Source organism: Apus apus, chromosome 1 (genome assembly GCF_020740795.1).
Source record: "Apus apus isolate bApuApu2 chromosome 1, bApuApu2.pri.cur, whole genome shotgun sequence".
Lineage (NCBI taxonomy): Eukaryota > Metazoa > Chordata > Aves > Apodiformes > Apodidae > Apus > Apus apus.
This window is the reverse complement of record NC_067282.1, coordinates 202,662,907-202,732,551: the sequence shown is the minus strand read 5'-3', so window position 1 is coordinate 202,732,551 and position 69,645 is coordinate 202,662,907. Positions and strand designations below refer to the sequence as shown.

At 46.9% G+C, this 69,645-nt stretch overlaps 3 protein-coding genes and 3 long non-coding RNA genes across 11 annotated transcripts; 4 read left to right on the top strand and 2 right to left on the bottom strand.

Annotated features, from left to right (window-relative positions):
* Positions 1 to 28,637: 28,637 nt before the first annotated feature.
* On the top strand, positions 28,638 to 36,724 carry LOC127386897 (endonuclease domain-containing 1 protein-like). Its single transcript, XM_051624621.1, has 3 exons — positions 28,638 to 28,769; positions 35,008 to 35,322; positions 36,131 to 36,724. The coding sequence occupies exons 1-3, from the start codon at positions 28,638 to 28,640 to the stop codon at positions 36,722 to 36,724; spliced, it is 1,041 nt and encodes a 346-aa protein (XP_051480581.1).
* An 898-nt stretch (positions 36,725 to 37,622) lies between these two features.
* On the top strand, positions 37,623 to 52,661 carry LOC127383236 (uncharacterized). The gene is made up of 2 exons (XR_007889140.1): positions 37,623 to 37,919; positions 51,839 to 52,661. It is a non-coding gene; the product is annotated as an uncharacterized LOC127383236 (long non-coding RNA).
* Positions 45,565 to 51,739, top strand: LOC127383213 (endonuclease domain-containing 1 protein-like). Its single transcript, XM_051615778.1, has 3 exons — positions 45,565 to 45,671; positions 47,469 to 47,792; positions 50,024 to 51,739. The coding sequence occupies exons 2-3, from the start codon at positions 47,508 to 47,510 to the stop codon at positions 50,567 to 50,569; spliced, it is 831 nt and encodes a 276-aa protein (XP_051471738.1). The 5' UTR covers positions 45,565 to 45,671; positions 47,469 to 47,507; the 3' UTR covers positions 50,570 to 51,739.
* A 4,264-nt stretch (positions 52,662 to 56,925) lies between the features above and the next one.
* LOC127383217 (endonuclease domain-containing 1 protein-like) lies at positions 56,926 to 60,979 on the bottom strand. 2 transcript variants are annotated; one of them, XM_051615790.1, is made up of 3 exons: positions 60,822 to 60,979; positions 58,765 to 59,081; positions 56,926 to 58,376 (listed from the first exon to the last, which is right to left on the bottom strand). In XM_051615790.1, the coding sequence occupies exons 2-3, from the start codon at positions 59,044 to 59,046 to the stop codon at positions 57,831 to 57,833; spliced, it is 828 nt and encodes a 275-aa protein (XP_051471750.1). In that variant the 5' UTR covers positions 59,047 to 59,081; positions 60,822 to 60,979; the 3' UTR covers positions 56,926 to 57,830. The 2 variants fall into 2 exon arrangements, with proteins under 2 accessions (XP_051471750.1, XP_051471756.1); XM_051615796.1 differs by lacking the exon at positions 60,822 to 60,979 and adding an exon at positions 60,440 to 60,798.
* LOC127383241 (uncharacterized) lies at positions 59,003 to 69,040 on the top strand. Of its 5 annotated transcripts, none has more exons than XR_007889146.1 (3): positions 59,003 to 59,381; positions 63,646 to 64,870; positions 65,048 to 69,040. It is a non-coding gene; the product is annotated as an uncharacterized LOC127383241 (long non-coding RNA). The 5 variants fall into 5 exon arrangements; XR_007889142.1 differs by having other exon boundaries at positions 63,646 to 65,146; positions 66,850 to 69,040; XR_007889144.1 differs by having other exon boundaries at positions 59,003 to 59,248; positions 63,646 to 69,040.
* On the bottom strand, positions 62,513 to 63,824 carry LOC127383262 (uncharacterized). Its single transcript, XR_007889148.1, has 2 exons — positions 63,721 to 63,824; positions 62,513 to 63,347 (listed from the first exon to the last, which is right to left on the bottom strand). It is a non-coding gene; the product is annotated as an uncharacterized LOC127383262 (long non-coding RNA).
* Positions 69,041 to 69,645: the final 605 nt, after the last annotated feature.

The window sequence follows — 69,645 nt, the reverse complement described above, 5'->3', positions numbered from 1 at the left end:
ATTTGCTTAAGCAGCATGGAAAAGTAGGACTTTGATACATGACCCATTTGATGTAAATCTATTAATGTGTATTTGAAAGGAGAAGTGATTGCTCCCAGAGAAGCAGCTGCTTTCCCGCTCTAACCAAGCTTGGACCAAGGCAGATGTGTTCCTGGAGCAATGCGTGAGAGAGAAAAGATCTCTGGAGCTGGCCTGTTTAAAAGAGTCTTGTTAAGGGCTGCTGGCAAAGAGGTTGCATTGCAAATTTTCTTACCCAAGAAGTGGGTCACCAGCTGGGTGGACATACTGTGTGCACCAAAGGAGTAGTGGTCCTTACTGTACAAACCAACAAAGAATAACTCCACTGTCGCTTCTTGTTGCACTCTGCAGAGATTGAACATCACCCAGCGTGAACTCTTAGGACTTTTTTTTCCTGCTATGACCTTATTTATGGTAAAATATGCCACTCGAGAGTGTCTGTTTAGTCCCAGTGAGAAGACCTCCATCATTAACATTCTCCACCTGGATTTGTTTCCAAGCGTGCTCACTGCAGTTCATTCCACATCATTTCTGGAGAGCTGGGGCAGGCAGCCAGCTGAAGGAGTGGGTGTGATCCCTGGAGTGCATCAGCATCAGGTTTTATCCAGTGCACCCACTGAAAACAGCCTGAATCTTCTGGTGGGCATTGTTAGATCCTTTTTGCTCTTGGAAGTACAGTTAGGGACATCACCATCACGGTTTGGTTTTGAGGAACGGGCTTCCTGGTGCTCCTCTGTCTGCTCCAGCAAGCAAAAAAAATGTGCAAAACTTCTTTCTCTCTGTCAACTCCAGTGAGTGCAAAGTTGTAACCATTTGAGAAGGGATGCAGCCAAAAAATAATTAAAATAAATAAATAAATTTCTCTAGCTCATTTTCTTTTCCCAGAAAACCAGATGGATGAATCATTATAACAGCAGCTATGACAAGGGAGCAGACAACAGACTGAGCCCAAAGCCCAGCCCAGTCAAGGCAAGATGAAAAACTGTCCAAGGATTTACCAGTCCTCCCTCCCACATGTGTTTAAAGGAGCAAGGCTCTACAAATAGGGCACGCTGCTCTTGTGTGGATTTTAACCTTCCTTAGCTATCCCAGGAAAGCAGCAAGGCCAGCTCCTGCAGGAACCACCATATAATAAATCCAATAGCACACCAGCAGTGAGGTCCACGTGATGATGTGGATGGTGATGATCACCAAAATTTGAAGCTCTTTACACCAGAGCTTGACAGCCTCACTGCTTGGTTTGTGAACACATGCCAGGCTTTTCTCTGTTAGGAGAGGGAGTTATTTGCAAGATGTGTAGACAGGCTTTTAATACAGTAGAGCAGTGCTACGCATAAATCACTCCAAAAGTTACAAGGTTGAAAAAGTATTTAAAAATTAGGAGACACCTATTTTCAGGCTGACCACAGAACCTCTGTGGGTGCATGTGCTATGGTATGATGCTTAATTACATGATGGGAAGTTATTTTGTTCCACAGGACACTGCCCTTCTCCACTCACTTGAGGGTGGTACTCTCCTGATGAACAGCCGTACAACAGGGTTGGTTTTTTTCCTCCTTCATGCTTGTCTCTGCAGCATCCAAGTGCTTTGACCAAAGCATTTGCTATGGTGACATCTTTTTTTTTAGGTGAGGCTCTGTTGTCATTTCTGCTTTACAAACAAGGAACTGGAGCACAGAGAGGTGAAGGTCAAAAAATCTTTAAATTTTGTGTGACCAATTTGAAGGCGGCAGTGCAAGATATCCAGGACTCTGAAGTGCAGATTCCTCTCATGCCTGCCAGTGGCTCTCATGCCTGCCTTTGTTTTCTCCCAATCTCTTGCTTCTTTTATTGCCTTCTTCCAACTTCTGCCCGTTGGGCACTCTATAATTATGATTTTTAAATTCACATGCTGTTCTTAGGTTTCAAGTGTTTTGATTACTGACTGAAACGCTGTAGCTGAACTCCACTCTGCACAATAAGCATTCTGTTGCTGTGCAAGGTAAACAAAGAGTCAGGAAAGGTCACTGCAGGTAAAAAGCCACGGGTCTGGGAGGACATAATAGGACATGATTAAAGCCAAAGTATGCGTCAGCAATGTGGAGATCTACTCAACTCTCTTGCCTCTCATTGATTTCCACGGACCCCATCACACAGCAAGGACAGCAAAAAGAAGCTGTGTCTCTAATAGAAAAACCTGCTTTTTACCTCCCTAGTGAACTTGGTGCTCAGGGCTTGGGTCCATCATTGGTTTAGCAGAGATGGCTGTGAAAGAATTGTGTGTAGAGAAAGAGATCCATGGGAGGGATGGGAAGGCAGAAGGTGAGCAGTGCTGCCAGCCGTGCTGAGCACAGATTTATTGTGTTGGGAATAGCTTGCACCTGTGGAACGTGGTTAAATGCCAGGAATACCCTGAGGGTGAAGCTACCTTGCTCTTTATGAGATGTAACAAGCCCCTGGAGTTTTGGTGGACCAGCAGTGCTGAGCACTGTTCCCAACTGCCCCAAGCATGGCTGTATCCATCCACAGTAGGACACATGTTCTGGGCTCCCTCCAAGTAGGACCTCCCAGCACATTTCCCTTTTATTCTGTCTGCAGAGTTCTCTTTCCAGGCAAGCTGTGGGTGACCGTGTACTGTGTCCCACATCTGGAAAACCCTTGGGACCCTGTCTTTGGCTTTGGCAGAAGAAAACAATGAGATGGTGATGTCCAAGGGTGGCACCAGGGAGGGTTTGGCTGCTTTAGCCAGTGGCTTGTGAACATGCAAAGGATGTATCCCAAGTGTAGGACAGGAGCAGAGGAGACAAGCACCATGTCAGTCAGCTGCAACATTAAAGAAAGCCCTTGGGGTGTGAGTTGGAATAGAAGGGAGCTGAGAAGGACCTGGGGGCAGGAGGAATAATGAGTTGCCACAGAACAATGCCTGGGTGGTCCAAAGAGGATGTTGCATGCATCTGTACTGACTTTTCCTGCTGCCACAGGGGATTCCTCCCCTCCTCCTTGCTGCTTCTTTCACCTCTGGGGCTCTGTGTTGCTGTTGGAAACACCATCATTTCATAAGCAGAAGCACAGGAGAGCTCAGGTCTGCAGAGAGCATGAAAGCAGCTCAAGGACACTTGGCAGCAGGAAAAGAAGTCACTTTTCATCAAACTCACGTAGAACTCTTGGGTCAAAGCGACATCTTAAATCCAGCCTCCCTCTCAGAGCAGGACTGTAGCCAGGCTGTCAGCTGGGATGTTCTAAAACCCTCAAGGGTAGAGAGTGCACCAGCTCCTGGGGTGTCTGTCCCAAGGCAGCACAACCTTGCAGAGAGCCTTTCTTACATCCAGCCTGAGCCTCCTAAGCCCCAGTTTGCAGCTGATGCCTCTTGTTACAGTCTGGCATGACAAAAAGGTGTGTGGTCGTGTCTCTGCTATCACCTTTCACATATTTGTAGCCATCTCTTTACACACCTGACAGCCTGCTTGGGACTGCTCCGTTTGTACCGCTTGGTTGTAGCAAAAGCACAGAAACCCACCACAGCAGCTCTCTCCTTTCAAACCCTGCTCTGCTCTCTGCAAACCAGGGCAGCACCCAGAGCATCTGTGGACACACCTGTGGGGGATGAGTCGCCCCACCGTGAGAATCTCTTGTGGGACTCAGCCCTGGTGACTTACTGCACATGCAGGGGAGCCCAGACAGCAGCTTCCATTGCTCTCCAAACCAGGCACCTCCAGACTGCTGAACTGGGGTGTGATGAAGCTGGTAGAGCTAGCCCCATACAGGAGAGGGCATCCAGAGCACCATGAAAAGGAAGTTCAGGAGGGACCTTGTCACTCTCTACAACTACTTTAAAGCAGGTTGGAGTGATAAGGGAGATGGTCCCTTCTCCCAGGTAGCACATGATAGAACAAGAAGAAATGGCCCTAAGTTGTGTTAATGGAGGTTTAGATTAGGTATTAGGAACAATTTCTTCAGTGAAAGGGTTGTCCAGGGAAGTGGTGGAGTCATTTTGCCTGGAGGGATTTAAAAGATACGATTTAGTGGACTTCACAGTGCTGGGTTAATAGTTAAGACTCGATCGTCTTAAAGGACTTTTCCAACCAAAGCAATTCAATTATTCCCTGTCCTGCCCTCACAACTGGGCTTGGAGCAGGGGGGAAGTGACACCAGGTCTGGGCCAGGGAAAGGAGTTGGAAACACCACTCATTGTTCCTCTTCCTAGAAACCATCCTACACCCCAGTTAGTTCACACAAAGTTTAGCAGGGTTAGATCTGATCAGGGCAGTTTCAAGCCCTAGTTCAACCCACTGGCGCATTTGTGGCCAGGCAGTGACAAACCACAAGTAATGTCCCACTAAGGTCCCAGTGGTGACACGGAACACCATGTAAAATCCCCAGTATCGCCGTGACATTTTTTTACCAAGTTCGGTGCGACTTTTAATAAGATCTGTGGAGCATCAGAATGAAAAACGAGGATGAGGCTGTAAATCAGCAGCAACAACTTCACAGCCGTCACCGTTGACACCAGGGGAAGAGAGCTGTCTGGGAGAAGAGGTGACAGGGAGTTCATTGGTTGTCCTTCGTTTGGCTTCTTCCTTCATGCTTCGTGCTAGCCGTGTCGTTATTGCTTCTTACTTTTTTCACTTCTAATTTCACAATGAATGTGAACCGGGAGAGCCCAGATGCAAAGAGGAACTGAGGTGCTTCTGCAGGGACCCCAGGGGAGTGTTTCCGACCCCCTCACCGCCAGCACTGAGTCACCACCGCCACCGAGAGCCCCTGGCAGGGGCCAGGAAGGCGCGGAGGGTTGTCAAGGCAGAGCTGCCTGTTCAAAAACGGCCCCGGTTTCTTGGGTTTGGCAGCGACAGGAAAATGAAAGTTAATGCTACAACCTAGTGGAGAAAAACCCGCTGTGCAGGTTTACAGCAGAGCTAGTTCAGGCCTGGGGAAAGCAGAAGGTGATGCAGATTGTGCCTTACAGCACAGGCTGCTGGAGACGCGAGGTGGTGAAGCTTATCGTGATGGGATCCCAAATTTGAGAGCGTGTTCTGGAGCATGTTCAGGTTTCTAGAAGGTGCTTGGCTTAGCTCTAAGTGATATTCTCATGAAAAGGCTGTAAGCATGCCTATGGCCCACATGCGACCTAGCACAGAACGAATGTGACTGCAAACACGGTGCAAAAAGGTCTTGCTGGGAGCAGTGTCCCCTTGGGGTCACGTATGTGCTCCCAGCTATTTCATCAAGCCCCAGAAGGAACTGGAATCACAGCAGAGCCTGTTTGTTGGGTGAAATGGAAGGAGGGGAAAGTAATGGGCTTGGGTGAGATGAATTACCTGGTGCCTGCAGCTGTGTAAACCTGAGCTTTGCAGGGCTGCAAAATTGATGTGGCATTGTCTGGGACTAGCTGTGAGGTTGGAGCACCCGGGTGTGGGAAATGGAAAATCCCCAAAACATGGGAGTTTGGGTCAGTAATCATCCAAATGGGAGGGCCAAGAACCACACAGGATAAGGGCTTGGGTAAGTGAGTACTAATTAGAGTGGGGAGAGGCTACTGGGAGAGGCACAGTAATGCTGTGCCCAGTTTTAGGGTCCACATTGCAAAAAGAAGGTTGGAAAGTGGGAAGGATTTCAGAGGAGCACCTTGAGAGTGAAGATGGAAAAACATCCTTCAGGGAAGTAAACTTGATCTTACTATGATACCCAAGCAAGGAGGGTCGATCTCTGCCCATCACTGTTGAGTCCCATATCCAAGTCTCTCCAGGGATGCCAGTCCTGGGCTTGGTCCTGTCAGTGGGTGGCCCCAAGAGTACCCAGTGACTAAACCCTTCTGCTGAATCTCTGTGAGTTTGCACATCAACAAAGGTTTGACACACAGAGCATTGAGCTTTTAGAGCTCCCCAGCACTGGCTGGGGCATGGCTTTCTTTCTGGTCAGCATCACCCTTGTGCTGAGGGCATCTGCAGAACTGAGATGCCCCTGGGATTAAATAACTGAACCAGGGATTTACAGACTCCCATTTTGGCTTTAGGCACTACACTGTATCTCCCCCAAGATCTCCTCAGCTGCACTAGTTTCCCCAACTCTTAGAAGTTTCTTTGGATCTAGTAGGGACATGAGCCTGATGGTGAAAGCCACCCTGGCACCCAGAGGAACTTGTACATGCAGTGATGGGTCTGTTAAGTCATGGCTACTGACTGTTATCCATTCTGAACCCAGAGGAGACAAGGGAGAGAATAAAATTGGAAAGGGAGGATAGTGAGTTCTAACCCCTGGGTAAATACTTGCAGATGGACTTGAAACCTCTGGTCTATGTGCTCAGCCTGGATCAGGGAGCTGGTGGCAGCCCTCAAATGTGGTACCCAGAGGCCAGTGGCACCTGGCCCCAAAGCCCTACTCACCCAGCTTGTCCCTCCTCCAGATTTTGGCTGTGCAAAACCTCCCCGACACTCTTGTCTTCTAGTTCGTGTTTAGCCTCAGTGGGTCACACTCACACCATAAAAAAATAGCAGTGCTGCCTGGAGAAAGCAGAGAAGAAGGAGTACAAGCAGGAGTAGAAGCAGGAGAAAATTGAGGGGGAGAGCTGAGGTGCTGGGGGAGCAGAGGGGAACATGCCAATTCAAGGCAGCTGTGAGGAGCCTGACAGCTGGAAGCTGAAAATAAACCTCAATGGTGAATCAATTTGTTCTGAGGATTGGGTAGAGCGGGGGAAGCAGCAACAAAGGGGAGAGGACAGAGCAGCTGAGGAACTGAATATGCAGGAAAATCCACAGAGCAATGAATCACCTCCCTGAAAAGCCCCTTTTCCCAAAACAAGGTGGTGATGAAGCAGAAAATTAAGCAGAGACAGAAAGAATCAATTATGTGACAAAAGGAAGTCGTCTCCTGCTGAATAAATCTTCAGGAGTGGCCAACCAAAAGGTAGGGAGTCAATCTGAGCAAGCAGATAAATCAGCAGTGAGCAACCCAGGGTGGTGGGGTCTGGCTATGAGAAGCACCAGGAGAAGTGATTCATGAATGTGTCCACCAAGCAGAGGTGTTGCAGGGCTGCCATGGGGACATGGAGTATCTGGAGGTGCTCCCTCCAGATCTAGGTGCTTGTCCCTGAGTGAGGGGAGAACAAGGAATTTCAGGCAAGGAAGAGTGGGCTGCAAATGTTGAGCTGCCCTGGGCAGGAGGTGATGTTGGACACTGCCATGTGCTGGGTGGTGGGTCGCAGGGATGAGGATGTAAAGCCCCCTAATCTAAAATAAAAAATCAGGAGGATGGGATGAGGTGTGCTTGGAGCATCACAGAGCCAATAGGCATTGGGATCATGGTTTGGAACAGGGAAAAACTTTGGAGGATGGCTAAAACTTAGTAGAAAGTACATTCAGAGCTCCTTGAGGAGCAGTCTAGATGTTACAGCTGTGAATGCATAATGTAAAGTGACGGGGAGAGCTTAGGATAAGTGTGGAGGTAAACAGGTTTCTTGAGGAAAATGCTTCATTCACAGAAGCTTTGGGTTAAAAAAATCTAAAGAGAGACACTGCACAGATTGAGTTGTGCAGCAAGCATGGCAGGAGCTGTTTGTTATTTGGACATGGCTGCTTTTGGCCACCTTAGAGAGGTGCTACCTAGAGAAGCCAAAAGAGTAATGACACCTGATTTGGAAATTAGTTTTGAGTGTTTTACCAAAAATGAAAGAACTGGGAAAAGCTTCATCACAGATGAGTGCTCCAGCAACTAGACTGGAGTCTAGCTCTGTCCCTGTTTCATCTTAACCCATCTCACAGCAGCTCCATGGTGCCATGTTAGGTACAAATGGTTGAAGGACTTTGTATGGGAGGTGGGTGTTTGTGAGGGGGTCACATCTTCTACCAGCTGTCTCCCGTGCAGTTCCTCTCAAAATAAGCATTCCCAGCTCATCCTCCCCAGGACACAAGCATCCCATCACCATGCTGGGGGAAAGCCCGCCCATGAACAGGCATGGGCAGAGGGCATGAACAGAGAAATGAAGTTTATTCATGTGGACACAGAATCCTTCGCGTCTAGCTCTACATGTTGGGGATGGAGGTGCTCCCACATCCTCGGGGCATGCAGTGAGGGCTCCAAGCCCAAAGGCCACATCTCCACAGACCAAAGGGAAGGGCAGTTGTCTGCAGCTGGAGGAGTGGTGCTGCAGCCTTCACTTCTGCTTGATGTGAGGCCACCTTGTCACTAGAGGGAAGCAGAACCATGTGCATGGAGCTGGTCTGGCACTGCTGGCATCACCAGAGCTGCTCTGGACGGACAGGGTAGGGGCAGTGTGGAGAGACACTCACCCAGAGCATCTTTGCTGGACAAAGGCGACACTTTCATCACCTTGGGCTGGGCAAAGCTCCAGGGAAGGGTGGTAGATTAAAGCCACAGGGAAAGGGAGCAGCTGAAGTGGTACTGGGACATATCAGCCAGTTACTAGTTTTTAGGAGCATGTCTGTGTCCCGTGTCCTCTCTCTGCAGTGCCTCTTGCTGGTGATGAGCTGTCCTCGGCACTGGGGGCTGAAGGGGAGTTCAAGGGCACTAGATGGTGCATGTTCATGGCCAGCAGGGTTAGCTGGGGGGCCTGAGCACCACTGGCACTGCAGAGGAGATGCACAATGCTCCTTGGGACAGTGTGCTCATCGGAGCATCACTCTGCCTCCACCCTGCCTGGAGCAGGAGGTGGCAGGAAACGGACAAGGTCCCAAATTGCCCTTATAGGGATGACTTGTGTCTGTACTCAGCGTTGGTGGTGCTGCCCATCGAGGCACCATGGGGAATGTGCAGAACACACCGACAGAAACCACCCCACCCACAGAACAGGCTGGTGTCCAAACCAGCTGCTCTGCGACCTGGAAATTTTTTTCTCTGTAAAGATGAGCAACTGAAAAAGTAATTTTCCCTTTCGACCCAGGAATTGTGAAGAACTCCCCTTCTCTCCCTGAGCACTGAGCTTGTCTCCACTGACACTCTGAGCTGTCCCTTGGGGCTGACTTGGCCACAGCCCACCTTTAAACCCACCCACATCTCTGGAGAAGGCTGCCCCCCAGTGTTCGTCAGCTGCAGATGAGGATATTTTCCCAACATGTTTAGCAATAAGCGCATCCTGCAAATTTCTCCCGTTGTCTACTGCTTCTGAGAGGTTTTTGATAAAAAGTCATCCTATTCAGCAGCGGCTGCTTGGAGTTTAGTTCAAAAACAATCCCTGCTGCTGGAGCTCTGCCTATGCCAGTACAAGCCCTAGTTGTGACAGTTCTTAGAATCATAGAATCATAAAACTATTCAGGGACCTTGGATCACCCAGTCCAACCATCATCCTTACTCTGCAAAGTTCTCCCCTAAACCACATCCACCAACACCACATCCAAACAACCCTTCAACACATCCAGGGATGGTGACTCCACCACCTCCCTGGGCAGCCTATTCCAGTGTCTGACCACTCTTGTTGTGAAGAAATTTTTCCTAATGTCCAGTCTAAACCTGCCCTGGTGCAGCTTGAAGCCCTTCCCTCTTGTGCTGTCACTAATGACCTGTGAGAAGAGACCAGCACCAACCTCTCTACAATGACCTTTCAGGTAGTTGAATATACTGATGAGGTCTCCCCTCAGCCTCCTCTTTCTCAGACTAAACATTCCCAGCTCCTTCAAGCCTTCTTCATCAGATTGATTCTCTTCCCCTTCACCAGCTTTGTTTCCCTTCTCTGTCCTCACTCCAGCACCTCGAGATCTCTCTTGAGTTGAGGTGCCCAGAACTGGACACAATACTCCAGGTGTGGCCTCAATTCTCCCATAGCAGGTCAGGCAGCTGGGAAATGCCAGGGCTTGCTGCTTTGAACAGCATGAAACTGTACCTCTCTGCCAACTTGACAGAGATTAATTTGCTGTTTTTCTCAATCCCGATTCCTGCAGAGAAGTTTCAGGGCTTTTTGTTACCAGAGGAGCTCAGTCAAAGGAAATTGCAACAATTCTTTTGCAGGAGAGGGCAGAAGGATGCACGTGGTGCCCCTGGGTTTCTGGGGGAAGGTGGGATGACAGCAGAAGACACATGATGGCAGTCAGTATCAGCTGGGATGATCAGAAATTGTGTTTCTGAGATGATGGAGCACATTGCCTCTTGTCCCAGCACATCACACAGCAGCCATTGCCCAGGGCTCCCTCAGCCATGGGACAGGTGCAACCATGCATGTATCTTGAGGACATCTCTGTGGGGACCCACCAGCCGGGTTATTCCTATGCACCATTCCCAACCTGTCAGGTTCAATTCTTGATGGAAAACTTGCAATGACAGAAACCTTAATTCTGGCGTGCTGTGAAATAAAGAATTGTGTTCTGGGGTTTTATATCTCCAGAGCTTTCTCTTGCTGATTAGCATCAGAGAGAGCCATACTGCTTGTGTTTGCTCAGCTTATTATTAGGTACAAAGAATGAAGCAGAGCCATTCAGCACTGGGGATGAGGGCTTGGTGGTTTTTTGTTGGGCTGAACATAGTGGTGCCATGGGTGGGTTGAACTGGGAGACAGACCATGGACTTTTAGCCCAAACTGGTCCTTTCTGATAGCACTTTCAAATATGTGGCTGAAGTAGAGATAGTTGGGAGAGCAGCTAAGCTACAAGCATGGAAGGGAAGGAGCATCACCAACAAAGGGGGTGTGATAGCAGGTTTATGGTATGTGAAACATCATTACAGTGAGGTTTGTTGTTTGCTTTTTTACAAGGGCATGTAGTGATAAGATGAGGAGTAACATTTTCAAGCTGAAAGAGGGTAGATTTGGATTAGACATTAGGAAGAAGTTCTTTACTATGAAGGTGGTGAGACCCTGGCCCAGGTTGCCCAGAGAAGCTGTGGCTGTCCCATCCCTGGCAGTGTTGAAGGGCAGGTTGGATGGGGCTTGGAGCAACCTGGGTTGGTGGGAGGTGTCCCTGCCCATGACAGGGGGGTTGGAAGTAAATGATCTTCAAGGTCCTTTCCAACTTGAACTGTTCTATGATTCTATTCAAAGCTATTTTGGAATCAGGAGGCAAAATATTAGCTGTTGCTAGATCTTTAGCTCAACAGCTAAAAATTATTGCCAGCAGTAGTCAATTGGGTAAGGAAGGAGGGGACATCCAGGCAAAATTACTCACCCAAGAGGACAGAGAAAAGACAAAACCATGACTGCAAGAAAAAAAATAGTGTTGTATTTTGTTTCTGAGGAGAGGAGGTCCCTGTAACTCTGGGGGGTATTATTGTCCTCTGAAGCAGCAGCAGGCCAGGTTGCAGGCACAAAAAAGGAAGCAATATCGTGATGGCTCCAACGATGACTGGGAAGCAAAGAAGTGCTAATTAATGTCTTGTTTTTAAAAGGAACTTTCCTTTCTCCCCATTAGTGAGAACTTCCTGCAGCTTCTATATTTTTTAGAAAGAGGCATCTGAGCCCTCTTGCTCGTTGAGAACAAGCATGTCAAGACCTGGTTCTGTGGTACTATACTGTGCTGGCAAAACTCATCTACAGAGGGGTACATCTCAAGGGCTGCTTCATCCTGGCTAACAGACCCAAGTCACCAGGCAAACCAAACCCTTGAAATGTCTTGGTTTCTATATTGAGTAACCCATGGAACCTGGGCCAGCTGGCAGGACTGCTGTTGGAAAGACTTGTGCTCTTCTGGTTGCTACCAGAAAAAATGTAAGAACGCAGATATCAGTCAGAGAACACCCTTGTTTTCTACTCCAGTGTAAGAGCTCTCTTGGTCCACTCTGGTATGGCTAGAGGTAATGGCATGGACAAAGACCTGCTAAACAGGTAGCTCCATGCTTCACTGAGTTCAGGAAAGGCCACATGGGTGTGATTTGCCTGCATGCAGGTGTCTCATGCCACTTTAGATGCCCTTGACCTCCGTCTTCCAGTAGAGAAGGACATGAGCTTCCATGAAACTTGTGTTATATCTGCTGGGCTTGTGTGAACTTCTCAGATGCCTGAAGACCACTCAGGTTATACAAACACCTGCACGTGGTCAACTGTGCTCCTGTGTTTTGCCATCAGAATCACACCCAATGACCAGGTGGTTCTCTGACCATGGTGGGAACTCAGGCACTTGGCTTACATGGATGCAGCTACATATGGACACACAGGGGGTTTTAATCCCCAGCTGAGTGTGACCCTTAATACCTTTACTGATGAGAAAAGGCTATTTCTTTCAGACATCCAACCTTCTTATTGCTCCATCTCCATCTCCTTTGCTCCAGTACAGATGTTCTCCTTTCCCATTCTCTGTCCTATTCTCCTTGAAGTCCATATACCATACAGATGATGGTGATGTTTGTAGAAGCCAAATCACAGAATAAAACCATCCTTCTGATTCCAACAGTAGCTCAGTAGCTGTGGGCTTTCCTCTGGCAGCACTCACAAAGGGGAGTCCTCTCAGGTGGATACGTGGGGCCCTATGAAGTTCCCCTTGGGGCAGTTAGAAGGAACCAGAGAAGCACTGATCTCTGGTGTTAGTGCTATGACTTGACACTCAGGCGTCACATATGATGTCCATGGATTTTGAGCAGACAGAGGAAAGTTGTTTTTGAGACTCATCTTTGTGCACCAATAAAAAAAAACAATCCCAAAAGCCAATCAGACCCCAGCAAAGAAGATGTTTGTGTTGCCTGTGACACTGTAAATGGTCAGGTGCAACATGTCTGAGGCATGTTCTCCTTATCTCAAAAGCAAGGAACAATTTCAGCCCCCAAACTGATATGAGACCTGGCCCTCACCTTATTTAAGAGAAAAAAACTGCAAAACAGGCAGTTTTACCTGTAGAATTACCTGCAAATCTGGTTATCCAACACTAACTCTCCCAGTCCTTCTTACGTTCAGCTCATGGGCAGGGTTTGATCCTATCAAAAACAACCCTGCAGCTTTTGGTGATCCTTCAACATTTATAATCTAGAACCAGAAGAATCATGAACCTCATCTTCACCTGCTTTACTCTCACCCATGCTCACTCCATGCAACTTCCTACAGCCTCTACGGAGCAGACGTTTCAAGAGCTGCATGGGAAGAGATCAGAACCAGGAGAGTGTGACCAGATTTTTTTTCCTAGTCCCTGGAAAACTTCACTGTAAGAAGAACAGAGGCTGCAGGCAGGAGAGGAAGGTGGGGAAGATGAGCTGAAGAAGAAACAAAAAGCTTTAAATTGAGGCCTAGAAAGAGCAAAATGGTGCTTATGGTTCCTACCAAATCTCAAAGTGCCACGTAGTGTAGCTCTGCTGGTGCTCCCAGTAAAGTTCGAAACAATTTGCAATTGGTCTGAATCACTAGGCAGATCAGCTCCATCACTGCAAGCTGTCTGTGTCACTGGCCACTTAGTCCTGCCAGAGTTAGGGTCCCTGGCTTGGGCCAGCAGAGTTGATAAAGACAGCTCTTCAGTTGGCTTTCAGTGATAGGGCAGAGCGTGTGGATGTTAACATGTCCTCTACACCTGCAAGCCCAGGGACTTACCTATTTTTGTGTTGCCTCTGGAGCTGGTCTCTTATGGTGTCACCCCAGGAATGATGGACCACCTGAACATGGTTCATCAAGGGGTTGGACCAGATGACCTCCAGAGGTCCCTTCCAACATCACCATTCTGTGAGTCTAAGAGATACAGGTTCTCCAGCTGTCCCCTTTAGTTCCTGCATTGACTCATTTGGGTTTGCCATTTATCTGCTCCTCTTGGCTAGTTGACTTTTTTCTTTCTTTTCTTTTTTTAACAAGTTTTTTTGTTTGTTTGTTTGTTTGAACAAGTCCAAAGTGCAAACATGCTTTAATCCAGGCAACAAAATGTAAATGAGGTCTGTTTTACAGATAGCTGTAAGAGCTGTCTTCAGAAACGCAGGGTTTTTTTTTATCCTCTGGTCTTTGTCAGAATGTCTGGTTCTTGTTCCTACTCTTGACTCCTGTTATCCAGAAGGATCTTGCAAGAGTGAGAAGATTTGAAAATTCAGGACTGTGCTGACTGACCTTGTGCTAGATAGCTCCACTTGGACACCAAGTTTGCTCAGACATCTTTTTCACATGGGGGAAGGAGCAAGGAAAATTAATCCAACAGGACATTTATGGTTGGCCTTGATAATCTTAAAGGTCTCTTCCAACCTAAGTGATTCCATGATTTTTCAGGTGAAGAGCTGCAGCTGAAGCTGTCCCATGCCCAGTGCTCATTTGTGCTGGTAGCTGCAGTTGAGGTTCTTTGGATTTAACCACATAATGTGTAGCTTGGCAGAAACGTACAGGCACCCATTCCCATGCATAATCGTGGACAACCAGACCCAGTCCCTTCCCTTGCCCCAGCATCCCTTGGTAACTCCAGAGATTGCCATGGGGACCTGAGGGATGCAGTCATGAGAAAGCAACAGCCTGCAAGGGAGAAACTTAAGAGCAGGCGTCCAACCAGCCCTTCTTCTCTACCAGGTCCTAGTTAAAATCACGGAATCACAGAATTGTCAGAGTTGGAAGGGACCTCTAGAGATCATCTAGTCCAAATCCCCTGCTAAAGCAGGATCACCTGGAGCACATCACCCAGGACTGCATCCAGGCAGGTTTTCAATATTTCCAGAGAAGGGAGCTCCACAACCTCCCTGGGCAGCCTGTTCCAGGGCTCTGTCGCCCTCACAGTAAAGGTTTTTCTCATATTTAAATGGAACTTCCCATGTTCCAGCTTGTGCCTGTTGGCCCTCATCCTGTCAGTAGGAACTACTGAAGAGTCTGGCTCCACCCTACTTGCAACCACCCTTTAGATACTTATAGATATAAATAAGGTCTCCCCTCAGCCTTCTCTTCTCCAAACTAAAGAGTCCCAGCTCTCTCAGCCTTTCCTCATAAGAGAGATGCTCCAATCCCCCAGTCATCTTTGTTGCCCTCTCCTGGAATCTCTCTAGTATTTCTCTGTCTCTCTTGAACTGAGGAGTCCAGAACTGGTCCCAGTTCTCCAGATGTGACCTCACCAGGGTAGAGTAGAAGGGAAGAATGACCTCTCTCGACCTACAGGCCACACTCTTCCTTGTGCAGCCCAGGATTCCATTGGCCTTCTTGGTGCCAAGGGCACATTGCTGGCAAATAAGCAAATAAGGTTGGAAGGGACCTTAAAGATCATCTAGTTCCAACCCCCCTGCATGGGCAGGGACACCTCCCACTAGACCAGGTTGCTCTGAGCCCCATCCAACCTGCCGTTGAACGCTTCCAGGGAGGGATCTTCACAGCTGCTCTGGGCAACCTGGGCCAGTGTCTCACCACCCTCACAGGAAGGAATATCTTCTTCATATCCAATCCAAATCTCCCATTTCAGCTTAAAGCTGTTCCCCCTTGTCCCATTACTCCCTACCCTTGTAAAAAGTCCCTCCCCAGCTTTTCTGTAGCCCCTTCAGATACTGGAAGGCTGCTATAAGGTCTCCCTGGAGCCTTCTCTTCTCCAGGCTGTACAACTCCACCACTCTCTGCCTGTCCTCATAGCAGAGGTGCTCCAGACCTCTGATCATCATTGTGGCTTCCTCTGGACTCGCTCCAAAAGTGACCTTTGTCACAACCTTAAGCAAGCCACTGCATGCACGTAGGACGTTGGTCATGTCTTTTGTGTTCTGCATGGAAAGATACTTCACTGTGCAAAAAGTCTCTGGAAACTCCCCTGGGTGCTGTGTTGCAGCGTGGTGTCCTGTCAGTTGGTCAGTGACCCCCGTCTCCATTATGGTGCTCTAGTAACTGGAGCTGGTTGGCTCTGAAGACTACTTTTGGAATTACTGGGATGTGAAATATTTAGGAGACTGAATTATAAACCACTTCTCCTCCTCTGTGGACAGGCCCTTTTGCTGTGGACTCCCAATGTGAAATGGCACTTGAGGCTGCTGGTGGTGCTTTGAGGACAATTTCTAGGCACATCTGCAGAAAATCATAGGATCGTAGAATTGCTTTGGTTGGAAAAGACCTTTAAGATCAACTGTTAACCCAGAATTACCAACTCCACCCCTAGAACTTGTCCCTGAGCACCATATCTACACGTCTTCTAAATGACACCCAAGGATGGTGACTCCGCAGATTCTCTGAGCAGCCTGTTCCAGTGCCTGACAACCCTTTCAGTGAATGAAGTATATCCTAATATTCAACCTGCACCTCCCCTGGCACAACTTGAAACTGTTTCCTCTCATCCCATCGCTTGTTACTTGGGAGAAGAAGCCCACCCCCACCTCACTCCAACCTCCTTTCAGGTAGTTCTAGAGAGCAAGAAGGTCTCCCCTCAGCTGCATTTTCTCCAGGATGAACGTGAATGGTCCTGAGGCTGTACCCCATTGTCCTCCTCCCTGGGCAAGATGTGGGCTGTGTATAGAGGAGCTTCCTTTCCTCAGTAAAGCATGGATAGGTGGTGTCACTTGCCTGGAAGAAGAAACAGTAAACCCCTCCTTCCCGTTTGTGTTTCTCAGAAATCAGAAAATAAACTAGTCCCTTTCTTCCACCCACAGCCCAGAAGTGGAGGATCAGCAGTCTGAATCCCCATGCCTGGGGCAACTGGGAAAATCCTCCCAGAAGCAGCAGATCAGCCCCAGTCACTGAAGTAATTCTTTGCAATCTCCTGTGCAGATGTCTTACACCCTCTGCCCAGCAAGTGATTTACAATCATATTTTCCCCCCACCCTTGAGTTAGAAGCCACCAAACACAGATTCATCAGTTTCCCTTTCACATTCTCCAGCCCCTGCAGAGCTTTGTGGGTTCCCTCCCTTCTGCTCCTCTGTGAGGCATTGGTCTTCAAATCTCAGCATCTTCTGAATCTCACCTCCATCAGACATGTCCTAATCCCTGCCCCATGGATTCTTTATCACCATGGGGAAAGGACATTTAGGACTGGAGGTGTCCAACAAGCAGTGATGTCGTGGAACTACCACTTCTTACAACATACTGGATTTGAAGGCAAAATATCAGCAGGAATGAACAAGTCTGGTTACACCCAAGTGATGCAGTGTGTCCTTGTCGTGGTTTGGGCCCAACATGACAACAGAGGAACATCCCCATGGCTGCTCAATCAACTGCCCCCAACACACACACTCTGGGATCAGGAGGACAAAGCTCATGGGTCAAGACAAAGGACTAGGAGGGTTCTTCACCAGTTAAGGTCCCGGGCAAAACAGACTCAACTTGGGGAAAAAATAATAATAATTTAATTTCACACTAATCACACACACAGAGGACACAGACAACACACAGAGCAGGGCTTGCATATGTTACCCCACCCCTCCCTTATTCCTGGGCCCAAATCCCTTTGTTCCTGGTTTGTCTCCCTCCTTCCCCCCAGCAGCACAGGGGGATGGGGATGAGGTTTAGAGTCAGTTCACAGGCTGGTGGTTCCTGCTGCTCCTCCCTCCTCAGGAAGAAGGACTCCTTACAGTCCTTCCCTGCTTCCCCACAGGTTCCCTCCCATGGGAGAGAGTCCCCCATGAACCTCTCCTTCATGAGTCCTTCCCACGAGGTCTGGAGCTGCTCCAGCCTGGGCTTCCCACAGAGTCACAGGCTGCTTCAGGAAGAAACTCCCCTGGCCTGGGGTCTTCCAAAGCTGTGCAATCAGAGTCCACTGGCAGCAAATCCTCTGGATACAAAATCCAAGCCCAGTGGCCAAGTTCACCCCTCCTGGCACCTTCAGGGAATGTTCCACCACGTTCCTCCATGAGTGCAGGGGCACAGCTGCCATCTCGCCATGGGTTGCAGGGAAACTTCTGCTTGGGCACCTTCTTCCCCTTCTTCCTCACCAACCACCAGCACCCCTCTCCTCCAGCTCAGCTCTTCTCCCTTAAGTACTTCTGTGCTCAAGTGTTACGTTGATTCATATGAGGCACATCTATTGTGCCTCTAATGGCTTCTTGGCTGGTTTTGGAGCAGGGGGAGCTTCTCAGCTTCTTACCCGAGCTACTGTGGCCCTGCCCCCGCTGCCAAAGAACCCACCAAACCAGAACAGTCCTGCAACGTTATGTTACCCAAGTGGGATCATGGACAATAGAGGGAATAGAGGGATTGCCTGTCATCTAGCCTGGACACTGATGGTGCAAGTGCCTTGATTTTAATCCATCCTTTCACCACTGCCACTGGTCAATACTTTCAATTCTAGGGGGTGGAAATAAGTGTTGGCTCACACATACCTCCTGAGCTGTTCCATTCTGTACTGCAGAGGAAGGCTTTCTCTCCCAATGACTGGGTCTCTGGGACTCTGCTTTCATTCATGGCTTCCACCCTTATCTCTTCCTCTGAAATCTCCTTCCTGAAGGTCTTCCCTGTGGTCTTTGCTACTTGGTTTCCTAAAAATGTTGACGAAGTGCAACCACTTTCTGACCTCCTTACTCAATACTTGTCCCAAAAACACAGCTGTCCTTCTTCCCCATTTGTGGTCTCCCTGAACTTTTGCTCTTTCGTTTCTCATTGGTTTCTTTTAAATTAATTTAAATTGAAGTGAGCAGCCAGCAAAGGGTTAGAAAAAACATGCTGCGTAGTTGAAAGTCTCTTAATTTTTTGAAAATGGTCTCATTCCAGGAAAGCTGGTGTCCAAACATGCTTACACTGGCCCACCACAAAGAGGGGCAGCCATGGTCTGTCAGTCACATAGACGTTGGCCTCTGAAAAGGTTACTGCTGAAACTCAGAGCAGAACAGTATGAATAAATTCTGCAGGCCTACCAAGGTTTCAGATTCACAATCTACTAAGAAATTGAATGTTACATAAAGTGCTGCTTTGCTTCCACTGGTCTGTGTTGAAGGGAGTCACTTCTGGTAGGCCAGAAAGCTGTATGGGAAAGGAATAACACCTGGGGTGTTGACATGGGGACAAACCCCTAAACACAGCCCTGAAAGACAGTTGGAAGATAGGTAGTGAATGACCAAGACTGGAGCCCAAGGATGACCCACAGCACTCAAGACCTGGTCTCTGCTCAGGGAGAAATGGGGCTCAGAGGAATGGCCCATGTTGGATGTCCTGTTTCAGCCAAAGCCAAAAAATAAGTTAGATTCCACTAGGGATTTTGTTTGGAGAGAAGAGACTTTGTTTCCCTTCCATCTCTACAGTACAAAGTTATGCCTGGTAGGAAGCAGGAGATCTAGTACTTCAAAAATTGCAGTTGACAGAAGGAAGAGTTTAGAGCAGAGAGGGCTGCAAGTACCAGGAGAATAAATATCATGTAGCTAATGGTGGTTTTGACCTTTCAGAAAACTGCAAATCATTAAGGTTGGAAGGGACCTTAAAGATCATCAAGTTCCAGCCCCCCTGCCATAAGCAGGGAAACCATGAGTACAAGTAACTCCTGGGGACATCCTGATTGGACACAAGAGGAAAATTTTTTACAATTAAAACAATCAGCCATTGGAACAATCTCTCTAGGAGCCTTGCTGGTGTTGATATTTAGGATGGCAATTGAATCTGTAAGGAAGTTCATACCAAAAATACATATCATGATGCTATTTTGTGCTGTGCCATGGTAGAATAGGGGATTCACCACAATCACAACCAGCATTACTAGATACCAGCAGCTTTGGTCACTGTCACTTTCAGATGAGTACTGATTATCTTTAAAACCAGTCTTCTGCTCTGCTCTCCCAATGGCTGCCAAGGCTGGTCTGACCCCATGGTACCTCTGTCTCTATTCCACCTGTTCTCCTTCCCAAATATTTATTGACTCTAATTGTGGGTGTGGGGTGGGGACAGCAGTACAGGATGATGTGGAACAATTCCTTGATATGTCCTGAAGCCTCTTCTAGCAGATCTATGAATTCCCATGTGTTGGGGTTTCTCACCCATAATATTTCTCTGTTTTGTTTTGATCACTTTAAATAATAGGCCCACTCCTCCATGTCCTGGACTCCTTTCCTGCTTGGAGCAAGCTGAGAATTCAGTGAGGATAGTGTCTCCTCCACCAGCTGAGCTGGCAATGAAGACATTGGATAGGACCTTGGACAGAGTTTGTGGAAACCTGTGGCTACTTTCTTCCACTCTGGTGTGGCTCACTGAAGGCAGGTCCCTGGGAGCACTCTCCAGCACTTCCCACATGTATCCCACTGCATTGGCTCAGCCACTGGTCTCTCAAATAATGGTCTGGGAGACATAAGCCAAAGTCTTTGTAAAGAGAAGAGACAAGGAATGTCTTGCCTCTCCCTTACCCCCAAGGTCTGTTACCAGGTCACAAGAGGAAATCAAAGTGGCTTGAGAAAACTTGGCTTTGCCAAAATCCTCTCTCCTGTTGCTTTCCAGGTGCTTGTGGAAAGTTGGTCTGAGCAGTCATAATGAAATGAAGTTCATCTTCCCAGTCCATGTTTTCCAGACTCCATCCTTTCCTTGCCCCCAGTCTCCAATCTTTTTTTTCTTTTCTTTTTCTTTTTTTTTTTTTTTTTTTTTAGGTAAGCATGACTTCTTCTCTTTCTTAATCTAAGAGCATCTTCTCATCCTTCTCAAATTCCCCAAGACAATTTCTAGTGGTTAGTTTTAAGTATCCTTAAGAGTCTCTGAGGCCCAGGTGAGCTGAAGGTATCTTTTGCTTCTCAGTACTTTCAGCTTTGTAGGTGTCCCCTGTCAATAACCTACCCCCTGCACTGAGCAGCTGATCAAAGGTCCTCCTGGTCATATTATGATAGTCAGAGCACATAAGAAAGGATTTTCTATTGCCCCAGATAATTTCTGTGTCATGTTTTGGCCTTTCATATTTAGCCCCAGCATGCTCAATACATGGAGGCTCATCTTTTTGAAGCTGGCCTTTCTTGAAGTTTCCACTTTGTGTATGCCACCTGCTGAGAAAAAAAGAAGAGCTTTAGATTTACCACACCTGTAATGTTGCTTCTTTCCTTCAGAAAACTTTATACTTGTTTATTTTAAATTGAAAAACAAGTCAAACACACAGGCACACGTGTTCAGCTAAAAGCTGAGTTTCAAAACACTTCTAAACAGATGCTTTTAAAGAACAGGAGTAATGCTTAGTCAGAAAATCATTCACTAAAAAAAAAAAAACACAACAAAAATAGATTTGGGGACCTAAATCCAAGAGTGATTTTGTGTGTTATTTTCCCTGTTGCCTGTCTTGTGTAAATAATCTTTCAGTTATGAGACTGGAGCTGTCCTGAGTTGCAGCTCGTAGCACAAGAAGGCTGACCACCTCCTCTTTGAAGTGCTGATGCACTGAACATTAAATCAACCTTTTAGCAATTTCAGTAACAAACACGTTTGGGATTTACAAAAAAACAAATACAAATCCAGCAGCAGAGGCATCCAATGCAGTTAGGTCGTGCAGGTAGGAGTGCATTGCCCAGTCATGTGGAGTTTATAATAAGTACATTTTTGTGAGTAGATGGAACAGGCAGCTTCCAGAAATTGTGTGCTCTGGATTGAACCTTTCTGGAGGCTGATGATGGACTAAATGTACTTTCCAGGTCTGCCTGATCTGCAGGGGATACTCCTAAACTCCTACGTATTTTATGTTGGTCATGTGGAGGTAGGCAGGCTGAGGCAGAAGGTTTATGAGTTTGTAGTGATTCTTCAGCAAGTTCCTGTCCAAGTTGAGATTGGAGCTCAGGAAATCCTGGCTCTTGTTCCTGCAGCCAGCAGGGTGTTTTTTTTGTAACAGCAGAGACAAGTTAAAGGAGGATCAGGGCTGATGCTTTTCATAAAGAATTTCCCTCTGTGTTTGCAAGTGAAGTGAAAACCATCCTGTTTTGCCAGCAAAACCCAGTCGCATTTCATCTTTTGCTGATTTGGGTAGCTCAGTTCAAAGATAAAGAACTTTTGCCCTTTGGGGTAAAGATCCAAGAAGCTGGCTTGCTGCACCCATTGGTCCCCAGTTGAAATCCTGGTGCTGTGGTCCCAGTAAGTGCTGTGCAGGTGGAAGTGAAGGTGTGAAGCTGAGCGTGATCGAGCACTCATTGCACACAACCCCCCATTCCTCTGTGGGGCTGGCTGAGACTGAGCAGGGCAGCTTTAGTTATCTGGGGGGAAAAAGAAAAGAAATGAAAAAAAAAGACTAAAAAATATCCTGGATCTACTTTCCTTTCTGCAAAGCAGCACAGAGAGATGGGGGCTCCTGGGAGAAGTCATTTCCCCAGCCAGACAGCTCAGCACTGTGCAGAGAGCAATGGGTTGAACAGGGGGTTTTCCTCCTCCCAGGTGACATCTTCAGAATGCACTGGATGGGTTGGAGTCAAACACGAGTATTAAAAATAAGGTGGGTTTGTTTTTTAGTTTTTTGTCTTGTTTTGTGGTGTTTTTTTTCGTAGAATCAGAGAAAGCCTTGGACTGGAAGGGGCTTTGAAGATCATCTAGTTCCAACAGCCCTTTCATGAGTAGGGACACCTCCCACCAGACCAGGTTGCTCCAAGCCCCATCCAACCTGGTCTTGAACACTGCCAGGGATGGGGCAGCCACAGCTTCTCTGGGCAGCCTGGGCCAGTGTCTCACCACCCTCACAGGAAATAATTTCTTCCTAATATCTTATCGAAATCTACCCTCTTTCAGTTTGAAGCCATTCCCCTTGTCTTCTTACTCCATGCCCTTGCAAAAAGTTTCTCTCCAGCTTTCTTGTAGCCCCTTCAGGTGCTCCCCGGATCCTTCTCTTCTCCAGGCTGTACAACCCCAACTCTCTTAGCCTGTCCTCATAGCAGAAGTGCTCCAGTCCTCTGATCATCATCATGGCCTACTCTGGACTTGCTCCAACAGTGAGCTTTGTCACAGACTTAAATAAGCAACTGCATTCATGTAGGACATTGGTCATGCTGCTGGTGGTACTTTGAGGACAATTTCTAGGCATGTCTGCAGAAAATCGTAGGATCATAGAATTGCTTTGGTTGGAAAAGACCTTTAAGATCATCAAGTCCAGCCATTACCCCAGCACTGCCAAGTCCACCACTAAACCATGTCCCTCAGCACCACGTCTGCACATCTTCTAAATACCTCCAGGGATGGTGACTTCACAGATTCCCTGAGCAGCCTTTTCCAGTGCCTGACAACCCTTTCAGTAAGTTAACTGTTCCTAATATCCATTATAAACTAATCTAAACTTGGGAGAATAAACCAATCCCCCCTCACTCCAACCTCCTTTTGGGTAGTTTTGGAGAGCCAGAAAGTGTTGCCTCAACCTCCTTTTCTCCAGGCTCAACACTAACGGCTCTGAGGCTGTGCCCCATTGTCTTCCTTCCTGGGCAAGATGTGGGCTGTGTACAGAGAAGCTTCCTTTCCTCAGAAAGGTATGAGTAGGCACTGTCACTCTTCAGGAAACCACAAGTCCTTGCACAAGAGATTGTGGGGCTGATTGACAGAGCTTTAAACTAGATTTGAAGGGGAGAGTGAGCTGCAAAGTAGCATTTTTGAGAATCAGAAGGCCTACTACCCCTCAAGGGCAAAAACTAAGTGCTCAGCTCCCTCTCTGAAGTGCTTACACACCAATGCACACAGGATGGGGAATAAGTAGGAGTAGTTGGAGGTCTGTGGTGTGTCTCAAGGCTATGATATCATTGCAATTGCTGAGACAAAGTGGCACAGCTCTGTGGAATAGTTGCTGGAGTTGACTTAAAAATTAGACCCATATTCTTATTGTAAGGAAAGGCACAGCACTGAAGCAGGGTGGAATGCAGCCCAGACACCCCCAGCTCCTCTAATACCTGAGGATAAACTGGAACCCGAGGGGTTTATTTTCTGCCAGATTGCTTTGCCTCTCTTAACACAAGAAGTTCCCATGACTGGAGTGCTGTCATGGATGGCTGGGGACTCTTTAGGAAAGATAGACCAGCAAGGTGAGGCAGTGGAGTTGCTCTTTATGTGCCAGAGCAACTGGAACATATTGAACTCTACCCACGGGGGGAGGAAGAAAGTGTTGAAAGCTTATAGGCAAGAATTGATTGTCCCTTACCAAATATCCCATGCGCCAAACTGGGAAGATGTTGATGAGACCTTCTACAGACAGTTGGATGTAGCCTCTAGATGACGTGCTCTAGTGCTCATAGAATCATAGAATGGTTTGATTTGGAAGGGACCTTAAAGATCATCTAGTTCCAACCCCCTTGCATGGGCAGGGACACTTCCCAGTAGACCTTGAACACTTCCAAGGATGGGGTTTCTAAAACTTCCCTGGGCAACCTGGACCAATGTCTTACTACCCTCACAAGAAATAATTTCTTCCTAATATCTAAATCTACCCTGTTGTAGTTTTAATCCATTTCTTCCTTTGTCCTGTCACTCCATGCCATTGCAAAAAGTCCCTCTCCAGCTTTTCTGTAGCCCCTTCAGATACTGGAAGGCTGCTATAGGGTCACCCTGGAGCCTTCTTTTCTCCTGGCTGAACAACCCCAGCTCCCTCAATCTGTCTTTGTAGGAGAGGTGCTCCAGCCCTCTGATCATCTTCATGACCATCTTCTGGACTTTTCCTAGGAGCTCCGTGTCCTTCTTGTGTTGGGGGGCTCCAGAACTGGACACAGTACTCCAGGTGGGATCTCACAAAAGCCAAGTAAATGGGGAGAATCACCTCCCTTGACCTGCTGGCTATGCTTCTATTGATGCAGACCAGGATATGGTTGTCTCATGGGTGACTTCAATCACCCTGATATTTGTTGGAAAGCCCACACAGGTAGACATACTCACAAGTGATGAGAGAGCTGGCTGATCTTGTTGCTCTACTGTCCTGGTTTGAGCCAGGATTAAGCCAATTTTCTCTTCCTGATTTTTTTTTAATTGCTGATCTTGAGTTAAACTGTGACGTCTTCCACTCTTCATCATTTTTAAAAGATCACAGAAATCAGGAGAGGTGCCTGAGAACCAGAGGAAAGCCAGTGTCTCTCCAGTCTTCAAAAAGAGCAAGAAGGATGATCCAGGAAACTGCAGACCAGTCAGCCTCATCTCCATCCCTGGAGAGAAGATGGAGCAGCTCATTCTGGAGCTCACCTTGAAGCACATGGAAAAAAAAGATTATCAGGAGTATCCAGCATGGCTTCACCAAGGGGAAATCATGTTTGACTAACCAGAGAGCCTTCTATGATGTTCTGACTGAATGGTTAGATGCAAGGAGAGCAGTGGATATTGTCTACCTGGACTTTTAACAAGGCTTTTGCCACTGTCTCCCATAATATCCTTCTGAGCAAGCTCAGGAAGTGTGGGGGAGAAGAATGAACAGTGAGATGGGTTGAGAACTGGCTAAACAATAGAGCCCAGAGGGTAGTGGTGAATGGTGCAGAGTCCAGCTGGGGACCTGTAACTAGTGGAGTTCCCAGGAATCAGTGCTGGGTCCAGTCCTGTTCAATATCTTCATCCATGACCTGGATGAGGGGACAGAGTGTGTCCTCAGCAAGTTTGCTGATGAGATGAAACAGGGAGGATTGGCTGATTCACCAGAAGGCTGTGCAGCCATTCAGTGAGACCTGGACAGACTGGAGAGCTGGGCAAAGGGGAACCTAATGAGGTTCAATAAGAATAAGTGTAGAGTCTTGCACCTGGGAAGGAATAACACCATGCACCTGTAAAGATTAGGGGTTGATCTTCTGGAAAGTATCTCCATGGAGAAGGACTTGGGAGTCCTGGTGGGCAAGTTATCCATGGAACAGCAATGTGCCTTTGTGTCCAGCAGATCAAGGAGGGTTCTCATCCTCCTCTGCTCTGCCCTAGAGTGACCACATCTGGAATATTGTGTCCAGTTTGGGGCTTCCCAGTTCAAGAGGGACAAAGATATACTAGAGAGAGTCCAATGGAGGGCTACAAGAATTATTAACCTGTCTTACAAGGAAAGGCTGAGAGGCCTGAGGCTGTTTAGTCTGAAGAACTAAGACTAAGTTCTAAGACTAAGACTAAGACTAAGACTGAGGGGGGATCTCACTAATGTTTACAAATATCTGAAGGGTGGATGTCAAGAAGAGGAGACCACTCTCTTCTCAGGGGTGTCCTGTGATAGGATGAGGGGCAATGGACATAAACTGGAGCGCAGGAAGTTCCACCTCAACATGAAGAAAAACTTCTTTACTGTGAGAGTGACAGAGCACTGGGACAGGCTGCCCAGAGAAGTTGTGGTGTCTCCTTCTCTGGAGGCTTTCAAGACACATCTGGATGTGTTTCTGTGTGACCTGCCCTAGGTCATCCTGCTGAAGCAAGGGCATTGGGCTTGATGATCTCCAGACTTCCCTTCCAACAGCTAACAGTCTACGATACTCTGAAAGAAGAAGTAGTAATGTCTCCTTCCTCTCTGTGTTTCCCAAGAATCAGAAAATAAACTATCCCCTTTCTTTCACCCACACCGCAGAAGTAAGGGCTCATCACCCTGAGTCAACTGAATCAACTGCTCCATGTCTTTCTTCTGTTGAGGACTCCAAAACTGGACATAGCTCCCTCTCTACTCCTCACACTCCTCTTCCTTGACCTGTTGGTCATATTTCTTGTGATGAAGCCCAGGACACAGTTGGCTTTCTGGGCTGCAAGAGCACAGTGAGCTTCTCATCACCCAATACCCCCAAGTTCTTCTACTCAGGGCTGTTCTTAATCCATTCTCTGCCCAGCCTGTAATTGTGCTTGAGATTGACTCAACACATTTTGCAAAGTAAAACCTGGTTACCTCATGTTTGGTCGCTGAGGTAGGTTGAGAGCCTGACAGTTTTGGGGCTAGGAAGATGGGACTTTCAGGGTAAGTTTTATTCAAAGAACATAGTCAGGAAACAAAAAAGTCCAGAGGTTTAATACCTTATATCTGTGTGTGTTTTGCCCTTGACCAGATGGCAAGGAAAGAAAATCTCTGTACTGGCCCTTCCCCCAGCCCCAAACTTGATCAGTATTGTTATCTAATCTTATTGCAATTAATTGTAATAGTGAAATATATATATATTAATTAGCATGTTTGTAACTTGCACTGAAAATTATCTTCTGTTAGAAAACCAATCCATGACTGGTAGAGAAACCAATAAAGCTGTGAGCTTGTACCTGCCATTAGTAAATGTTATTTACTTCTCTTTGGGGATGGATTGTTCCTGCAGGCAGATTTGATTGGATGACTGAGAATAAGCAACATACAGACAGTAAAGGCTGCCTTCCTGAATGGATGCTAAATGAAAATAATTTGGAGCACAAAGGAGTAGTCTGAGAGCAAATTATATCTTTAAGTCTTTTTCTCTGTTTTATTTTCTGAACATTTGAGAGATTTTCAAGAGCAAAAGGAGAAGTTCAATATACAGCATGGCATGTAGAGAAAGAATCTTGGATGAACAGATGACTTCATGATATAAGCACTGACTAATACTACTCAAAGAGCTGGAGGGCATCTGTGATCTTTGAGATATCAGCTCTGTAACAGAATCATCTGGCTGGGCAGCTGCCTTAGGTTACAATAAAGAGGGGTGTTACTTGTTTTAATCCTGCAGGAGAGTTGTGTTTTAAACAAGTTTCTATTAAATAAAGGCAAGTTCGTGCCACTAGCCCCATCAGGCTTTCCAAGTAAAGAATCCATCAGTGTCAACAGGGAGTATCCAGCAGTGAGTGTGAGAGCAGGACAAAACGAGTCGAGCCGTCAGCCTTGTGTTTCCTGCAACACACCTCCCAGGGTACCGTGTTGGGGCTGATGGTGACAGCTCTGCCTTTATCAGAAACTCTTTTTACCACTAGAAAAAAAAATTGAAAGTATCATATGATGCATTTTGTGCTGATTTCTGTGACTTAGGTCTGTGGCAGACTTGAAAAAAAGAACCAGGACATAGAAACCGAGCTCTCAACCTGGTATTTTTTACCTTCTTAGTACTCCAGCCTTACTTGCATTGACCTGTACTTTGGTCTTATTTTGAATAACTCTCCAGATTTTTTTCATAATGCCCATGGTTTTATAAACATTTGCCTTTTGATATTTGGGTTTGGACTTGACTCCGTGCTGACTCCTTCCCCCTCATCTCCTGTGGGGGCTGTAGCACCCTTTGTAGCCATAGGAAAGTGTTGTGTTGTTTTGGTGTTTTTAAGAGAGGCTTCTAGTTTTTGCAGATATATTTAAAAAAAAAGAGCTGTAGATGAGAGATTCCAAGTTATCCTCCTCATTCATTGCTCCTGTGGGGTCAGTCTCTGCACACTATGCATGAGGAACAGATTTCATTCACTGAGGGTTCAAGGGTTCCCCACTCCCAAGTGCAGCTGGTGGCATTTGCTCTCACTTTGCCCTGGCACAACAGTCTGGTGAATTTCACAGGGGTAAGTCCTTCTTGTCAAACTTAATTTCTTTTTATGATAAGGTAACCTACCTGGTTGATCAAGGGCAGCCAGTGGATGGAATATTTCTGGACTTCAGCAAAGCTTTTGATACTGTCTCTCACTGTATTCTCTTGGACAAAATGTCCAGCATACAGGACCAAACGAGCCATATGACAGGTGGAGCACAAAGAGTGACAGTGAATGAAGTAACATCAGGCTGGTGGCCAGTCACTAGTGGGGTCCCACAGGGCTCCATCCTAAGCCCAGTCCTCTTCAACATCTTCATCAATGACTTGGACGCTGGTCTCAAAGGTATTCTAATTAAGTTTGCTGATGATGCAAAACTGGGAGGACCTGTTGACTCCCTCAGGGGCAGACAGGCCTTGCAGAGAGACCTTGACACATTAGAGAGATGGGCACTCACCAACCACATGAAGTTTAACAAGGGCAAGTGCCAGATTCTGCACCTGGGGCAGGGCAACCCTGGTGGTAAGTACAGACTAGGGAACAAGTGGCAACATGGTGGAGAGAGACCTGGGGGTCCTGGTTGATGACAAACCAAATATGAACCAGCAGTGTTCCCTGGCAGCCAGGAGCACCAACCATGTTCTGGGGTGCATCAAGCACAACGTTGCCAGCCAGTCAAAGAAGGTGATTGTCCCACTCTACTCTGCACTGGAGCAGCCTCACCTTGAGCACTTTGTGCAGTTTTGGGCACCACAATATAAAAAGGACATCAAAGCTCTTGGAAAGTGTCCAAAGGAGAGCCAAGGATGGTGAAGGGTCTGGATGGGATGACTTAGGAGGAATGGCTGAAGTCCCTTGGATTATTCAGCTTGGAGAAGAGGAGGCTGAGGGGTGACCTCGTTGCAATCTGTGGCTTCTTCATGAGAGGAAGAGATGGGGCAGGTCCTGATCTCTTCACTCCTCTGACCAATGACAGGACTTGGGGAAATGGCAGGAAACTGAATCAGGGGAGGTTTAGGTTGGATATCAGGAGAAGGTTTTTCACTCAGAGGGTGGTTGAGCACTGGAACAAGCTCCCCAGGGAGGTGGTCACAGCACCAAGCCTGCCTGAGTTCAAGAAACATTTGGGTGATGCTCTCGGGCACATGGTGTGATTGTTGGGGTGCCCTGCACAGGGACAGGAGTTGAACTCGATGATCCTGATGGGTCCCTTTTAACTCAGCAGATTCTATGATTCTATAGAGGTGGCAACTTGAAGCAGGACTCATCTTGTGTACTCTTAGAATTGTAAATTGGAGCATGTCACCCTGGAATCCCTTATAGTCACCAGAGAGAAATAAGCACTTTTATAGTACAATTCACTTCATCTGCCTGCTGTGTGAACTGTGCCTTGAAAATTCCTATTCATCTTTTATTGACTCTAAAGGGAGTGCTGGGGATTACACCTTCAACAGGGCAAATCCTGGTTAACCATCAACAGGCATCCTGGAGCAAATCTGGGAGTCTGAGTAATTTTGACAGGGTGAGCCAGAAAGGGTTTCTTGCAATTGTTTATCTCTGTTAGTCTGGCATGAAAGGCCAGTTTCTTGTGAATGCAGCTTAATTAGGAAATGTTCCTTGCCAGGACTGGAGTCTTGGTTACTTTCTTCACCCACACATCATGATGCAGCTCGAGGCCTCTCTCTATCTGAGCTCCATGTTCCCACTGGCCCTCAGTTTATATTCCAGGTGCAAATTTTAAGTAGCAGGTAGTAGAGAGCAGGTTTAGTTTATTTTAGATTTATTCACAGTCTTTAACATATACATCCCTGAGAAGCATTTGGAAAACATTAATATCTGAGGTATCAAGCCCACAAATTGCAAAGGATGTCATGCTGACCTCCCACCATATGCACTCAACTGAAGTGGCTGCTTATGCTCCCTATCCACTCTAGGAAAACCATCTCCCCACAGCTTGGAACAGCAGGCTGTTTGCTCATGCTCTCTTAAAAACAGATCCTAGCTTAAACTTATCACCTTCCCAGAAATTGTTTTACATCTGGATCCTTTTATCACAAATACATTCAGGAATCAAGGAGCGTGAGCACTAAGCAAGATTTATGAATGAAGCATCTCTTTACTTAGAAGTTTGAATTTTTTCAGTAATGGCAAGAAAGTCACAAATAGATTCACTGACAAAACTCATAGTTAAAGATTATACCTAACAAGAACTAAGTCTCTCCTGGAAACTTCAGCATCTCTGAGAGCTCCATCTTAGGTCACAATTTCAGTCTCCTAACAGAAGATTATGCCAATATTTCAGCAGAATCTGCCACCCTCCTACCATGCAACAATATCACACCTCTTCTGACTAGAAGCAGTGAGCACTAAACAACCGGAGTTGACATCTTCAGAGGTGGAGTGAAGACTGGGGTTGCCCACCGTGGACAGCTGGCCCTCCCTACCATACCACACCCATGGGCTTCAGAGGATGCCAAGTCCAGCAGAGATGCCCCAAAGCACAACCCCTGAGCAAAGGGGATCTTTCTGATTAGTGACAAGGCTCTCCCTCTGGAGTTTGGTCTCACATATATCACAATCAACGAGCTATTTTCCATATAGAGCGAGCTAGCAGTCTTACCTGGAAATCTTTGTGTTGGCATAACTGCTAATTACCCTGGGCATAATTACTGTGCAGTAACACACAATGTTTATTGCTGAGAAAGCCAACCAGGGGCTTCTGAGCAGTTGGAGCGCGTTCTCGTGGTGGGACAATTGTTCACCTCTAGCATAGACCATTGGATATAATCAGCATTTCTTTTTGGGGGGAGTTGAGCTGATTTGGTCTCCTCTGGTTAGCAACTATTCCCCAGAGGAGTCTGAACCACGGACCTGGAAATGTGCCCTTTTCTTGGTTCCCTGAGGTGTGTGGTGTGTTTTTTGTGGCTTTGGACCGTAGAAAAACTTTAATGTACAACTCCCAGGACCAGGGGATTTGGCCATCTACTGGCTTGTTAGAACTTTCCAGACAGTAACAGTGTGCTGGGTCAGGGCAAGGATGGGAGGGAGGCAACTCATAGGATCATCGGGATATTGGTCATAAACATCAGCTGAAGGACGCTAATTCAACCTCCTGCTTGAAGCAGATGCCCTGTCAGATCTAAATGAGCTTAGCTGTGATTTCATCCAGCTAAGCCTTGAGCCATCTCTGCAATCAGTCATTTGTCATTTCCCAGCAACCTGTCACAGTGCTGTACTACCTGCCTGGAAGCATTTTTTATCCTGATGTCCAATCTGGATCCCCTGAGCCACAGTCTGTGGCTGCTGCCCTTGGTTATAGTGTCTGGTTCTACCACAAAGACCTTGACTTTGTTATCTTTGGCCTTTGGAGGAGCTGTAGTCAGCTAGTGGGCTGCCCTGCAGCCTCCCCTTTCCCATACTCAATGAGCCTGAATCCTTAAACCCATTTTTCCAAAGCCACTTATCCCATGCCTGTCACCACCTTGGCATCCTATCTCAGAGCATCTCCAAGCCAGTCAAGCCTCAACAGGATTTGGGAGCTCATCTACATGGTGAAATCCTGGGCCCTAATACACAACCATCTTCCAGGAAGAGAAATAAAAGGAGGCTTAATAAACAAGTTATTTTATTAAGCTGAAAAGCTGGTCTGTGAACTCAAAGCCCAGCTGTGAGAGTTGCTATAGCTAATGAAGAAGCTTTTATCGCTGCATGGTGGAAGGAAGAGAATCTCAAAAGTTCACATTACAGAGTTGCTTTAATGTCTTGGGATTCCATTTTACCTCTGTAACAACTGCAGGGTGTGAGATACTTTCCAATCCAAGCTACTACTGAGGGCCCTTCAGTTTCTCTTGCTGTCACCAAGACCAGCACTCAACCAGAGCAGAGGATCCGTTTGGCAGCTGTATGGCAGAGCTGCTTTGGAGTAATTTCTGGGGGAAAAGGAGCAACTGGCTGGTGGACACTTCTACGCCACCAGCTGGTCGCTGGGACAACTGACCACCAATCAGCAAGTTGCGCTCGTACAGCACCATGAACAAAACCACTTTCAGCACCAGGCACAGATCCTCAGGGAGCAGATGACTCTGCTCCTGGTGCTCTGATTTTTGCAAGAAAGGGGGATCTATAGAGAGGCATTCGAGTGTAGCAGTTGGTTTTGTTCACAGTGTGAAGGCGGTTCTGTTCATCGTGCTGAACAAGCACCACAGGCTGATCAGTGGTGGCCAGTTGTTCAGGTGGTAAGTTGGCAATGGCCAGTTGGTGACATGGCAGTGAGGGTGGCCAGTTAGCATGACCAGTAGTCTTAGACCTCTTCTGGAACACTGGGGAGGGACAGAAGAAGCAGCTGATGCCTCTGCTGGGCACCTTAGACCTTTGGTCTGGCTTGGGAAGCTTTATCAACCTTCATGTGAAGCTCATGCTGGTTTGAACACCTGGCAAAGGTGAACATAGAATCATAGAATGGTTTCAGTTGGAAGGGACCTTAAAGATCATCTAGTTCACACACCCTCCATGGGCAGGGACACCTCCTGCTAGATCAGGTTGCTCAAAACCCCATCCAACCTGATCTTGACACCTCCAGGGACGGGATATCTATCACCTCCCTGGACAGCCCGTTCCAGCATCTCACCACCCTCACAGGAAAGAACTTCTTCCTAATGTCCAACCTGAATTTCCCCACTTTAAGTTTCAAACCATTGCCCCTTGTCATCTCACTACACACCCATGTAAAAAGCCCTACCCCAGATTTCTTGTAGGCCCCCTTCAGATATTGCAAAGTTGTTAGAAGGTCACCACAGAGCCTCCTCTTCTGTAGGCTGCAAAAGCATGACCTTGTAGACCCCAGGGATAAGAAGAGAGGTTCACTTCTTCATTCTAGACTCTGGAAAGTTTGCCAACATCAATGAAAGCTGTGGGCAAGTGGAAGAGCTTGGTTTCATTCTTACTGCTCATTTGTTCACAACTAAACTAGATACATTTTCCTCCACTTCTGAAGGAAAAGTGCCCACAGAAGGACTGGACACAGTTTTGAAGGTCCACTCTAAGAGTTAACCCAGGGTAGCTTTTCTTGATGCCAGTTACATGGGAAAACCTTCTGCCATCCCAGGCTGGCAAATTGCTCTGCGTGGGATTTCTCCATCTGGCTTTTTGAAATCTCAAACTCTGTTTCCATTGCATTCTTGATGTCACAGCTGGGTAATTACTGTGTTACCTAAGCTGGTGTCTGCTTTGGCTGCTTCCTCTTTCACTGAGGACAGTTTAAGTCCTTTAGGAAGAAAGAGGAAACTTGATGCTGACCTCCTGTCCTTTTCCTTTCTCTGTAAAGAACTTTTTATGAGCAGCAGCACTCCAGCCATGGCCTGACCCTTCACTCTGTTCAAAGCTGAGGTCCAACAAGGATTGCCTGGGCATCAAGCTCAGCATTTTTTTGTTCTTCTTCAGAAATGTCCATCAAATGGTGTTTTAGCTAGACTCATGGAATCCTGTTGCTCAGATACCTTGAGACCTGCTTTCAATGGCCCAGCTCTTGCCCTGACAAAAAGTAGCAGGATCAGACCCAGAGGGCAGAGCTCAAGGACTGAAGTCCAGTGCAAGGAACTGTTCTCCAGGAGGGAGCATTTCCTAGACCAGAGAAACTGAACCCTGAGTGTTTAGACATATCTAGAGTCAGACTTGCAACATGTGGCCTGGGGATTAGGGGCCTGCAGTAGCAGCACTGCTCCGTGAAGAATGAGGAAACGGAAATAAAAAGCACCCAGCACAGGTGTCTGATTTTGGCACATGATGCTGCAAGTCAGCAAATTTGGGACAAATGCTGAGGAAACAGCAAGTAGCTAATCTCACCCCATTCCTGGGAAGGCATGAAGAAATTTCCCCAGAACACCAGAAGAAACTCCCACTTTTCTGTGAGTTCCTGTTTTATGAGGTGGGGCAGATATATGATTTGGTATATATTGCAGTGGGATTCCTGAGGGATCAGGCAAAGGTTTCTCGAGGGACAGGAGTGAACCAACGGTTTAGCTGCTTGTTCTGAGGCTGCTTCAAGGTAAGTTCTTGCTCCTTTTCCACCACTTAGTGTAATATTTAAAGTGCTTTCTTATCTTCAGAATAAATACTTCAGAGAAAGGAAAGGCTGCAGCTGTTGACCTGTAACATGCCCCTTTCAAGGAGAAAATGAGACTTTATGCGTGCACTGTAATTTGCTGCTCTTTAAAGTTTTATATTACAGAGGAATGAGAAGGTAAGAAACTGAAGGTAAGAAACTCAAGCAGAGAAAAGTAAAGATCTGAAGAATGTGGGAATGACATTTAGGGGCAAAAGAACCTGGAAGAAGCTAGGAAATGATCACCACATGAGCTAATCCCTCGTCTTTGGGATGAAATATAATCAGGGGGTGAGATGGTACACTGAAATAGAGGGATTCTGTTTCCTGGAGTGCTTCAAGCTATTTTTCTTCAGGGAACATGTAAACCAACCAACCAACCAAACAAACAAAACCAAACCAAAAAACCACACAAACCAAATTAAACCAAAACCAAACAGTGCTGGAATTCAGCACTCTGCCTTCCTCTTGAGCTCTTGGCCAGCACAGGTAAGGTGAAAAATGTGGTCTTGTTCCAACACCATGCTTCGGTTCCTCAAAAAATTTGCTTTGTGGGCTGCAAAGACATGGGGATGTGTTTGGGACACTCCTCAGACGAGATGACTTCTCCCACTGCTGCCCCCTCTAGGCACCTAAATCCTAGTTTACGCTTCACCTTTCTCCCCAGTTTACTTTTACAGTTCTCGAAGGGCAGAAGTTGTCCCCTTCTTGGTCTCTCAGATTCCTCCACCTTCTGCCAGCTGTGTCCCACAAACACAAAAATGACCCCAGGTCATGATGAGCTTTCTCCAAGTTGAGTGTCTCTCTGCACTTGCCTTCCAGGTGAGCAAGAGCCCTTCAGGTGGAATCCTCCCCAGGATGCTGGTGCTGCTGCAGGTCTTGGCCAGCTGCCTCTGGCTGGGACATGGCGAGGTGGTGACATACTTGGAAAGTACATGTCCTCAGTTTTTCTTCAATGGGATACCCCCAAATACAGCTCTGACTCCTCAAAACTCAGCCTTGATCTGCCAGCGTTATGAGAACAAGTATTACTATGCCACCCTGTATGACAGGAGTCTGCGTATTCCTGTGTACTCTGCTTATATCTACCGGCCTGGATCTGGCAAAAGATGTCAAAGGTGGATGGTCGAGCCCCAGGTGAGTGTCCTCTCTTACAGTATGTCACCCTCTGGTCATTAAAAGGTGAACTGCAGCATTTAACTAAACACTTTCTTTTCCTCCTCTCCTCTACCCCCCATTGTGTTGAAGTTATCTCACCTAACTTCAAATAACTCCACCAGATGATTCCTCTGATGTGTCTGAGACATCAGCAGGATGATGAGATGAGTCATATCCTAAAAGTGCCCCTTTTTCTAGATTGACCTTATAGGAATACTAAGCTACGTTATATTACATTGCATTATAAAGACAAATGAACCCCCTTCCCCCTCCCCACCCCATCCCGTAGTGGGAATGAAATTATGGGGAAAAGACATGCAAAAGCATCTACATTTGAAGAACTAGCTCTGTTGAGCTCTGATCTTCTTTTTATCCTAAGCTGCTTTTCCTCCCTGACATACCTTATTTACTCCCAGTGAAGGGTCAATTTGGCTTTGTAAGTGGCATGAGAGGAATGTGGAAAAACTCAAACTGAGACAACACAGAGATTAACTCCATGTACAGGCACTCAGTGATGGGAGAGCTGGATTGACATGAGGAATATAATGAGTGATATTTCAGGCAGTGAGAAGTGAGTAGGATCGGTAGGATAAGTAAAGTCAGAAACACACGATCTCCATCCAGCTGCAGTTGTCCCTTACCACCATTGCCTCAGGCTTGGTTCAGAAGGATCCAGCAGACACACAGAGCTCTGCAACCTGCAGAGGCCACATAAACCTCCTTCTGACAAACCTGCTCCATGACTCCCATCCTCAATACTAACATCTTCTCTTCTTTACCTCTCAAGCTGATCGATCTAAAATATCCCAAAAATATGGAAATGCAGTCGTACGTCTTACATGATTTAAAAGTCAAGAAGTCTGTACTCAAAGATAGCCAGGCTGTCCCTGAAGACTATGAGCACCCAGGTGATTTTCATCGTGGACACTTGAGCCCCTGCAGCCATACCTCTGACACCAGCAGCTGTAATGCTACCTTCACTCTCACCAATATTGCGCCTCAGTTTGGGAAACTCAACCAAGGTGCCTGGAAAAAATACGAGCTGACCACAATGAAAAATATGGCTCAGAACTGTAAAACCACCTATGTTGTCGTGGGCACCGTGCCTGGGACCAACTACCTTGCCAACAGGGTTAATAAGCCCAGTCACTTCTGGTCAAGTGCCTGTTGTGAGCTGAAAGACAACACCATGAAGGCTTGGGGGGTCATTGCTGAGAACAACAAGAATGCAGTCGAGGAACTCAGCCTGGGGGAGCTGGAGAAGAGGTTGACCGAGCTGTATGGGAAGGGCTCAGTTTCTCTCTTTAACAATGCATGTCCCCGGCAGCTAAGATCCAGTTCACATCCTTGGTATAAAAAGCTTGAGAGCCATGACTTCTAAGTTCATCACCTCATGCTTTTGCAGCATCTGTCCTGCTTCCTTCTCTAGTGCTTTTCCAGCTCTGTCTCTTTGAGCACCTTCTCCCCTGAAGAGAGGGAGAAAGAGGTCAGCAGAGCCTCCAGCTGGTTTGCTTTGCTGCCTGTCCTTGGAGAGAGCTCTCAGGGAGGAGTCCTTGCCATGGCCACTTTGGAGGAGAAGTTTGGGTAACAGCCCATGAGCAAGGAAATCAGAGTTTGTCATTGAGACAAGAGGGGCTTTTCATTTTCCCCCCTTCCTCCCTTTCTTCATGCCCATATACAGATCAGGGTTCCTTGCTCTTCTCATTAGATATCACTGATAATGTGTTGCTCGCTTGACCCTCACCTCCTTAGAAAGGGTGTGAGTCTGGGGTTGGAAAATTGGCCAGTCATCCCAAATTGATGTGCTTATCTTGCATTAGCTTTGGGACAGAGAAACAGGCTAAGTTAGTGCTCTCATCTCTTCCTGATGAGCAGGGGCAAAAGACAAACCACTGGCTTCTGTAAGTCAGAACCCAGTCCAGATGTTGGAAGATTCTTACAGCCTGGCAATTTGGAACTTTTTGCCACCCCAGTAAATCTTGTGACTGCTGGGATAGGGTGGGTGTTCTGTACCCAGGTGGTTTTACCAACAACAGCCAGAGGCAAAGATTGACAGCCAGAGTAGTGCCAGCATTAATGAAAAGCAGTCTATATCTGTGGCCAGTGTTGATTCTACTTCCTCCCCCTCTCTGCATTAATAGCCCTGTAGCCTGCTAGGAACCAATCAGCACCCCAGGTATGTCCTAATCCCATATTGTCAGGAAGTATTAAATTGCTTTTCTAATTCACTGTTGTTTAAGAAGGGAATCCCAACTATTTCCAGATGAGTCAAGAGGGACTCCTCCTTGGTACAAAGTTGCTCCCTCCTCTGCTTTGTGAATGATACCCTGGGGAATTGTTACTTTATTTTAACTAATTATTTAGCCAGCTCTGAGACATTTAGTGCCAACGCAGTGAGTTTATTTGCCAACAGCAATTCCAAGCATGTTATATCTGTGGCCTTAATAAAATACCTAGCTTTGCAACTTTGCAAAACAGTCTCAGTGAAGTTCCTTGCTGGGGGCTCTGAGAAAGCCAAATGTTGACTCTGATTGGTGGGTACACACATAATGCTTTAGATAGAAACCATTGACCAAGTGTGGGACTAGGAGTGGGCCCAGTCACTCCTAGATTTCACTCTAGAAGGAGTTCAGATAGCAAGAGGTTCCTTTCTGAACCTCATGACTCACTGGGAGGGCTTTCCTCAGCCACCTTGCAGACTCATACCCTTTTACACAACAGTCTCAGGTGGCTGAGGTTGCCCAGAGGGCTTGTGGAGTCTCCATCTCTGGAGATACTCAGACACTCACTGGACACAGTCCTGGACAACCTGCTCTAGCTGACCCTGGTTTAGCAGGGCTCTGGACTAAAGGAAATCAAGAGCTGCCTCTCTAACTCAGCAATTCCTAGGATTGTAGGATCATCCTAGAAATACACTCTGAGCAACACAGCCAGTGACCACAGGAGATAGGAAGGTGGAAAGGAGAAAGACAAGTGAGCAGAGGAGGAACAGCCCTGTTCTCTTGAAGTCTGTTGGCAGGGGAAAAAAAAAAAAAAAAAAGGAAAGAAAGAGCATACTTGAATCACTGGTCTCCCTCACATGAAGACCGGGCATATGTACATTTACTAGTGGGTCTTGGTTTGCTTCCTTTGGATCATGTGCCTTGAGAGCACGGGCTGAGGCATCACACAATCATGCTCAGGGTTCAGATGTACAGCAGGTTTTGTCCTGTCAAAAGAAACACCATGATACACTGGCTGGATAGTTTCATGTTCTGCTCTGCTTCTGAACCTGTTCTGCAGATTTACGGATAATTGACTTTGCAAAATATATATAATGAGTGTCAAAGGTTATTTAGTGTCTGAGCAATTTACAATATGAATTATTTTTCTCCAATGCTGATCACAGTGTTACCTTCCATGTAATCCATAATTTCCTCCCCACTGAAATTTCCTCTATTAATGCCCTAGAAACGCCTACAACATCCTTGATGAAGGCCATCTGTCCAGCTCCAAAATTAAGATGCCATGACACCTACAAAATGTCACCACCCAGTTACTTTTCCTCGGAATGCGCACGAGCAAAGCGTCTAAAGGGCAATTGTGCACAACTAGCAGAGGAGCTGGATTTGTACAGAAACCATTGGATATCATTGTTCTCTCTTTGTGGGGGCAGTTGAGCTGCTGGCGATTCATCTGGTTGGCAACTCTCCCCCAGAGGAGTCTGAACCAGGGATGTGGACATGTCCAGAACAATTTGTTCCAACACCTTACCAGGGATGGAGATGAGACTCACCGGCCTGTGGTTTCCTGGGTCATCCTTCTTGTCCTTCTTGAAGACTGACGTGATGCTGGCCTTCCTCCAGTCCCCAGGCACCTCTCTTGTTCTCCATGACCGTTTAAAGATAATGGAGAGTGGCCCAGCAATAACATCTGCCAGTTCTCTCAGCACACTCAGGTGCATCCCATCAAGGCCCATGGACTTAGGGATGTCCAGTCAGGCCAAGCAATCTCTAACCCAGTTCTCATCTACTGAAGGGAAGTCTTTCTCTTTCCAGATCATTCCCCTTACCTCCACAGTCTGGGATTCATGAAGGATGGTTTTAGCAGTGAAGACAAGCAAAGAAGACGTTCCCTAACTCAACCTTCTCCGTGTCTTCCACCACTAGGGCACCCAGTTCATTCATCAGTGGGCCTACATTCTCCCTAGTCTTCCCTTTTCTACTAACATACTGAAAAAGTCCTCTTCTTTGGTTCTTTAACTGCAGTGGCCAGGTTCTGCTTGAGCTTTGGCCCTTCTAAATTCCCCCCTGCATAGCTTCACTGCATCTTGGTATTCTTCATAAGTAGCCAAGCCCCTGTTTCGAAGGCTGTAAACTTTCCTTTTGTTCCTGAGATGCAGCCAAAGCTCTGTATTCAGCCAGGCTGGTCTGCTTCCCCATCGGCTCATCTTTCAGGAGCTGGGGATGGCCTGCTCCTGTGCCTTAAAGCGTTCCTTCCTGAATTATGACCAGCCTTCCTGGGCTCCTTTGCCTTTCAGAACTGTTGCCCAAGACACACTCTCAGCCATGCTCTGAATTAGGCTGCCCTCCAGAAGCCCAAGATGGCAGTCCTGCTGGCTCCCTCCCTTACTTCTCCAAGAATAGAAAACTCTATAATTTTGTGATCACTCTGCCCAAGACGACCTCCAGTCTTTATATCCCCCACAAGATCTTCTCTGTTAACAAGCAGCAAGTCCAGCAGGGCGCTTGACCTGGTTGGCTCCCTCTCCAGTTGTGTGAGGAAGTTGTCGGCCACATATTTCAGGAACCTCTGGGCCAGGCACCGAGCGAGGGGAGAAGAGACAAGGTTGCATGTACAACGGGCTCAGAGAAAAATTAGCTGGAAAACATCATCTGGAGGACACAAGTTCAACTTCCTGCTGGAAGTAGAATCACTGTCAGCTCTGAATGGGCTTAGCTGTGATTTCATCCAGCTAAGTCTTGAGCCACCTCCACAATTCATCACTTCTCATTTCCCAGCAACCTGTCTAGTGCTGTGCTACCTGCCTGGAAGCATTTTTTATCCTGATCTCCAATCTGCACCTCCCAGGCCGCAGCCTGTGGCTGCTGCCCTTGGTTATAGTGTCTGGCTCTGTGCAAGAGTTTGTCTTTGTTATCTTTGGTCTTTGGAGGAGCTGCAGTCAGCTGGTGGGCTGCCCTTCAGCCTCACCTTTGCCAGACTCAACAAGCCTGAATCCTTCTATCTGTTTTCCTAAGCTGCATATCCTGTGATTCTGACCACCTTGGCATCACATCTGGGATTGTTGTCAGTTATTAACTGAAATAAGTAAAATTTGTGGAAAAATCACATTTGGGTACAGATCACACTAAAGAGACTGTAAGGGACACACAGAGTAAAACCAAGGCCTAGATAACAGTGAAACAGTAAGACTTAGACAAAAACATATTCCAATGAGAGAAAAACACACCCCAAATAGTCAACAGCCTGGCCTTGAGACAGGCCTGCAGGATACCTGCAAAACAGATGAAAGGGATGGAGAGAAGCTCTTCCCACAGCTTATCTTGGTTACAGCCTTGAGCACTGGGGAAAAACACCTTGAGTAATTGAAATCACCATATTAATATATTAATGAGCCATAAGCATTCTGAAATTCACACCCACAGCTCAGAGGGACCCCTACTAACAACAAACCCCTTACTCTTCCAGCATGTGCAATCAAATCTTGAGCATGGCCACTTTAAATGGAAGCAAGGCATTAGCTGACCAGTTGTGTGTGCCAGTGATAGAAGAATGTTAGAGATAAAGTGCTTTCTCACATTTTTTCGGTATACAAGTAGCACTTTCCTGTGTTTCAGGAACCTGAGATTGCTTTGTGGAATGCCACGCTTTTCTGCACAGAACTGGATATTAAAGCAAATATCTTGACTCTGTGTGTGGACTGGCTTCTTGCACGCCGGGTAACAGGCCCCGCTTTTGGGACAAGAGCATCTCCAAACCAGTCAAGCCTCAACAGGATTTGGGAGCCCATCTACATGGTGACATCCTGGCCCTAATGCACAGCCATCTTCCAAGAGCAGAAATCAAAGGAGGCTTAATAAAGAAGTTGTGTTAATAAGTAAAGACGTGTCATGCTCTTACAACCATATCTGGATGAAAACACGACATAGATCAGTTTCCAAACTGCACTTCCATTCTTATCTCCCCTATGCTTCTGCTATACCTGTGCCTCCCATCCAGTTGTTAAGACCCTGACATTATATGCAATAAATCTTGATTACTACTTATATACATTTTGTCTGTCATGCTTTCTGTCCAGGACAGTAGCACCAGTGGCATGATGTGTATGAGAAACGTGACTCTGGAGCATGAAGCTCAGTACTGGTGATCGGGGTCCAGGAAGAGCTGCACTTCACTGCTGGTCACGTCTGAAGTGGCTCTAACTCCTTCCTATGCTGCAAGGATCTCCTTTTCAGTTGACATGCAGTTGGCCTCAGAACCTCTGTAGCTCCAGCTCCAGAATCCCAGGGGCTGACCTTGAGTCTCCCCTGGTATTTTCTGCCAGAGGCTCCACTTGGGACTGTTGTCTCTGGCTGGGGTGTAGAGCACATGTTTGATGTCTGGCCCTGTTCAAACCGGTCCAAGGGCCATTGCCTGCACAATCTCCTTTTTAATCTGCTCAAAAGCTTTCTGTTGGTCAGGATCCCATTTAAAGTCACTCTTCTCTTGGATCACCTCACAGAGAGGTTTCACAATTTCACTGTAACATGGAATGTGCATTTTCCAGAAACCAACAGTCCCTAAAAAGGTTTGAGAGGGCTTTTTGTTAGTTGATGGGGCCATAGCTGTTATTTTGTGAATCATTGGGATCCGGCAATGTCCATCTTGCCATCTAATTCCTGGGAGCAGAATCTCTTGTGTAGGACCTTGCTTCTTCTTACAGCAAAACCAGCATCCAGAAGAATTTGGATGATCTTTTTACCTTTCTCAAAGACTTCTTCTGGTGTGTCACCCCACACGATGATGCCACCGATGTACTGCAGGTGTTCTGGAGCTCCACCCTTCTCCAGTGCAGCGTGGATCAGTCCATGGCAAATGGTTGAGCCGTGTTTCCAAACCCTGGGGCAGTCAATTCCAGGTGTCCTGAACTCCCCTCCAGGTGAAAGCAAACTCCACCACCTTGCCTTGTTGACCTGCCTTTCCTAAAAACAACAGTTATCCATGACCACACTCCAGTCACGTGAGCTGTCCCACCATGTTTCCGTAATTGCCACCAGATCCCTGAATTAAATATAGTATGGAACACTTTGGTTTGCCAAATTTTCCATCTGTCTGGTCTGCTCCTCCCTATGGGAGGACTGCAGATACAACTCTTCTAGTCCTTTAGCATCCAAAGTAGCAGTTTCGATAAGCAGAGCATAGTGTCTTGGTGTCTTGGCAGTAACATAAACATTCAAGTGCAATCGGTTCACCAGCTCTGAAACTTCCTGCTTAAAAGGGTTCACTGCAGAAAAAAAAAGAAAGAAAAAAAGTCATTTAAAAAAAAACTGGCTCCATCCTGGCTGAAACCAGGACATCTGTAGACACAATTGAAAAAATCAGAGCATGAGGAGCAGAGCAGGGGGGTTGGACTAGATGATCTTTCGAGGTCCCTTCCAACCCCTAGGATTCTATGATTCTATGATTCTGTGATTCTGTTCATGGTGCTGAATGAGCATCGCCCGGTGATGGACACCCAGTAGTCCTGGTGGCCAGATGGTGGGATAAAACTGTCCAGTGGCCAGGTGGCAAAAAGGAGGTGATGGTCACCTGCTGTCCTTGCCAGTAGTCCTAGACCTCTTCTGGGACACCAGGAAGAAACAGAAGCAGCTGATGCCTCTGCTGGGTACCTTGAATCTTTGGTTGGGTCTGGGACAGTTTTTCAACCCTCCTGTGAAGTTGACACTGGTCTGAACACCTGACCAGGGTGAACATACCTGACATAGTGGTAGGATTAGACGTTTGTGGCATGGCACCTCGATTGCTGCAAAGGACTTTGCAGATCCTAAGGTGTCTACATGCTCTGCCCTCACATCAGCAGAGTACCTCCTAAACATAGAGGTGCCATGCAACTCAATAAGGGTGATGTGTCCATTGGCTAGACATCTCCACGTGCTGCCTGTGGGCATGGGACACAGGGTCTTTGCTGCCCTCTAAGGAGAAAAGCCCAGAACAGCACGTCTCCTCCATCCACACGTCCAAGCAATGTTTCTTTCCCTTGTAGTTTGTGTTCTTGTGCCCATTTGGCTTCAGCTGTCCTGATTTGCACCTACCTGAAGACCAGCACTACACAATCTACTTAACACTGTGGAGAAGAGCCATGAGGAAAGAAAAGGGGCCTCCTCTATCTGTAAAGAAGTAAACAATATGAGACCAGCTAGGGGCCAGGGCTTGCTGTTTATCCTGAATTCTGTTTTTATCAGAATTTTGTTTATCTTGTGCTGGTTGTGTGATCAGTTACATCCTGGGAACACAAGGACTGTGTATATGCCAAGGAGCAGGTGACTGACTACTTACTCTCAGTTCTGACTGTAAAAGTATATAAGGGAGCATTTTTCCCAAAATAAACCATTCCATTGGTTCTCATCCTGGAGTCTATGTCTTAACCTACCTCATAACACCTCTTTGGCTATTCATCTGCTCCTTCCAAACAGACCATGGAAAAATTGCTGGAGAAACTTCATCGATGAATTTGTGGGCTCCCAATTGGGAGAAGGGTGGAGATCTGCCCTTTACAAGTTGAAGAAATGAAGGTTTGTCTTCCAGGACAGACCACGTAGGAGGTGACCTGCAGGAGGGCTCATTTAGCATCACTCACCTCACCTCTCCATCCAGACAGTGCACAGCTCTGGACAACACGCAGCCCCTGCCTACACTGGCATGAAAGGCAGAATTGTGCTGGTTATTGAGCATTAGAGCACAATTCTTATGAAATTGATAAAAATCTGTGAATGGAAAAGCATGACCCCACAGACCTCAGGCACAGGATGACAGGTTCATTACTTGTTTTGGTTACTTCTGCCTATTATAAACCACTCTTTGCTACAGCTTCCCTGGACTGTTTTCTATAGTTTAGACACAGTCCATTTTAATTATTATTTTTTATATACACTCAGGAAAGTTTTCCAAGATTCATGACAACTGTGGACAAGGGGAAGAGTTTGGTTTCATTGCCACTGTAAGAAGCTGGGAAATTGTCACCACATGAGCTAATTGTTGGTCTTTGGGAATGCAGTAAAATCAGGTGGAGTCCATGAAAATTTCACTTTTATTCATAACAAATATGGAAGAAGGAACACTGTTCCTCAAGGAATTAAAGTGTCCCACTATCAACTGGCACTCCTAGAAGATGATCCCCCAGATTCTGTTAGGTCCAAAGACCTCAGCATGCTGGCCAATGTTTCATCCCTCTGGAAAAGTCACCAAAACCTGGTGGGATGCTCTGGTGGAGTGGCTGTGTTCCTGCTGCTCACCTGCTGCCCCAGCCAAATGTTGAACCTGGACAAAGACACTTCAGGAGAACAGTAAGTGTGGGAAGCCTTGGGGACAGATGCACAAGGAGATGTTTGATGATGAATGGAGATGTTTAGTCTTCGAAGATGAATGATTGCTTGGCCAGGAGCCAACACCAGGCATTAGGTTGTGCCTGAATGCCTCTGTCTACAGCACAGGGGTCTGGCAAAGGTTGAACAAGAGGCCCTGAAGATGCTGAGTGCAGAATCCTCTCCTGACCTGACAGTGGCTCCTGCAGCCAGGCCCCTCTTCTGCAGCTCATCTGGCAGCATCCCTTGTCTTAGGAATTCCTGCCTGCTGCTTACAGCCTGCACCAAGCAGCTGGGACTTGGGTTTGTATCCTCTGCCATGTGCAACTTCTGTAAAGGGTTGATCCAAGGTCTTGTTTTGGCCCACTGACTGGGACTGGCTCACAGGTGTAGGGAAGACTTGATTCAACATTCTCAGAAATGCCACTTAGTGCAAAAAGAAGTTCCAGTTGCCAAGACACCTGGAAAATTCTCATCAAACTGTTGAATGAGACCGGGGAGCCTACTGAGCACCATAAACCTGCCCATGACCTTGCAAAAGACCTCTGGAAAAACACAGGTCTTGGCTCTGCCACTGGACAACCTTCCTCCAAACCCTGTTTGAGTAACATAGCAAAACAGAATTAAGTACAACTCAGCCTTCCTGCAGATAATATATAAACCACTCCAACATCACAGCCAGTTTCAGACTACCACAGAGGCATTTGGAAATCCTGCTGCTAACGGATTTGTGTGAATCAAAGTATTGATGTTCCATTTTTTCACACGGTAAGTTGGATTCTGTGTCTCTGAAATGAAGTGAGTTATATCTATTTCAGCTTGTGGAGGGTGTAGTGCAAAGGAGTTGTCAGTAGATTGTCTGCCTGAGCTTGGGCGGGCACTGTCATGCTGTGGGGAGCATTGTAAGAAGTCACTTCTTGGGGTTCACTCTTCTCAGTTTTCAGCTTCCTGGCCACCCTGTTCCTGACCCAGTGCTAGAAAAGTGGTAACAGGCCAGATGCCTTGGGTCACAGCAAGGCTATCTCTAGCTCAGTTTCCTGAATGCAGTGGAAAGTAATGCATGAGGGTCAGGGAAAAAAAGTAAGAAAAGGGCAAATGTGCAAGGTGATTTTGCAAGCTTCTCCCAGTCCTCAGCTCAGACACTTCGCCAGGTGGGTTGTGTGTTTTCGAGGCCATGGTGGCTTCCTCCCCCAGAAATCCCTCCAGCTTCTCATCCTGCCTGCCTTATTTCAAATGCTAGGTATTTAAAATCCACTCAGTGAAATCTCTCATAATGTAAATATCCCTGTTATCCCAAAACCTGTGGTGCATCTGACAGAAGATACAGCACCCTGCATCACTGCCAGCATCACAGGCAGATTTAGAGCTGACTGGTAAAAATCATGTCAACATCTGAGCAAGGTAAGACAGGGCCTGCTTCTGTTGAAGAAATAGAAATGCCTGCCCCAGCCAATTTTGCTGTACAAGAAAAGCAATCAGCAAAGCTAAAGATGTGGATCAGCAGGAATCCTGTGCAACCATGGGAAGAGCTGTCCCTCATTGCTGCCGTATTGCTACAACAGCAGCCAGGGTAGCAGGGAGATAGAGGCATCATCCCTTGTGCTAACTGCTGGTACCTACAGGGCCCCTCTCTGTCTCTAAATTCATTGTCTGGGGTTGGACAAGCCAAAAATGCAAGCTGAGCAGCAGGACACCCATTTTGCATTCACAGAATGATAGGGTTTTGAAAGGACCATTGGAGATCGTCCATTCCAACCCTCCTGACAGAGCAGGTTCACCTAGAGTAGGTTGCACATGATGGCATCAAGGCAGGTTTTAAATATCTCCAGGGATGGAGACTCCACAACACCTTTGGGCATCCTGTTCCACTGCTCTGTTAAACTTACAGTTTTTCCTTATGTTTAGGTTGAACCACTTGTGTTCCAGTGTGTGACCATTGCTCCTTGTCCTGTCACTGGACACCACTTGAAAGAGTCTGGCCTCATCTTCCTGACACCTGCCCTTCAGATATTTATGAGCTTTAATGAGATCCCCCGTCAGTCTCCTCTTCTCCAGGCTGAACAAACCCCAGTCTAAGGCAGCAAAGAGGCAGGGTTTCAGGCTGGACCACCTTGGCTAAATCATCTGTCCTAACTGTAGGGGAGATTAATCCTGCTGTGAGCAGAGGAGTTAGGGAAGAGCTGAATGTCTGTGTGAACTTGGGTGGGGCCAGAGACATGTAGGAAGCCCAGCATCCTTGTGCTTGCCCTTAGAATCTCCTGTGAGATTGAACTGCAGCTCAGCATTGCAGGTGGTTGGGCAAAGCATGTGTCCAGCTGCAGGTCCTCTTCTGTGGGGAACCACTTGAAGCAGAAGGGAGCAATATGGGACACTGAAGTAGGGGCATGCAGACCTGTGTTGCTTTCTCCTCAGTTTATTTTTACATATCTGGAAGGGCAGAAGTTGTCCCCTCCTTGGTCTCTCAGATTCCTCCACCTCTGCCGGCTGTGTCCCACAACACAAAAATGACCCCAGGTCATGATGAGCTTTCTCGAAGTTGAGTGTCTCTCTGCATTTGCCTTCCAGGTGAGCAAGAGCCCTTCAGGTGGAATCCTCCTAGCAATTATGTTGCTGCTGCTGCTGCTGCAGGTCTTGGCCAGCTGCCTCTGGCTGGGACATGGCGAGGTGGTGACATCCTTGCAAAATACATGTCCTCAGTTTTTCTTCAATGGGATACCCCCAAATGCAAACATGGCACCTCAAACCCCAGCCTGGATCTGCCAGTGTTATGAGAACCAATATCACTATGCCACCCTGTACGACACGAGTCTGCGTATTCCTGTATACTCTGCTTATATCTACCAGCCTGGACGTGTACACAGAAATGACTCATGGCTGGTCGAGCCCCAGGTGAGTGTCCTCCCTTACAGCATCTCACCCTCCAGTCATTAAAAAAAGCTGCAGGATTTAATCAAACACTTCCTTTTTCTCCCACCACCCCATCCCGCAACACACAAATGGTCCCACTGGATGGGTTTCATCTCACCTATCTTCAAACACATCCACCACACAATTCCTCTGGTGTGTCTGAGACATCAGCAGGACAATGAGATGAAGCATATCTTAAAAGCACACAATTTTACTCATTGATCTTAGAGGAGTATTAAGGGAAATTACATTACTTTACATTACATTACAGAGTCAAATGAACTTCTCCCCTGTCCTCTGATGGGGACTAAATTGTGGGGAAAAGACACACAACAGCAGCAAAATTTGAGGGACCAGCTCTGCTGGGCTCTGATGTCCCTGAGTCTTTTTGGATCCCCGACATAGTTTATTCACTCCCAGTAAAGTGTCAATTTGGCTTCATAAGTGGCATGAGAGAAGCGTAGATAAACTCAGACTTGGGTGAGATGACCCAGAGAAAAAGCCCAGGTACAGGCACTCAGGAACGAGAGAGTTGGATTGACATGATGACTTTATTGAGTGATATTTGAGGAAGTGAGAAATGACTATGGTCAGTATCAGTCAAGTCAGAAGTGCACGATCTCCATCCACCTGCAGTTGTCCCTTACCAGTCTTGCCTCAGGCTTGGTTCTGACTTCTGCAAACTACAGAGGCAATCTAAAATGTCCTTCTGGCAAACTTGAGACTCAGTGAGAAAGATCAAGCCAAGTACGGAACAGAAGCAGCAGAAATTCAGGTCATTGCTAGCTTCAAAGGAGCAGTAGGGAATGTAGCTGAAAAGGAGCCAAAGAAGAAAGCCATATGCCCAGTTCCAGAGAAGGCAGAGGTTCCCAGGGAAATCTCACCTCTAGGATCATTTTCCCAACATATCTTTCTTTGTATGGGTTTAAAGAAGGAGGCAAACATTGCTGTTTCAGGAGTGTGATACACCTGCAGCAATCACACACTGCTCCCCAACTTGGAGAAAAGCAACAAACCTGTGGAAGGTTCTGGAGAACAAGGACCATTTGAGGGAACTGGGGATGTTCAGTCTGGAAAAAAAAACCTTGAGCATAGATCTTCTTGGTCTCTACAACTATCTGAAAGGAGGTTGGAGTGAGTTGCGTGTTTTTCCTTTCTCCCAAGGAACAAGCAACAGAAAAAGAAGAAATGGTTTCAAGTTGCATCAGGGGAGGTTTACATTAGTTATTGGAATAAAATTTTTCACGGAAAGGGTTATTACACATTGGAATAAGCTGCCCAGGGAAGTGGTTGAATCACCATCCCCAGATGTGTTTAAAAGACAACTAGATGTTGTGCCTCAGAATATGGTTTAGCACTGGACTCAGAGGAGTCAGGTTAATAGTTGGACTTGATAATCTTAAAGATAATTTCCAACCAGAACACTTCTGTGATTCTGCTCTGCAACCACACCTAATTCTTCCCAAGTGAGGTTCAAAGCAGGAGAAAAGAAGAAAGGTCTGAGTCGTCTTCATCTCCTCCTTGTCCTGTGAGTTCCATGTCTCTTCTGCTCATCCTCTTCCTATTCTCTCCACCTTCGACACTCATCCTCCAAGAGGATATCAGTGTGCTTGTTTGCTCTAAGCAAACTCTACAACAGTAGGTTTTTAAGAGATGGGATTTAAAGAAAGGGACAAAAACTTTTCACAGAGACAGCGAGAGCTGCTGTGGAGATGGGGCTGAGCTGAGCAAAGGCCAGGACCGCTTATAGCGTGATTAGATGTAGATGATGAAGGCTGGATGTGATTAATGGGTGAGAGAGGATCTGGAGAGAGCCCTGGGCAGATGTGGGAAATGGAGAAGGGGGTAAAGAGAATCAGATGTGGCAGGGGAGATGTCTCACCAAAGTCACCTTTCAAACTTAGGAGTGGATAATTTTCCTTGTTTCATGTGTCTACCCACACTCTCACAGCAGGCTATGCTCTGGGTTTCAAAGATCAGAAGTCTAAAAGAATGCAGTCAGATTCTCAGCTTTTATTTATTTTATTTGTTTCAAATCTCTTGTGTTTGCTGGTGAGGGGCAGCTTTAGGATTTCTCTCTGATTCCTGCATTTCCATATACTGAAATGACAAAAGATGGGTTCTCAACACTCAGAGACTTCTGCATCAGGGAATCCTGCTCCATGATTCCCATCCCCAATAGTAACATCTTCTTCTCTTTTATACCTGTCAAGCTGGTGAATCCATCTTTTCCTGGAGATATGAATTCAGAGAAGTACGTCATACGTAAACTAGGTGCCAGCTCTTTCAGTCTCAGGAATAGCCAGGCTGTCAATAAAGATTATGAGAACGCACCAGGATATCACCGTGGCCATTTGAACCCCTGCAGCAATAACAACAACACCATCAGTGTAGCAGCAACCTTCACTCTTACCAATGCAGTACCCCAGAATCAGTCACTCAACACAGGTAAGTGGAGAAGATATGAGGTGCACACAATGAGAAATATGACCAAGAACTGTGACATCACCTATGTCGTTGCGGGTGCTGTGCCTGGGAACAACTACCTTGCCAACGGAAGGGTTAATATACCCAGTTACATCTGGTCGAGTGCCTGCTGTAAGCTGAAAAACAACAACATGAAGGCCTGGGGGGTCATTGCTGAGAACAACAAGAATGAAGTCAAGGAACTGACACTGGGGGAGCTGGAGGGGAATTTGACGCATCTGTATAGGAGGGGCTCAGTTTCTCTGTTCCACAGTGCATGTCCTCGGAACTAAGCCCCATTTCACATCCCAGGTGTAAAAGGCCCAGGAGCCATCACCACTAGCAGCTTCACCTTTGCAGCATCTGTCCTGCTTCCTTCTTTAGTGCTTTTCCAGCTCTGTCTCTCTGAGCACCTTCTCCCCTGAAGAGAGGGAGAAAGAGGTCAGCAGAGCCTCCAGCTGGTTTGCTTTGCTGCCTGTCCTTGGAGAGAGCTCTCAGGGAGGAGTCCTTGCCATGGCCACTTTGGAGGAGCAGTTTGGGTAACAGCCCATGGGCAAGGAAATCAGAGCTTGGCACTGAGACAAGAGGGGCTTTTCCTTTTCCCCCTTTTTCCTCCATGCCCATATACAGATTGGAGTTCCTTGCTGTCCTGGTTAGATATCATTGAAAATGGTCTGCTGACTTGTCCTCACCTGTTCAGAAAGGCTGTGGGTCTAGGGTGGGAAAATGGGCCAGAATCATCCTAAATCGGTGTGCTTCTCTTGTATCAGTTTTGGAATAGGGAAGCAGGCTAAGTTAGTGCTCTTATTTCCTCCTGAAAATGAGCAGGGGCCGAGGATGAACCAGTGGCTTCTCTAAGCCAAGATCCAGTCCAGAGGCTGGAAGCTTCTTACACGCTGGCGGTTCAGAAATTTTGTGACCCCAGTAAATCTCGTGACTGCTGGGATAGGGTAGAGGTTCCTGTAGCCAGATGGTTTTTCAAACAACAGGCAGAGGCAAAGATGGACAGCCAGAGTTGTGCCAGCATGGCTGAAAAGGAGTCCATATCTGTAGCAAGGGTTGGTTATACTTCCTCCCCCACCCCTGCTCATTTGTAGCACCAGTAGCCTGCTAGGAACCATCCAGCACACACGATATGAGCAAGTCACCCTTTGTCAAAAATTTTATGCTCTTTAGCCTTTGGAATCATCTGTTGTTGAGGAAGAGAATCTCAATTATTTCCGGACAGGTCAACATGTCCAGGCCTCTCTCCTCCCCAGGCAGAGACTCCTCCTTGGTACGAAGTTGCTCCCTCCTCTGCTTTGTGAATGATACCCTGGGGAATTGTTACTGTAATTTAACTAATTATTTAGCCAGCTCTGAGACATTTAGTGCCGATGCAGTGAGTATATTTGCCAACAGCAGTTCCAAGCATGTTATATCTGTGGCCTTAATAAAATACCTAGCTTTGCAACTTTGCAAAATTGTCCCAGTGAAGTTCCTTGCTGGGGGCTCAGAAAGCCAAATGTTGACTCTGATTGGTGGGTACACACATAATGCTTTAGATAGAAACCATTGACCAGGTCTAGGTCAAGGAGTGGGTCCAGTCATCCCTAGATTTCTCTCTGAGAAGGAGTCCAGAAAACAAGAGGTTCCTTTCTGAACCTCATGACTCACTGGGAGGGCTTTCCTCAGCCACCCTCCAGACTCATACCCTTTTACACAACAGTCCCAGGTGGCTGAGGTTACCCAGAGAGGTTGTGAAGTCTCCACCTCTGACGATAGTCAGACAGTCACTGGACACAGTCCTGGACAACCTGCTCTAGCTGACCGTGGTTTAGCAGGGCTCTGGACTAGAGGAACTTGAGAGCTGCCTCCCAACCTCAACTATTCTAAGGATTGTAGAATAGCCCCAAAAAGGTATTCTGAGCAACACAGCCAATGATCACAGCAAAGAATAGAGAGGAAGGGGGAAAGGAGGAAGATAACTGCCTAGAGGAGGAACAGTCCATCTCTCTTGAAGACTACATGCAGGAAAAACAAGAAGAAAGAAGGAAATAAGCTACATGAATCACTGGTCTCCCTCTCCCTGAACTTCCATGAAGACCAGGCTTATGTAAATGTACTAGTGGGTCTTGGTTTGCTTCCTTTTAGACCATGTGCCTTGAGAGCACGAGTTGAGGTGTCAGGAAACCATGCTCAGGGATCAGATATACATTAGGCTTTAACCAGTCAAAAGAAGTGTCTCTGATACACTGGTTTGATACCTTCATTCTCTGGCTGCTTCTAAACCCTTTCTGCAGATTTATGTATAACTTGCAAAATATATCTAATGGCTGTTAAAAATCAAGGTGTGCAAAATAATCTAGTGTGTGAGCAGTTTACAATATGAATTATTTTTCTCCAGTGCTGATCACCATGTCACCTTCCATGTAATCCATAATTTGCTTCCCACTGAAATTTCCTCTAGTAATTATGCCCTAAAGCCCACAACAGTGGCTGATAGCATCATGGACTTGTGCTCCTGTTGTTTACATCTCCAGCAGCAATAGCACTGGTTTGTGCCAGCTGTGTTGCTCAGTGAGGTGGGAGAATATTTTGCTTTTTAGGACGACATGGTAGGAACACCATCACATACCCCTTTGTTAGAAAGCCTCCTAAATCCTAGGTCTCCTGCCCTGATGGGTTTTTGCTCCTCAGTTCAAATGTTGACACAAACCACTGATTGCATGAAGCCACCAGTGCTATTTCAGGCTGAGGAGCCTCTGCAGAGACCTTTGAGGTTGCTCATGGATCTTCCTTTGACTCGATCAACCACCTCTTCCCAAGGTGACCACACTCTTGGTCTTGAAACCACACTCATCCTCATGCTTGTCCATCCCATGTCCTGACACCCTCACTTTCCAGAATGTGGCAATCTCTCACTTCCCAACCACCCTCATGAGTCCCTCCTCAATCAGATCCCTGGGCTGTCCCCAGGACCCTGTCTCCTGCACGAACCCAGAAATGCTCTCCCCTCCATGAATTTCCCAGGGACCAAAGTGAGGCTAATGGGTCTATAATCACCTGGGTCCTCCTTTGAACCATTTTTATAGATGGGGGTGATATTACCCTTCCTCCAGTCTTTGGGGCTACCTCCCGATCCCCACAACTTCTCAAAGATTATAGAGAGTGACTTTGCAATGACATCAACCAGCTGTCTCAACAACCTCAGGTGGATGGCCTCTGGGCCAAACAATTTGTACAGGTCAAGCTCCTGTAATAGTTGACACACCAATGCTTCCTTCATCGATGGTGGGTTGGTGCCTGCATCGACCTGGATCCTGTGGTGTGACAAGCGAACTTCGTGGCATCAAGATGTCTCAACATTGTTGGAATGTAAGTTTGTGGCGTTATAAATGGAAATGAAGCTTGGTGACAACGAATGGCTTATGTCATCGACATGGAAATTAGCCAGAAGGTGCTGAAATTGCAAAGAAAGGACACAGCCTGAGCTTTGAGGGGTCTTGAACTTGGAGGAAGTGATATTTTAAAATTAACCAACTCTCTTGGGTCCCCCTACCTTCTAGAGTCTTAACCTATGGAGTTCCTGCAAGTAGATCTTTGAAGAGTACAAAGTTAGCCCTCTGGGAGTCCGACGTTGCAATCCTTTTTATTGCCCTGCTTCTTCCTTGTAAAATACTGAATTCTACCATGTCATGATCACTGTGCCAAGGCTGTCCCTGACCTTAACATCCCCATTCAGACCTTCTTTGTTCATTAATACAAGGTCCAGCAATGCACCTCTCCTCATTGTTTCTTCCACTACCTGCACCAGGAAGTTACCATCAATGCACCGCAAGAGTCTTCTGGACTGAGTATGCCTGGCAGTGTGGGTTTTCTAACAAATATCAGTGTGACTGAAGTCACCTATGAGCACTAAGGTTCTAGATCTAGAGGCTACTTCCAGTTGACTGTAGAAGGCCTCAACAACATCCTCCTGGTTAGGTCTATAGCAGTCACCCACAAGTTTCCCCCACATTTATGTGTCATTTAATTCTTGCCCACAAGCTTTCAACACGTTCTTCCTCCACCCCTAGGTAGAAGTCAATGCATTCCAGTTGCTCTCACACATAAAGAGCAACTCCACTGTCTCACCTTGTTGGTCTATCTTTCCTAAAACATACCTAGCCATCCATAACAACATTCCAGTCTCGGGAGCTGTCCCACCACGTCTCAGTAATTGCAATTATATCATATCCTTGTGACCTAATGCAGATCTCCAGTCCCTCGTGCTTATTCCCCATACTGGGTGCATTGGTGTATCAGCATTACAGAGAGGGAGTGGAGCACTTAGTTTTCAGTTTTGAGGGGTGGTAGGCCTTCAGATTCTCAAAAAATGCTAGCACATTGCCCCACAGATGCTGAGCTACTACACCCAGAGGCCTCATTAAGATGTCTAGTTACATCCCCGTCCCCGTTCAAACCTACTTGAAAGCCCTATCAATCAGCCCCGCAATCTCTTGCTCAAAGACCCTCTTCCCCCTTTGAGAAAGATGTTTTCTATGAAGTGCCAGCAGGTCTGGTGCTGTATAGCCCATCCCACTGACAAAAAAACCAAAACTGTTCTGATGACACCAGCTACAAAGCTACCTATTAACAGACTGTATTTGTCTGTTGATCACTGTGTCATTGCCTGCAACTGGAAGAAGAAACAAAAAGATAACCTGCTCCCCAGAATCCTTCACCACCCGTCCCAGTGTTCTAAAGTCTCTTTTGATTGATCTTAGACTGCAAGTCTCAGCCTGCCCTCCACCTACATTGAAGATCAACAGTGGGTAATAACCTGAGGACTGTGCTAAACGAGGGAGTTTCCTAGTGGGAAGCTCAAGTCCTTAACTTGAGCTCAAGAGAGACTCATTTTATGACTAGGTGATCCGCCTAGTAGATAATGGAAAGGTTGTGCATGTTGTCTTCCTTTGACACTGTCTCCCACAGCATTCTCCTGGAGAAGCTGGCTGACCATGGCTTAGACAGGTGTACTCTTTGCTGGGTAAAAAACTGGCTGGATGGCCATGCCAGGGAGTTGTGGTAAAAGGGGTCAGATCCAGGTTGCAGCCAATCACAAGCACTGCTCCCTAGGGCTCAGTGTTGGGGCCAGTTCTGTTTAACTTCTTCACTAATGATCTGGTTGAGGGAATTGAGTGCAGTCTCAATAAGCTTGCAGATGGTGTTAGGTTGGGTGGGAGTGTTGGTCTGCCTGAGGGTAGGGAATTTTTTCAGAGGGACTTGGACAGGCTGGATCAATGGGCTGAGGTCAGCTGCATGAGGTTCTACAAGGCCAGGTATCGGGTCCTGAACTTGGGTCACAACAACCCCATGCACTGCTGCAGGCTTGGGAAAGAGTGCCTTGAAAGCTGCCAATAGGAAAGGGACCTGGAGGTGCTGGTTTTCATCCAGCTAAATATGAGCCAGCAGTGTGGCCAGGTGTCCAAGAAAGGCAAACATCATCTTGGGTTGTATCAGCAATAGTGTGTCCAGAAAGACTAGGGAAGTGATTTTCCCTTTGTACTTGACACTAGTGAGGCTGCAACTCAGATCCTGTGGTAAGTTTTGAGCCCGTCACTACAAGAAGGACATTGAGGTGCTGGAGTGAATCCAGAGAAGGGCAAAAGAGCTGGTGAAGGGTCAGGAACACAAGCCTTATGAGGAGAAGCCGAGGGAATTTTTGGGTGCCACAGTACAAAAAGGACTACTAGGAAGTACTACTAAAAAGTGTCCAGAGGAAGGCCACAAGATTGGTGAAGGGTTTAGAGGGGATGCCATACCAGGAGCAGAGTGATATTCCTACCATGTTGTCCTAAAAAGCAAAATGTTCTCCCACCTCATTGAGCAACACAGCTGGCACAAGCCAGTGCTATTGCTGCTGGAGCCGCAAACAACAGGAGTGCAAGTCATTGATGCCACTAGGCACTGCCCTACCACATGGTGGCCTGTGGTCAGGTGTCCACAGCCACTGGAGATGCCCTTGGGAACATGCCTGGCCCCTGGCTGCTGGCCCACATGGGTGCAGGTGTCCCCAAGCATCCTGCAGCAGATCAGCCAGCCCCACTGGATGTCTTGCACACATCAGGGCATCTCCAGAGGTCCAGGGTAGCCCTATTTATGAAGCTGTGCAGCAGTCAGAGCTCAGACACGCAGCACACATGGAGACACCTGCAGGCAGGTGTCTGACTTTGCACCTGAACCTCACCTCGTGTTTCTGTGCAGCCTCCAAAGAGGCTTGTGCTGGGTGAATGATGAGACCTGGGAGGCTGATGAACAGCTCCTGAGCTGAGCAGTTCAGGCTCAAGGTGGTACCTCTGTAAGGGAGACAGTTTGTACGAGCTGTTTGCGCCTTGAGCCAATTTGCTCATGCAAATTCCTAGGAAAAGTAACTGGAGTTTGATGGTGACACTTGGTAGGTGTTGTGGCATCTTCAGCTTGGAGTTGGACAGCCAACCTCCTTCAAGGATGTTGTGGGCATTAAAGCCTTGCTAGGTCATTACTAATAAAGAAAATTTTTCTGGGAAGCAAATTCTGGTTTACACAGAACGTTACACTATGATCTGAAACTGGAGCAAATAATATATATTATGAACTGTTCAGACACTAAATTATTTGACACAAAGATGAATATCTTTGACACCCATTGAATATACTCCAGAAAATTATTTATTCATACCCATTATTTATATACTCATTTCATGTAATTTGCAAAGTCAGTTATTCATAAATCTGCAGAAAAGGTTCAGAAGCTGAGCAGAGAATAAAAATAGACAACCAGAGCATCACAGACATTTATTTTTGACTGGTCAAAACCTGTGTACATCTGACCCCTGAGCCTGGTTCTCTGATACCTCAGCTCCTGCTCTCAAGGCACATGGTCCAAAAGCAAGCAAACCAAAACCCACTAGTAAATGTACGTAAGCCTGGTCTTCATGTGAGTTCAGGATGAATCACAAAACCACTGAATTGTTGAGGGTGTGAAGCACCTCTCAAGGCCCTCTAGTCCAGACCCTTGCTCAAGCAGGGTCAGCTAGAGCAGGTTGTCCAGGACTGTGTCCTGTTGTGGCTTGAGTATCTCCATAGAGGGAGAATTCATAACCTGGCCCATTTTCCCACCCTAGACCCACAGCCTTTCTGAACAGGTGAGGACAAGTCAGCAGACCATTTTCAATGATATCTAACCAGGACAGCAAGGAACTCCAATCTGTATATGGGCATGGAGGAAAAAGGGGGAAAAGGAAAAGCCCCTCTTGTCTCAATGACAAACTCTGATTTCCTTGCTCATGGGCTGTTACCCAAACTGCTCCTCCAAAGTGGCCATGGCAAGGACTCCTCCCTGAGAGCTCTCTCCAAGGACAGGCAGCAAAGCAAACCAGCTGGAGGCTCTGCTGACCTCTTTCTCCCTCTCTTCAGGGGAGAAGGTGCTCAGAGAGACAGAGCTGGAAAAGCACTAGAGAAAGAAGCAGGACAGATGCTGCAAAGGCACGAGGTGATGATCTTAGTAGTGATGGTTCCTGAGCCTTTTACACCTGGGATGGGAAATAGAGCTTATTTCCGGGGACAAGCACTGTGAAACAGAGAAACTGATTCCCTCCCATAGAGCACAGTCAACGAGTCCTCCAGCTCCCCCAGTGTGAGGAGCTGGACCTCATTTCTGTTGTTCTCAGCAATGACCCCCCAAGCCTTCATGTTGTTGGCATCCATCTCACAGCAGGCACTCGACCAGATGTAACTGGGTATATTAACCCTTCTGTTGGCAATATAGTTGTTCCCAGGCACAGCACCCACGACAACATAGGTGGTTTTACAGCCCTTGGTCATTCTCATCATCGTTTGCTGCTCGTAGTTATTCCAAGCTCCTCCATTGAGTTTCACATCCTGAGGCACTATGTTGGTCAGGGTGAAGGTAGCCCTCCTGCTGCTGGAGTTGCCATGATGGCCACTGGGGTTCAGATGACCACGGTTTAAGCCTGTCAGGTTCTTGTAGTCTTGGAGGATAGCTTGGCTCTTGCTGAGTTGCTCTAAGCTGACTTTGAAATTATTTAAGAGGGTCCACTCTTTTTCCATAGTTTTTGGATAATTTTGACCCATCAGCTTGACAGGTAAAGAAGAGAAGAAGACATTAGTATTGCTGACAGGAGTCATGGAGCAAGCTTTCCTAAAACAGAAGTCTCTGAGTATCAATCAACCATTTTTTTTTTCATCTCAAGTGTATGAAATGCCTGATTTTGTAATGTAATGTAATAGAAAGTGAGTAAATATTCCTGTAAGATCAAAGCAGAAAAATGGCCACTTTTAGGATACGACTCATCTCATTCTCCTACTGATGTCTCAGACACATCACAGGAATTGTGTGGTGAAGGTGTTTAAAGTTCAGTGAGATGAAACCCAACCGGTGGGTTCATTTGAGTGGTGGGGCAGGAAAAGTGGTTAAACGCTGCAGCCCACCTTTTAGTGACATGCTACAAGGGAGGACACTCACCTGGGGCTCCACCAACCATGTATTAGGTCTCTTGCCAGGTCCAGGCTGATAGAGATAAGCAGAGTATACAGGAATGCGCTGGTTCCTGTCGTACAAGGTGGCAAAGTAATATTTGTTCCCATAACGCTGGCAGATCCAGGCTGGGTTTTGAGGTGTTAGGGCTGCATTTGGGGGTGTTTTCTGGAAGAAAAACTGAGGGCATGAACTTTGCAAGGATGTCACCACCTCGCCATGTCCCAGCCAAAGGCAGCTGGTCAAGACCTGCAGCAGCAGCAGCAGCATTGCTGAAGGATTCCACCTGAAGGGCTCTTGATCACCTGGAGGGCAAATGCAAAGAGACACTCAACTTGGAGAAAGCTCATCATGACCTGGGGTTATTTGTGTGCTTGTGGGACACAGCTGGAAGAAGTGGGGGACTTGGAGAGACAGAAGAGAGACCAACCTCTGTCCTTCTGGATATGGAAAAATCAACCTGTGAAAAAAGGTGAAATGTAAAATAGAATGTAGGTGCCTAGAGGAGGCAGCAGCAGGAGAAGTCAGCCCCTCGGAGGAGTGATCCAAACCCACCCCGTGTCTTATCAACTCAAACAGCAAAGTTTTTGAAGAACTGAGGCATGGTGAGAAAAACAACAAGGCCACCTATTCCAGCCTAACTGTGCTGCCAAGAGCTCAGAGGGAAGGCAGAGTGCTGAATCCCAGCACTTTTGGGTTGCTTTTTGCTTGGGTTTATGTTGCTTTGCATTGACCCCAGGGGAAAAAGCCTGAAGCAACCCAGGGGCTGGAAGTCCACGTTTCAGTGTACTATCTTGCTCCCTTCTGCTCGGAGGAACTTTTCACAGCAGAGGACCTGCAGCAGAACATGTCTTGCCCAACGACCTGCAAAGCTAACCTAGGTTCACTGTCACAGGGGATATGGGAGGGCAATCACAGGGATGCTGGTCTTCCTACATGTCTCTGGTCCCATCCAAGTTCACACAGACATTCAACTCTTCCCTAACTCGTCTGCTCACAGCAGGATTAACCTCCCCTACAGTTAGGACAGATGATTAAGCCAGGGTGGGCCAGCCTGAAGCCCTAGCTCTTAGACAGCTGACATAGGAAAATGGGTGTCCTGCTGCTCAGCTTGCATTTTTGGCTTGTCCAACCCCAGACAAGGAAATAAGAGACAGAGAGGGGGCCCTGTAGGTACCAGCAGCTAGCACAAGGGATGATGCCTCCATCTCCCTGCTACCCTGGCTGCTGCTGTAGCAATGCAGGTATTGAGGGACAGCTCTTCCCATGTTTGCACAGGATTCCTGCTGATCCACATCTTTAGCTTTGCTGATTTCTTTTCTTGTACAGCAAAAGTGGCTGGGGCAGGCATTTCTATTTCTTCAACAGAAGCAGGCCCTGTCTTGCCTTACTCAGATGTTGACATGATTTTTAGCACTAAGCAAGATTTTTCTGTTCAGAGAAAGCTGCTCTAAATCTGCCTGTGATGCTGGCAGTGATGCAGGGTGCTGTATCTTCTGTCAGATGCACCACAGGTTTTGGGATAACAGGGATATTTGCATTATGAGAGATTTCACTGAGTGGGTTTTAAATAACTAGCATTTGAAATAAGGCAGGCAGGATGAGAAGCTGGAGGGATTTCTGGGGGACGAAGCTACCATGGCCTCGAAAACACACAACCCACCTGGCGAAGTGTCTGAGCTGAGGACTGGGAGAAGCTTGCAAAATCACCTTGCACATTTGCCCTTTTCTTACTTTTTTCCCTGACCCTCATGCATTACTTTCCACTGCATTCAGGAAACTGAGCTAGAGATAGCCTTGCTGTGACCCAAGGCATCTGGCCTGTTACCTCTTTACTAGCACTGGGTCAGGAACAGGGTGGCCAGGAAGCTGAAAACTGAGAAGAGTGAACCCCAAGAAGTGACTTCTTACAACGCTCCCCACAGCATGACAGTGCCTGCCCAAGCTCAGGCAGCGAAGCTACTGAAAACTCCTTTGCACCACACCCTCCACAAGCTGAAATAGATATAACTCACTTCATTTCAGAGACACAGAATCCAACTTACCGTGTGAAAAAAAGGAATATCAATACTTTGATTCACAAAAATCTGTTAGCAGCAGGATTTCCAAATGCCTCTGTGGTAGTCTGAAACTGGCTGTGACCTTGCAGTGGTTTATAAATTAACTGCAGGAAGGTTGAGTTGTACGTAATTCTGTTTTGCTAGATTACTCAAACAGAGTTTGGAGGAAAGTTGTCCAAGGGTGGAGCCAAGACCTGTGTTTTTCCAGAGGTCTTTTGCAAGGCCATGGGCAGGGTTATGGTGCTTACTAGGCTCCCCTGTCCCATTTAACAGTCTGATGAGAATTTTCCAGTTGACTTGGCAACTGAACCTTGAATCAAGTCTTCCCTACACCTGTGAGCCAGTCCCAGTCAGTGGGCCAAAACAAGACCTTGGATCAACCCTTTCCAGAAGTTGCACATGGGAGAGGATACAAACCCAAGGCCCAGCTGCTTGGTGCAGGCTGTAAGCAGCAGGCAGGAATTCCTAAGACAAGGGATGCTGCCAGATGAGCTGCAGAAGTGGGGCCTGGCTGCAGAAGCCACCGTCAGGTCAGGAGAGGATTCTGCACTCAGCATCTTCAGGGCCTCTTGTTCAACCTTTGCCAGACTCCTGTGCTGTAGACAGAGGCATTCAGGCACAACCTGATGCCTGGTGTTGGCTCCTGGCCAAGCAATCATTCATCTTCGAAGATTAAACATCTCCATTCATCATCAAACATCTCCTTGTGCATCAGTTCCCAAGGCTTCCCACACTTACTGTTCTCCTGAAGTGTCTTTGTCCAGGTTCAACATTTGGCTGGGGCAGCAAGTGAGCAGCAGGAACACAGCCTCTCCACCAGAGCATCCCACCAGGTTTTGGTGACTTTTCCAGAGGGATGAAACATTGGCCAGCACTGCTGAGGTCTTTGGACCTAACAGGATCTGGGGGATCATCTTCTAGGAGTGCCAGTTGATAGTGGGACACTTTAATTCTTTTAGAAACAGTGTTCCTTCTTCTATGTTTGGTCTGAGAATATTGAAGCTTTCCTGCAGTCCATCTGATTTAAGAATTTTCTCAAAGCCTAGAGATTACCACATGTGGTGACAATTTCCCAGCTTCTTACAGTGGCAATGAAACCAAACTCTTCCCCTTGTCCACAGTTGTCATGAATCTTGGAAAACTTTCCTGAGTGTATATAAAAAATAATAATTAAAATGGACTGTGTCTAAACTATAGAAAACAGTCCAGGGAAACTGTAGCAAAGAGTGGTTTATAATAGGCAGAAGTAACCAAAACAAGTAATGAACCTGTCATCCTGTGCCTGAGGTCTGTGGGGTCATGCTTTTCCATTCACAGATTTTTATCAATTTCATAAGAATTGTGCTCTAATGCTCAATAACCAGCACAATTCTGCCTTTCATGCCAGTGTAGGCAGGGGCTGCGTGTTGTCCAGAGCTGTGCACTGTCTGGATGGAGAGGTGAGGTGAGTGATGCTGAATGAGCCCTCCTGCAGGTCACCTCCTACGTGGTCTGTCCTGGAAGACAAACCTTCATTTCTTCAACTTGTAAAGGGCAGATCTCCACCCTTCTCCCAGTTGGGAGCCCACAAATTCATCGATGAAGTTTCTCCAGTAATTTTTCCATGGTCTGTTTGGAAGGAGCAGATGAATAGCCAAAGAGGTGTTATGAGGTAGGTTAAGACATAGACTCCAGCATGAGAACCAATGGAATGGTTTATTTTGGGAAAAATGCTCCCTTATATACTTTTACAGTCGGAACTGAGAGCAAGTAGTCAGTCACCTGCTCCTTGGCATATACACACAGTCCTTGTGTTCCCAGGATGTAACTGATCACACATCCAGCACAAGATAAAGAGAATTCTGATAAAAACAGAATTCAGGATAAACAGCAAGCCCTGGCCCCTAGCTGGTCTCATATTGTCTACTTCTTTACAGATAGAGGAGGCCCCTTTTCTTTCCCCATGGCTCTTCTCCACAGTGTTAAGTAGATTGTGTAGTGCTGGTCTTCAGGTAGGTGCAAATCAGGACAGCTGAAGCCAAATGGGCACAAGAACACAAACTACAAGGGAAAGAAACATTGCTTGGACGTGTGGATGGAGGAGACATATGCTGTTCTGGGCTTTTCTCCTTAGAGGGCAGCAAAGACCCTGTATCCCATGCCCACAGGCAGCACGTGGAGATGTCTAGCCAATGGACACATCACCCTTACTGACTTGCATGGCACCTCTGTGTTTAGGAGGTACTCTGCTGATGTGAGTGAGGGCAGAGCATGTAGACATCTCAGGGCCTGTAAAGTCCTTTGCAGCAATCGAGGAGCCATGCCACAAACGTCTAATCCTACCACTATGTCAGGTATGTTCACCCTGGTCACGTGTTCAGACCAGTGTCAACTTCACAGGAGGGTTGAAAAACTGTCCCAGACCCAACCAAAGATTTGAGGTACCCAGCAGAGGCATCAGCTGCTTCTGTTTCTTCCTGGTGTCCCAGAAGAGGTCTAGGACTACTGGCAAGGACAGCAGGTGACCATCACCTCCTTTTTGCCACCTGGCCACTGGACAGTGTTATCCCACCATCTGGCCACCAGGACTACTGGCTGTCGATCACCAGGCGATGCTCATTCAGCACCATGAACAGAATCATAGAATCATAGAATCATAGAATCATAGGGGTTGGAAGGGACCTCGAAAGATCATCTAGTCCAACCCCCCTGCTCTGCTCCCCATGCTCTGATTTTTTCAAGGATATTGTGTCTACAGATGTCCTGGTTTCAGCCAGGATGGAGCCAGTTTTTTTTAAATGAATTTTTTGCTTTCTTTTTTTTTCTGCAGTGAACCCTTTTAAGCAGGAAGTTTCAGAGCTGGTGAACCGATTGCACTTGAATGTTTATGTTACTGCCAAGACACCAAGACACTATGCTCTGCTTATCGAAACTGCTACTTTGGATGCTAAAGGACTAGAAGAGTTGTATCTGCAGTCCTCCCATAGGGAGGAGCAGACCAGACAGATGGAAAATTTGGCAAACCAAAGTGTTCCATACTATATTTAATTCGGGGATCTGGTGGCAATTACGGAAACATGGTGGGACAGCTCACATGACTGGAGTGTGGTCATGGATAACTGTCCTTTTTAGGAAAGGCAGGTCAACAAGGCAAGGTGGTGGAGTTTTCTTTCACCTGGAGGGGAGTTCAGTACACCTGGAATTGACTGCCCCAGGGTTTGGAAACACGGCTCAACCATTTGCCATGGACTGATCTACGCTGCACTGGAGAAGGGTGGAGCTCCAGAACACCTGCAGTACATCGGTGACATCATCGTGTGGGGTGACACGCCAGAAGAAGTCTTTGAGAAATGTAAAAAAATCATCCAAATTCTTCTGGATGCTGGTTTTGCTGTAAGAAGAAGCAAGGTCCTACACAAGAGATTCTGCTCCCAGGAATTAGATGGCAAGATGGACATTGCCAGATCCCAATGATTGACAAAATAACAGCTATGGCCCCATCAACTAACAAAAAGCCCTCTCAAACCTTTTTAGGGACTGTTGGTTTCTGGAAAATGCACATTCCATGTTACAGTGAAATTGTGAAACCTCTCTGTGAGGTGATCCAAGAGAAGAGTGACTTTAAATGGGATCCTGACCAACAGAAAGCTTTTGAGCAGATTAAAAAGGAGATTGTGCAGGCAATGGCCCTTGGACCGGTTTGAACAGGGCCAGACATCAAACATGTGCTCTACACCCCAGCCAGAGACAACAGTCCCAAGTGGAGCCTCTGGCAGAAAATACCAGGGGAGACTCAAGGTCAGCCGCTGGGATTCTGGAGCTGGAGCTACAGAGGTTCTGAGGCCAACTGCATGTCAACTGAAAAGGAGAACCAAAGAAGAGGACTTTTTCAGTATGTTAGTAGAAAAGGGAAGACTAGGGAGAATGTAGGCCCACTGATGAATGAACTGGGTGCCCTAGTGGTGGAAGACACGGAGAAGGTTGAGTTAGGGAATGTCTTCTTTGCTTCAGTCTTCACTGCTAAAACCATCCTTCATGAATCCCAGACTGTGGAGGTAAGGGGAATGATCTGGAAAGAGAAAGACTTCCCTTCAGTAGATGAGAACTGGGTTAGAGATTGCTTGGCCTGACTGGACATCCCTAAGTCCATGGGCCTTGATGGGATGCACCTGAGTGTGCTGAGAGAACTGGCAGATGTTATTGCTGGGCCACTCTCCATTATCTTTAAACAGTCATGGAGAACAAGAGAGGTGCCTGGGGACTGGAGGAAGGCCAGCATCACTTCAGTCTTCAAGAAGGACAAGAAAGATGACCCAGGAAACCACGGGCCGGTGAGTCTCATCTCCATCCCTGGTAAGGTGTTGGAACAAATTGTTCTGGACATCATCTCAAAACATGTTGAAAAGCAGACTGTTATTGGGAGTGGTCAACATGGATTTACCAAGGGAAAATCATACTCAATGACTGTTAGCTTTCTATGAGGTCACACCTGCTTGGTCGAATGAGGGGACAGCAGCAGATGTCATCTACCTTGACTTCAGCAAGGCTTTTTACACTGCCTCCCATAACATCCTCATTAGGAGACTCAGGAAGAGTGGGCTGGACGAGTGGACAGCGAGATGGATGGAGAGCTGGCTGAGTGACAGAGCTCCGAGGGTTGTGATCAGTGGTGCAGGGTCGAGTTGGAAGCCTGTAGACAGTGGTGTCCCCCAGGGGTCAGTACTCAGCCAAGTCTTGTTCATCATACAACCTGCACAAGGGGACAAAGTGTATCCTCAGCAAGTTCACTGATGACACAAAACTGGGAGGGGTGCCTGACACTCCAGAGGGCTGTGCTGAGGTCCAGCATGACCTGAATAAGCTGGAGAGCTGGACAGAGAAGAACTTAATGAGATTTAACAAGAGTAAATATAAAGTTCTACACATGGGGTGGAAAAGCCTTGTGCATCAGTATCGGTTAGGGGCTGACATACTCAAAAAGAGCTCTGAGGAGATGGATACGGAAGTCCTGGCAGACAGTAAGTTAGCAATGAGCCAGCATTGTGCCCTTGTGTCCAAGTAGGTCAATGGTATCTTGGGATGCATGAGGAAGAGTGTGGCTAGTAGGTCAAAGGAGGTCATCCTCCTCCTTAATTCTGCCGTAGTGAAGCCACATCTGGAATACAGTGTTCATTTCTGGGCTCCCCAGTTCAAGAGAGACAGGGAACTGCTGGAGAGATTCCAGTGGAGGGCAGCAAAGATGACTGGGGGACTGGAGCATCTCCTTTATGAGGAAAAGCTGCAAGAGCTGTCACTCTTCAGGGTGGAGAGGAGAAGATGGAGAGGAGACCTGATTAACATCTATAAATATCTAAAGGGCAAGTGTAAGGATGGAGATAGACTCTTGTCAGTAGGGGTCAGCAATAAGACAAGGGTCAATGAGCATAACCTGGAGCACAGGAAGTTCCATCTGAACATGAGGGAAAACTTCTTTATGGAGAGGGTGACAAGGCACTGGAACAGGCTGCTCAGGGAGGTCGTGGACTCTCCTTCTCTGGAGACATTCAAGACCCACCTGGATGCAGCCATATGTAATGTACTCTAGGCAATCCTGCTTTAGCAGGGGAGTTGGACAAGGTCATCTCTAGAGGTCCCTTTCAACTCCAATGATTCTGTGATTCTGTGCAATTATGTGACCCAACAAACACGCTGAGTTAACGTCTGGCAAGTTCAAACAAGGCAGTAGATGGCCAAACACCCCAGTCCTGAGGGTTCTACCTTGAAGCCTTTTTACAGCTCAAAGCCACAAGAAACACACCACATACCTTAGAGAGGCAGGAGACAGGCACATGTCCACATCCCTGGTTCAGACTCCTCTGGGGGAGAGTTGCCAACCAGATGAATCGCCAGCAGCTCAACTGCCCCCACAAGGAGAGAACAATGATATCCAGTGGTTTCTGTACAAATCCAGCTCCTCTGCCCTCCTCAATTGCCCTTTAGACGCTTTGCTTGTGCACATTCAGAGGAAAAGTAACTGGGTGGTGACATTTTGTAGGTGTTGTGGCACCAAAATCAAGGCTGATTTTGAAGGAGTCAGGGCTGTATTTGGGGGTATCCCATTGAAGAAAAACTGAGGACATGTCCTTTCCAAGGATGTCACCACCTCGCCATGTCCCAGCCAGAAGCAGCTGGCCAAGACCTGCAGCAGCACCAACACCTTGGGAAGGATTCCACCTGAAGGGCTCTTGCTCACCTGGAAGGCAAATGCAGAGGGACACAACTTGGAGAAAGCTCATCATGAACTGGGGTCATTTTTGTGTTTGTGGGACACAGCTGGCAGAAGGTGAAGGAATTTGAGAGACCAAGGAGGGGACAACTCCTGCCCTTCGAGATCTGTAAAAATAAACTGGGGAGAAAGGTGAAGCGTAAACTAGGATTTAGGTGCCTAGAAGGGGCAGCAGTAGGAGAAGTCAGCTTGTCTGAGGAGTGTCCCAAACACATCCCCATGTCTTTGCAGCCCACAAAGCAAATTTTTTGAGGAACCGAAGCATGGTGTTGGAACCTGTGCTGGCCAAGAGCTCAAGAGGAAGGCAGAGTACTGAATTCCAGCAGTTTGGTTTTGGTTTAATTTGGTTTGTGTGGTTTTTTGGTTTGGTTTTGGTTTGTTTTTTTTTTGTTTGCATGTTCCCTGAAGAAAAATAGCTTGAAGCACTCCAGGAAACAGAATCCCTCTATTTCAGTGTACCATCTCACCCCCTGATTATATTTCATCCCAAAGACGAGGGATTAGCTCATGTGGTAATCATTTCCTAGCTTCTTTCAGGCTCTTTTGCCCCTAAATGTCATTCCCACATTCTTCAGATCTTTACTTTTCTCTGCTTGAGTTTCTTACCTTCTCATTCCTCTGTAATATAAAACTTTAAAGAGCAGCAAATTACAGTGCACGCATAAAGTCTCATTTTTTCCCTGAAAGGGGCATGTTACAGGTCAACAGCTGCAGCCTTTCCTTTCTCTGAAGTATTTATTCTGAAGATAAGAAAGCACTTTAAATATTACACTAAGTGGTGGAAAAGGAGCAAGAACTTACCTTGAAGCAGCCTCAGAACAAGCAGCTAAACCGTTGGTTCACTCCTGTCCCTCGAGAAACCTTTGCCTGATCCCTCAGGAATCCCACTGCAATATATACCAAATCATATATCTGCCCCACCTCATAAAACAGGAACTCACAGGAAGTGGGAGTTTCCTCTGGTGTTCTGGGGAAATTTCTTCATGCCTTCCCAGGAATGGGGTGAGATTAGCTACTTGCTGTTTCCTCAGCATTTCTCCCAAATTTGCTGACTTGCAGCATCATGTGCCAAAATCAGACACCTGTGCTGGGTGATTTTTATTTCCGTTTCCTCATTCTTCACGGAGCAGTGCTGCTACTGCAGGCCCCTAATCCCCAGGCCACATGTTGCAAGTCTGACCCTAGATATGTCTAAACACTCAGGGTTCAGCTTCTCTGGTCTAGGAAATGCTCCCTCCTGGAGAACAGTTAATTGCACTGGACTTCAGTCCTTGAGCTCTGCCCTCTGGGTCTGATCCTGCTACTTTTTGTCAGGGCAAGAGCTGGGCCATTGAAAGCAGGTCTCAAGGTATCCGAGCAACAGGATTCCATGAGTCTAGCTAAAACAACATTTGATGGACATTTCTGAAGAAGAACAGAAAAATGCTGAGCTTGATGCCCAGGCAATCCTTGTTGGACCTCAGCTTTGAACAGAGTGAAGGGTCAGGCCATGGCTGGAGTGCTGCTGCTCACAAAAAGTTCTTTACAGAGAAAGGAAAAGGACAGGAGGTCAGCATCAAGTTTCCTCTTTCTTCCTAAAGGACTTAAACTGTCCTCAGTGAAAGAGGAAGCAGCCAAAGCAGACACCAGCTTAGGTAACACAGTAATTACCCAGCTGTGACATCAAGAATGCAATGGAAACAGAGTTTGAGATTTCAAAAAGCCAGATGGAGAAATCCCACGCAGAGCAATTTGCCAGCCTGGGATGGCAGAAGGTTTTCCCATGTAACTGGCATCAAGAAAAGCTACCCTGGGTTAACTCTTAGAGTGGACCTCCAAAACTGTGTACAGTCCTTCTGTGGGCACTTTTCCTTCAGTTCAAATGGAAGTGTTTCTTCTGTGTTGAGTACAAAGGCAGTCTAAGCTGACAGCTCAGACACAGATGTCTGACTTTCAGGTACATAAAGCCTTGTGCAACAAACCCTCTCCCTCCCTTGGTGACTCTAATTTTGGGGTATGTCTGGAATGACATTTCAGGCCAAGTCACACTATCACTGGGGTGATGTCACCAGGTTTCAAAACAGCTCTTTCCCATACACCCAGAAAGAAGCTAATTTCTTGCTCTGTGGTATAAAAATGAGCAGAGAACCTTTTTGTCTTAACAGCTGTTGTTGACTAGAACTGGTTGCAGATGCAGTTAAGGTTGTGTCAGACCAATGGGTTTCCCCATGGGAAATAAAATTGTTTACTTGAAGTCCAAGAAAATTAGCCCCATGATTCAGGGTGGGGAGGGCTGACTTACTTCTGCATTTATGGTGCTGCACTAAAAAAGATGGGTGTTGAATTGGTGTGGAAATCCTGCCAGTGAGGTCAGGTTTGGGTATTCAGGGATAGAGGTGTATGCCCATGAGAGGAAAAGGAGGGACCACACACATCTGGGCCAGTAAGCAAGGATCACTCCTGACTAGATCTTCATGGAAATGTGTCCTCGCATGGCATAAGTCATGAAAGATTGGACTAAAGAGGGGGGTCTAGACAGATTTGGCATCTGTCCTTTTGCATGTTGGGTGGCTTGTGAGACCCCTT

What these genes read in the sequence shown, in the direction of transcription:
- LOC127386897 (XM_051624621.1), top strand. Translation starts at nt 28,638, where the DNA reads ATGGTGGAGAGAGACCTGGGGGTCCTGGTTGATGACAAACCAAATATG. An exon ending in TTGCCAGCCAGTCAAAGAAG is followed by an intron (nt 28,770 to 35,007) that starts GTGATTGTCCCA and finishes CTTGCCTTCCAG; the next exon opens with GTGAGCAAGAGCCCTTCAGG. An exon ending in GGTGGATGGTCGAGCCCCAG is followed by an intron (nt 35,323 to 36,130) that starts GTGAGTGTCCTC and finishes TTACCTCTCAAG; the next exon opens with CTGATCGATCTAAAATATCC.
- LOC127383213 (XM_051615778.1), top strand. Translation starts at nt 47,508, where the DNA reads ATGTTGCTGCTGCTGCTGCTGCAGGTCTTGGCCAGCTGCCTCTGGCTG. An exon ending in CATGGCTGGTCGAGCCCCAG is followed by an intron (nt 47,793 to 50,023) that starts GTGAGTGTCCTC and finishes ATACCTGTCAAG; the next exon opens with CTGGTGAATCCATCTTTTCC.
- LOC127383217 (XM_051615790.1), bottom strand. Translation starts at nt 59,046, where the DNA reads ATGCTGCTGCTGCTGCTGCAGGTCTTGACCAGCTGCCTTTGGCTGGGA. An exon ending in CATGGTTGGTGGAGCCCCAG is followed by an intron (nt 58,377 to 58,764) that starts GTGAGTGTCCTC and finishes TTACCTGTCAAG; the next exon opens with CTGATGGGTCAAAATTATCC.